Here is a 71,742-nt window from a genome sequence, read left to right as displayed (position 1 = left end):
GACCGTCTAGAGTGCTGACCAAAATTTTGGATTTCTTGTATAGCGCGCTATGGTATCCTCGTCGGATGTAAGAGAACCTTTACTTTTACGAAAGGTTAGACTACGAGCTCTTTTTTGAGAACGTTTTGGGTTTGTCCGTCGGGGCCAATCGACGGGCAATTTTTAGAGTCACGAACGGACCGTGTGTTTGGATAATATCTCTCGAAAATATTTGCGACGTCTCGCTTTTTCCGAAAGGTATATCCTTTGTAGTGAGAAAGTTACGATCTTCGTTTTTAGAGAAGATGTATTTGGTCTTGCTTGACCATTGATACGCAGTGATTGTTGTTTAAGTTAGTTCCCATCCAAGGACTGCTTGAAAGGTATGCGTGTTTGGAGACCCTTGTCTTAGGTGTTTCTCAGGTTAATCTCCGATTGTTGTGGCTTATTGCAAGTGAATCGGGAGACCGAAATAAAATGAGTTTTATTGGAAAAGTTTCAAAAATATCGAGTACATGTGTGGATATTCCGAACTTTGTGGGAGTATACGAGTATACGTATCCACTCCCCCCCCCCCCCCCTTTTTGGAGAGGGGGATAGCTGAACTTGTCAATAGGACAAGCTGCCTACGTACCTCTTTCGAGGATCAAGCCATCTCGTAGTTCTGCTTTGTTGTTGCGGGCGTTCCTACTCGTTGGATAGGGCCATTTCTGTTACTTCGGTCGTTGAGGCTTTAGTTAAATCGGCGGCCGTTTCGTGAGTCGGGTTTTCCGCTGGTAGGGCGATGGACTCTAGGATCGCGTCGCTATCCGGAGCCATTGTCTGGGCGAGTGATTCCGAATCGCTCTTTGTGGAACCTTTGGGAGTACTCAGAGTTTTCTTGACTCGCTTTGAGCTAACCGCAGGGGTGTTTCGAGTTTGTCGTAGCTTATTCTCGGCCAAAAAGCAGAGCCTAGATTGTTTCTGGCAACCCCAGATTACTGCTGTTCCGTTTGGTGTTGGGAACTTGATGCTAAGGTGGTAAGTCGACGGTACCGCCTTCATTGCGTTGATCCATGGGGTTCCCATGATAACATTATAGATGGCCGGGTTATCGACTACGGTGAAGTCAACGATTTTCGTGACTTCCCTTGCCATGACCGGAAGTTTGATCGATCCGAGGGTCATTGATGTTTTGCCCGAAAAACCGGTCAGTGGTTTTGGTTCCGGGACGACTTCCCCGAGTTCGATGTTCATTCTCCGGAGAGTGTCGCAGAAAATGACGTTGACCGTGCTGCCTGTGTTGATGAGTATTCTTCCCACTTCGAGGTCTCGAATCACCAAGTCGATGACCAGCGAGTCGCAGTGAGGTTTATCGAGTCTGACGGTTTCCTCCTCCTCGAAAACAATCGTATCGTTTGGAGCGTTATCGGTCAGGGACCGAGTCGTCCAGTTAGAACTATTGTCTCAGAGGCCTTGATGGGTGATCATGGTTATCCTCCGGCGGGTACTATTGTCTCAGAGGTCATCCTGCCTTCTTCCGCATTTCTCGCCTGACTGGTTTGCGCATGCGTCCCTCTCGGGAGACTCTTTATCAGTCCTGGGAGGGCGGTCGGAATCCAGGATGAGATCTTTTATGCTAGTGACCTTCGAGAAGTCGCCAGCGAGGAGTTTTGCGGCTAGCCTTGCGCCGAGAACTTTGCAGTTCGTAGTGGAATGACCTTTGGTCTGGTGGAACTCGCAGTAGGAGTTATCCTTATACTGGTTCCTGGACCAGGTGTTTCCGGAGGTCTTCCCTTTTTCGGAATTGATAGTGTAGTTGTGCTCGCCCTGGACGTCTTCTCCCTTGTGGTGGACATACTTGTCGTTTCGAGAGCTTTTCTTTTTTGTGGGCATCTTCTGCGGGTTGTACTTCTGAGAGAGGATTTTCATCTCCTCTTCCATTACGATGAAGTCCGTTGCCTTATGAAGAGCATCCTGAATCGTTCTCGGTTTTTCGAGGTATACCCATTGCCGGAATTTTGACCGGTACCAGAGAGTTTTCTTCAGAGCATCGATCGCCACTTTGTCGCTGATCCCGGTGACTCTTGCCATTACTAGCTTGAATCTGTTCATGAACTCGCAAAGTTGCTCGTCTTCTCTTTGAGACAGGCTCCAGAGATCGACGTCCGAGGTTTCTCTGTCCATGAACATGGAATACTGCTTGAGAAACTCTGAAGCAAGTTGGCGGAAACTTCCGATGGAATTTCGTTTTAGGCGAGAAAACCATTCGAGCGCGGCTCCTTTGAGGTTTTCGACGAAGAGGAGGCAGTAGCCGGCGTCTCGTTCGCGTTCCTTGAGTTTGCACCTCCCCATCGCGATCTGGAAAGACTGCAGGTGCGATTTCGGGTCGGTGGTGCCATCGTAGATGGGAATTTTGATCTTCCCTGGGTCCGAGACGTTTGTCTCAGTAATCCAGGCAGTGAATGGGGTTTTGCGTGCTTCCTCGAGAAGTCTATCGATCTCGGGTGCAGCGCTTGTCGCGTGGTGGATTTGTGATTTCACCGCTTTCACCTCCGCTGCGGTTTTTGCGATGTACTCGCGGAGATCGTAGATCTCATCAGGATTTCTGGCAGTCTTGCGAGCTTGTCTGTGTTGGCCGCGGTGGATCCTGGCCTGCTTTTCGGCCAGCTCCTCCTGTTCTACCCCATAGAGGTTTTCTTCTTCCTCGGTCATAGGTCTTTTGAAGGACGCGTCATGCCGAGCGGGCTGACTTCGCGTTCTTCTTGGGTGGATGTCAGCACCGTCGTCCGAGTGATCGGACTGGTCGCTTATACCCAGGTCGATGCGCTCGATTTCTTCTCCTTCGTTGCTCTCGGTAGGACGTGGAAGGTTCTCCGCAGTTGGCTATGCACCTGGCTGGAGCGTTTCATCAGGGTTTTGGCCTGAGGAAGCCTTGTCCGCGTGTGCAGCTCGATTGCCCGGAGTTTTGAAATCAAGTCTTCTACCGCTGCGGGCTATTGTGGTCCCGCACGGGGCTTTGCTCCTGGCCTTTGCCGTTAAGGTTTCCACCTGTTTTGCGAGAGAGGCCACGAGTTTTCCTTGTTCGTTCGACTTTTTCTGAGCGGAGGCGAATATTTCCTTCATCGGGTCTAGTATTGCGGTGTTGGCAGTGACCGTTGATACGTTTCCTGCTGGAGTTTTATCAGCGTTGGCATCGACGGGAGTCCCATCGTGCGTTTGCGGGTCTTTGTCAGCGTTGGTCGTCATATCGGACTGAGCGTGTGTGGTTGCGAGAGAGATAGATCCGTACCGCCCCCCTCCTTCTAGCGCCAAACTGTGCGAATCGAAATTCACATCGTTGAGTTTTGTTAATCGGAGGAAAGCCAAGTTAACCTAGTCTTCCCTGAATGTCCCGGTTATCTGCTGGGCCACGCACGACACAATCAATATGAAAGATTCGAAAGTAATAAATCGTAAAAGAGCGAAAAGAGAACAAAGAGGTCTTATTTCCGAATTCGCGTTTGAGCGTGAACAACATGTAAGATCCTAGGCCACGAGAGCTGTCGGTATGTTCGCTAGTCTAGCCACCTAAGTTCTAACCTAGTCGAGTCGTAGCTCGATAGTAAAAACGGAAAAATGCCTAAATTGTTCTAAGTATTAAGTTTGCTCTGAGAATGCTCCCTCTTTCTCTTCGTCCTAGGTCCTCCTTATATACTCCTCCTTTGGTCGGTTTACCTCTTCTCGGGCCGGATTTGTCGTGAAGCGGGCTTTTCCATATTTCCTTCTTCTTTGTGATTATCTTCGGAAATTTGACATTTATCTCTCCCCGCGGATGAGATAAACCGTCATACCAGTCTTTGGGTTCAAGTCTTTTGGGACCAAAGATGGGCCGTTGTCCGCAATTCGGTCCCTCTTTGGGCCGTATTGAGACTTAAGCGTTTTTACGATTTTACTCGCGAAGTAGCCGTTGGTATAGGCATGGTTCTTCCAACGGAACCCTGTTTCTTCGCATAGCCGAGGCAGTTGGTGTTAAGTTAACCGTAACCTGCTCTACTACAAAGAATAGGAAACTGTTCGAGAGACATAACCTTCCCAACTTCCCGAATACTTTCGACGATGTTTTTTAGACGGAACATTGGTGTCGTATCCACGGACCCGAAGACTGAGTTACGGAAACTTCGGACGAAGATGCATGGTTATGGGATGGGACCGGGTTCGGAATGGTCCATGGAGAATTGGCCGCGCTCGCCGGGCGAGCTGATCCGTGGCACGATCGAGCTCGCCGTCGAGCCGACCGGCAACAAGGCCGTGCTCGCCGGGCGAACTGGCCCGTGTCACGGCCGACCTCGCCGGCGAGTCGACCGGCAACACAGCCGTGCTCGCCGGGCGAGCTGGCTCGTGTCGCGGCCGAGCTCACCGGCGAGTCGACCGGCAACACGGTCGTGCTCGCCGGGCGAGCTGGCCCATGTCACGGCCGAGCTCGCCGGTGACTCGACCGGCAACACGGCCGTGCTCGCCGGGCGAGCTGGCTCGTGTCGCGGCCGAGCTCGCCGGGCGATCCGTTGCGGCTGTTCGTTTTCTCGGCTTTTGAAGTTTTGACCGAGATTCGGTTTTTCTGAGGACTTTCGGACATCGATTCCGTCGTGACCGATTTTGACCCCAACAACACTGCTGCACACGTTGTATCCTCCAGCAACCCCATACCCTTTGGATAACTACATCTCCAACAGTCATTTTTCGAGCAACTATCAGGTTTATCTCTTGTCTATAACCTCTGAAACTGAACCCACGAGTTACAAAGTTGCTTTCCTTGATGAAAATTGGAGACTTACTGTAACAGATGAAATGACAGCTTGCGAAGACCAAGGTACTCAGACAGTAGAAATATTACAAAGCTGCAAATGGGTTTTTCGCTTGAAATTCAATGTTGATGGTACACTCTCTCGCTACAAAGCCAGATTTGTTGTTCTTGAAAACAATCAAACCGAAGGTGTTGATTATAATGAAACCTTTGCCCCGGTGGCGAAGATGGTAACTATTCCAGCATTTTTTCAGCAGGTTGTTTCTCTTGATTGGAAAGTCCATCAAATAGATGTCCATAATGCTTTTCTCCATGCTGATCTTGATGAGGAAGTATATATGCAACTTTCATCGGGTTTCAGAACTGACGACAAATCCAAGGTATGTCGCTTGCATAAGTCTCTTTATGGCCTAAAGAAATCTCCCTGATGCTGGTTCTCTAAGCTTACAACAGCATTGCAAGACTACGGATTCAAACAGAATACCTTTAGTTACAGTCTCTTTGTCTACGACACAACACATACAACACTTCATGTATTCTTGTATGTGGACTATTTAATAATCACGGGAAACTCAGTCGCTGCTATCAACACTTTTAAGCATTACTTGAACTCATGCTTATGCAATATTTTCTGGGTATCGAGGTTGCAAGTAATCATTCAGGGATATATTTCTGTTAGGGCTGGGCATTTATTCCGATACCCGAACCCAAATCCGAATCCGACCCGAAACTGAACCCAAATCCGACCCGAAACTGAACCCAAATCCGAACCGAAGTAGCAAAATACTCGAACGGGTTTTGTATTGAACAAGTTTGGATACCCAAACCCGGTCGGGTATATCCGAAACCTAAAGTAATACCCAAAGTCATCTGAACATATGTATACTTTAACCCAAATCTACATCTTTCATCCAATATGTAATAACTGGTTTCTCTTAACCGATTTTAGTTTAATTAATATTATCTAATCTATTAAAAAGGGAGTACAAATTTAAATTACCCCTTAGTTTTGCAAGTTATTTACAATGGTATGCCACTGAAGTTATTAATTAACCTACCTTTTAGGATTCTTTCTATTTTCCTCTTTAATTAATGCATTTCCAAAATAAAATTCCAACTAAAAACAAACATGGATACAATAATTAATAAATCTAACTTTTAGTATTATTTGTCTTTTCCTATTTTATTATATATATATGTGTTTGGAAATAATTAATTATATATATATCGTAATTAAATACATACATTATATGAGCATTTAGGTACATGTTCGGGTACGGATCGATTTTTTGGGTATCAGATTTTTAGGTTTAAAATTTAACTTTGTTCGAATATGATAAATTTTCGGACGGAGTTCGGACACGGATCATTCCGGGTCCAGATAGATTTATAGAAACCTAAAAATATCCAAATAATTTATGTGTTTAGAAATATCTTTAAATAATTTATAAAAAAATTAAAAATTAATACCCGTACACCCGTGCGGGTCAAGCTCTAGTATAAAATTAATACCAAATCACTATTTTTCCTAACCTAAACGTGTACATATATATATATATAAATGTATGTATCTCATTCTTAAACGTGAGAGATTAAGGCACCATCTGCATCTCCCATATTTCATTTTCTCTCTCTACAAGATCTTTTTTTTCTATAATACTGTTCTTCTCACGATCCGTGTAAGATTTTTCGGAGACATTAGTTGTTTTCGTCATCAACGATAACCACCATAAACGTCACTGTAACAATCGTAGCCACCTCGAACCATCTTGTTGTTCTTCATACGGAGGGGTAGTTTCCATCTATGGAGCTTTCCTTGTTACTCTCGATCGTGTTACGTAACCAAAGCAAGAGAAGGAACCTTTTTTTTTTTGCAAGAATTATGTGGTCTAAAATTTTTTTTATCAATAGTTCAAAAAAATAAATATCAAATGCTTTGTTTTTTTTTTGTTATATCCTAAATACCCGAACCCGGACTAAAAATACCCATACCCGACTCGAAGTGTAGAAATACCTGAATAGGTATTATACTTCTATACGGAAATACAAAACATCCGAAATACCCGATCCGAATCCGAACGGGTATCCGAACGACCACCCCTAATTTCTGTCAGCCCAAATACGCGTTAGATATCATCGCTGAAACCGGTTTACTTGACTTAAACCTGTCTCCTTCCCTCTATAGCAGAATCACAAGTTGACATTTGCAGCGGGTACTCTTCTCTCAGACCCTACATCATATTGTCATCCAGTTGGGAAGTTATATCTCTCCACTACTATACCGGAAATCTTTTACTCCATTCATATACTCTCTCAGTTTATGAGTAATCCACGAATAAATCACTGGGATGCAGCTCTCCATGTTGTCCGGTACTTGAATAACAGCCCTGGCCAAGGTATTTTGCTGGATGCCAACACTGAACTCAGACTTAGTGTGCGGTGTGACGCAGATTGGGGTGCATGTCCGATAACAAGTCGTTCACTTTGTTGTTGGTTTATCCAGTTAGGTGGCTCCCCATTGTCAATGGAAAAGGATGAAACAAGATAGAGTCTCACGATCATCGGCTGAAGCCGAATACTGTGAAATGGCAGACACAGTTAGTGAACTGATTTGGATCTGCGAACTCCTTCCAGCATTCGGTATAGACTGCTCTGCTCCAATAACTCTGCATTCAGACAGTTTGTATGCAATTAATCTTGCTGCTAATCCAGTCTACGATGCTTGTATGAAACATGTCAGTAGGGACGTTCACTTCATATGTGATGATCATTCGAGGTTTAATCGTAACAAAACATGTTCCTACAAAGTTACAGCTTGCAGACATCATGACAAAGGCCTTGGGACGTAAAAAGTTTGAAGATTTTTTATCCAAGTTGGGTGTTTGTAACCTCCACACCCCACCTTGAGAGGGGGTATTGGGCTGACGAGGACCATCTTAAGCTTATCATCTTTGTAATTAGGTTAAGTGGTAAATAACGTTGTACAACTTGTATATAAGGCTTTTCCTTCTATCGATTAATACCAAGCTTCTTTTTCACGACTTCTATAGGATCTTGACACTATTAATTTCTTTCTCACAACAACTTACTCAGTCTAACAACTTGACAAAGCTAAGATTTTTACGAAGTGATGTAAGCTTAACTGTAAAAGTACAATTAGATATCAGTGATGAAATCAGTAAGAAGAAACTAATAATACATAATGTGATTTGGAGTCTGGAAAGATTATTGGCTTTGGCTCAAGATCTTGAAACAAAAGTTGATGTACTACCAAAAATATCGACATACACAGACATGCTTTTACATTATCAGTGTCACCTCCATTATTAGTATCTAACATATCTTTACGATTTTAAAATTTATGAAATATAACTATTAGGAAATTAGTATAATTTCCATTACTTAGAGATGTTACCAAATCAGTTTAGGATATATTCCAATTCTGTTTTAGGAATATTGTCCAATTCTCTTGTATAAATATGATGTACGATACATTGTTTGTGAATAAGAAAGTCTTCTTAGAATTCTAAATACTCAATTTACATGGTATCAGGGCAGAAAATTCTGAGACCTATATTGTTTTAAAAGTTCGAGTTCATCGTGATGTGCCTGGAGTTTAAAGTTTGAGTTTCCAGAGGCTTTGTTCATTGGAGTGTTCGGTCGTGCTCGTTGTGTGACGATTTGCGATCATGGTTGAAGTTGATGAGTCTTTTGTGGTGTCTAAAACCAGAAACTCTGAAGGAAAAGGTGTTGATGTTACAACACCATATTTTCTTTATGCCTCTGATAATCCTGGAGCTATGATTATAGCGGTGGTGTTAACTAGAGAGAATTACAATGAGTGGTCTAGTGAGATGACGAATGCGCTTAGAGCAAAGTGGAAACTGGGCTTCATCGAAGGTACTATACTTAAACCTTCGATGAATGATCCAAACTTGGAATTATGGCACTCAGTCAACTCGATGATTGTGGGATGAATCAGAACGTCGATTGAGCCTAAAGTAAGATCCACAGTCACATTCATAAAAGATTCACACAAGTTGTGGGAGAATCTTCATACACGATTCTCAGTTAGAAACAAAGTGAGAGTATAAATTGCTTCCTTCATGTACGTGTAATGCAATTGCAGAGTTTGAGAAGGATAGAGAAGAGGAGAATATACACCAATCTTTCATGGGTTTGGATCACACTACAAAAAAAGTTCACATGGATAGCACATTGTTATAACACGTTTTGCTGAACTGCTATTGTAGATAAGTTTGAAATTTCTGTACTAGCATTAGATAAACGTAATGATAAAATTTCACTAAGCCGAAACAAAAATTGAGTTTTGGAGCCACGCATATTTCTTTAAGAGGGAACTAATTAAAATTCCTTTTGGAGCCAAAGCTTAGAAAAAATAGACAAATTATTTTCCATAGTTCTCTGTAAGCATACATGGGTGAGTAATCAATAATCTCATTACTCACCATCTCTCCCATCAGCCATGGCTCGTCACCACCTCAACCATGATCCCTTCTCAGATTCGTCTTCGCGGGTCTCCATCTTCACCGGACTCGCGACAACTACCGTGACGTTCGATCTCTCTTTCACCTTCTTCTCAACTTCAAATCGTTTTCTGGGTATTGTATAAGCTCCAATGATTATCGAGACTCATGGGATTGCTCAGTTCGTAGCGAAACTGGCCAGTAGTTAAACGACGAAGATGCTGAGATCAAGCCTCAAGTTCGTGTCTTTTGATTTGAGATGAGTGATGATGAACATTAAAGTTTCTACCTTTCTCTTAGATCGTTTAGGGATTTGAGCTTAAATTGACTCATGATTCTATTTGATCAGGATCCTGATCATGGCGTTTCTCCAAAGTATTCGGGTTTTGTTCCCGGGTCGAATCCTGGACAGTACGATGAACATATGAACCGTGGAGCTGGAATTTATGTAGTTCATGTTCATCAGTTTGGAGGACATTGTTGGGGTCAAAAATGGATACGACGAAGTTAACATTCAGATATCCGTAAAAACTAACATGAACATTTTTACGAAAAATAAATTTTAGAAAATATTTATTTTTACGAAGAATCTTGCGGAGAAAGCACGTTCACGAAACATCGGAGAAAGATCAAGGCCGCTACGTAGCGATTGGCCCGCACACGAGCTGGTCGCTACGTAGCGACCGAACTTCAGCCAAGCTCGGTCGCTACGTAGCGACCGATCGTGCGCACGGCTCGGTCGCTACGTAGCGACCGAGCTCTCACCAAAGCTCGGTCGCTACGTAGCGACCGAGCACGCGCACAGCTCGGTAGCGACCGAGCTCTCACCAAAGCTCGGTCGCTACGTAGCGATCGAGCACGAACACGGCCCGGTCGCTACGTAGCAATCGAACTATCCCAAAACATCGATACGACAAGAATCCATGCATTCTCGTCTACTCTTAAATGCTATCGCCCGTAAGCCATGGCTAAACCATTCTTTGTTTCTTATCACTCGAAGTCATCAGTCAAATTTTACGATAAAAACCGCGGGAAGTTCGTTTTTATCGAAGAAACCGTAAAAAACGTTTTGAGTCAAAGAAGGCCCAAAGAGACCTAAAACACAGCTCGAAGCCCACTTACGAATTCTTAACCAAAAAACCATAAGACTTATGACGGTTTATGCTTGGTTCGTAAGGCAAGATAAATGTCAAGTTTCCGCGGATAATTGGGAAGTTTCCGAAGATAATCACGAAGGTCGGGAAACTCGGAATATCTCCATTTTTGAGCTATGACGGCTTAAGGGCAGAAGGACAAAAGCTAAAACCGACTTTGGATGAGTATATAAGGAGTCTTAGGCGAGAAGGCACGGGGAGACGCAATACACAGCAAAACTTAGCACTTAGAGCAATTTAGGCAATTTTCCGTTTTTGTTATTCGAGCTGCGACACAATTAGGTTTAGCAGCCTTAGGGTTTTAGAACTAGAAATCTCGCCGACAGCTCTCGTAGCCCAGGCTCTTACCTTGTTGTAACGCTCAAACGCGAATGCGGAATAAGATCTACTTTGCTCTCTTTTCGATTTCTTATATTTTACCGTCTTTATTTCGTATTCTGATTGTTTGGCGTGTGTTATTAGCAGATATCTGGGACCATTGGTAAACTAGGGTTCTCCTACTTTCGTTATTTAAACGGAAATCGACAGTGTGAATTTTGGTTCCCACAGTTTGGCGCTAGAAGGAAGGGGGACACAGATCAATCTAACTCGCAAAAGCCACTCAACGATCAGAAACGATATGCAAAACTCGATCTGCGCGAACGTCATCTCATTCAAGGGGGGAGCAACGGTCGATCGGGCCAAACCTCGTAACGATCTCCTTGTTATTGAGTTAACGATTCGTGACATCGATATCGCTTAGGTATTAATCGATACTGGAAGTTCGGTTGATATCATCTTCAAAGATACTGATGTGTTGTGAGGAATCAGAATACTTTTACTTGTGAGGACCAAACCACAGGGGAACCAGACCTCTTCGTCGTCGACTGTTGGAAAATCCAAAGTTTTAGATGAGTTTGATTCTTGGTTAGATACGATTTGATTTTTCTTTATTTTTGTATTGCCTAGGTAAACGAGAATATATTCTACATTGTAATCTATTTTTTTAAAAAAAACATCAGAGCGACATTTCTTGTTTACTCTCTACTTGCTAGGGGTATGCTTTAAGTTCATTGCTTGGAGACTGAGCAATAGATAGTTGGAGCTAAGGTAAACCTTGTTAGCCGACCTAGCTATGGTTTAGCAATCTCTCTTGCAGCCTTAATCTTTCTCAGAGTGATGAAAGCTTCATTGTTCGCAATATCTCTTGGCACCCTTAGCTTTTCCCCGTTGGGGTGGTTATTTAACAAATTTAGATCTATAGTGCTTTTAAGGAAAAAGTAACTAAACCCATACATTGATGACTCACCTAGGCGCACCCCTTTCTCTTGCTCAGCCTTTTTGACAATGAAACCACCAAACAAGTCTCAGAAACAAATGCAGAGATGGACAAGATATTCACTTTTACTTGCAGTTGAATTTGTGAGACAAAGTCATATGAAATGAAAAGCACAACCCAACCAAACCATAACAGGATCAAAGTAACAGGAAAATAGACAGAGATACTGGCATAGGGGTTTTTTAGATAACACAAACAGGGATCGAACATTATTAAAGAATCTAATAGTCAATATACCAAGTCTCATTTGATTTACAGTGTAACACTCATCAACCTCACCTATACCAAATAAGTTATGCATACTACGTAACACATAGTGGTCTGCATATTATCGAGAAGTATTTTGGAAACAAAACATGGCTACTACACACCAACACACATAATTAGTTGGTAAAGTTAAGTATAAGCTTAATTGATGCTGAAATGATTGAATCAGCCGGTGTTCTCTCTGGTAGACTTATATCAGATGATTTCATAGTGATTTCTGTTACAGTCTTGAGATCCTACCCTGTGCTTGGTTAGGGACTGCTTATGTCAATGGTTGTTCCTGGTTATTTTGAATTTTCATGATCAACGTATTTTCTACTTAAGCCCACAGCTCAGGAATTGACAAAGCCATGAAATGATCTACTGATTGTGTATCTTTTGACTCTGCAGCTGCACTTCGAGTGGTATTGTGCTTGCCCTTGCCTTACTCAGCACTAAACACTTTCTCCATAGTTTCAATGCTGGGAGATTAGATTATTAACACAATTTATCTTCAATATGATTTAAAACAAAACTCAAACTGCTTAGTGTTTGGGCCCACCCGTAGGCAGAAACCCACCAAAAATAGGCGTATGCCACTTGGCGTGGAGAGCACACGGTATTCTTTAGTAAAAGGCGAAAGAATAGTTCGCTTTGTGCTCACCACATGGCTGCGTGACTTCTACCGCAGGAGTGTGAAATCTACTTATACAACAGTCTCCAGTACCAGCCATCTTAGCTTTCCGATGTGGGATATGGAAGCTCTTTGTTAAAAGGCCTCGTGGACTGTAGGTGATACTGGGCCACTGGAACGTTTTTGATATTAGTTTCGTAAAATACAAATAAATTAATACAGCACTTTGGTGATTACTACAAGTCTACAAAGGATTGCAATACCACTCTAGAACTAAGCATTTAGAGCTGGATAACCCACTACATCCGAGAGAGAGAGTTGCATTTGGTTCAATTATTTTAGACACAACATGGATAATTCTCATCATTTGACAAAATCAGAAAAGAACTTTGTCGTGGGCAACATGATGTGGAAGCCTAATGTATAGAAATTATGTGATCCGACACTGAGAGAAGATGAAGTAACGTCCAGTCCAAAACTACTCCCATTTTGAACATCTGATTCTGAGCAACGGTCATCACCTAAAAAAAAAGACAAAAACATAGCTAGCAAGAAAGAACGTAGAACATGAGTTTTAACTGAAAGTGCAGTACGGAAAATGAGTTTTTAATCATAACCACAGATAATTATAATGTTTTTACTGAGTATTAGATTGATGACACATGATTTACCCATGTATAATTTTAGACTTCATATATATAAGGTAACCGTGACCAAATTACTCAAGAAAAAGAATAAAATGAATGAAATTTCTAGTCATCATCTTCTTCATACATGATGCAGCAGCATAATACCTTCTCCGCCAAGCAACCCCTCTATGGCTTTCTTTCTAAGTTTCCTTTTATGGTTTTAACTTTTCTTTTAAGTTTTCCTATTTTTAGATGAGTTTGGAGATTTTGCCTACTCTTATGACTTATATAAGTCTTTGTAATATTGCTTTTGATAATCAGATTTGATAGTCTAAATTACAAGAGTTTCTCTTAAGCCTTGCGTTGATTCGATTAAATTCATCAATACGAGAGTCTTGCGTCGATTTGATTCAATTCATCGACACAAGAAGTCAGGTCTCTAGAGATTTAACCTAAATCCCTAAGATTTGAGCTGAGTTACCGTTGATACGCTGCGCCAATACATAAGCAACCTCTTAGAACATATGGAGCTTTACCAATTATGGTGACAAAAAAAGAGTGAGAATCGTAAATTCATCTTCGTTCCAAAACTTTAAACCATTTATAAGAAAATACATTTTTTCTTGTTTCTTTTCATTTTTCTAACTTAAAATATTATAGAACAAAGATATTTTATTAAATTAGGAAATGAACAATCTTCGTTGCTATCATTTTGTTTTCTAACTCTTTCCTTTTTGACCTTATTATTCTTTTATTGGTGACACTTAAAGTTCTAAACATAATAATGTTCAGTAGTCGTTTGTTATGAACTGTGAGATTCTTCACGTTTTGTTTTACTCTGTTTTTAAATTAATTTAATTGGAACGATTTTCTTTCGATTTTAAGATCAAGTTAGATCTCCACCCGCACAACCGCGCGGTTTTTTGTTTTCATTTATTTTTATATAAACATTTTGTTTTTAATTCTAAATTGGTATATATTATAATATATATGTGTGTATCAATTTTTAAAACATAATAAGTTTACGGTATATTTTTTCCATTGAATAGATTGTTTCAAACTTTCACATGTATTTGTATCTTCTTCTATATATATATTTTCGGATTATTATTTCATTATTCAAATCGTAACTATATATATAAAGATTAGAAAAATATTGTTTTACTGTCATATTCAAAGATATTGTAACATTTCACAAATTTAGAAAGTTTTTAAAAAATTAAACTTTTCGCTTCATAGATTTATATTATCGAGTATATAATTAAACATTTAGTTTTTGTTTAATTTTTAAAATAAACTATATAGTTTAAAATTTATTTTCATTGGTTTAAGGTAGTAAAGATTAATCATTGTTAGATAATATGATTTTTGTTATTTAAAAAAAAATCTTTATAATTTTAAAACTTAACATCGAAAAATATTTAAATAATTAACATATGGAGGTATAGTATTACAACATTAAATTATACTCCCTCCGTTTCAGATTACTTGTCGTTTTAGACTTCGGCACACAGATTAAGAAAATATTTAATTTTGTATATTTACTAGATAAAAACATCATTACCAATACACCCAACCATATTTCAACCAATACAAAATAGATTAAAATATAAAATCAATAAATTTGGCATTAAAATTATAAAACGACACTTATTTTGAAACAAAAATTTTACCCTATAACGACAAATAATCTGAAACGGAGGGAGTATATATTTAATTTATACTATCTATAAATTCAATGGATCATCTGTTGTTTAAATCCAATTATTGATAGCCCAATAAAAATTTCTGGTAAGCCCAAAATTTAAATGATAAGATTAGAGATTAAATGTAACATGACTCTGTAGAAATAGGTCAATTAGGTCCATTTTTTAAAAAAAATCACACATGAATCAGGTTGTGAATTCTGTTTTAATATATAAGATTTACATCAAAATTTCTATAATCATATATACACAATTTGAAATTTAACCTCTTATTTCAGTTTTCAATCCATGCATCATATCCAACAAAATTTCTTTTATAACAATCCACAATAAAATAAAATATATAAAAACAAATTAAGAAAAAAAACATATAGAAACCCAAATCAAACGACGAGTTTCAAACATACGAAAACAAGTCCAAGAGCCAACCCTAATCCAGCCTTCATCTCACCGGAGCCAGACTTATCCGCAGGGCCGGCTCAAGGACAGGGGCCAGCAGTGCATCCGCCCAGGGTCCACGTACAAAAGGGCCAAGACCAACGTTCAATAGGGGCCCATATATTCCAATCGTTGAATAATTAAAGGGCCTTGTCTAAACTGTTCCAACCGAGTTCCTCTTTAAATTTTTAATATAATTGTTTGTCGGCAATGTCAAAGGAAAAACATCAAATTTATGTTCAACATATTGGGCTTTATGGACCATTGCGGTAGACGATAGTACATCATTTTTATAATTTTCTTGTGGATTTGGGTTTTATACACATATAAAAATAAATAATGAAAATTGAGTGATTTAATTTGGACCAATGAATAACTAAAGGGCATATTTTAAATCTCGCCCTAGGGTCCACAATACATCTGAGCCGGCCCTGCTTATCCGATGGAGCCCCTGCTTTCTCTTGGTCATCGGAGACATCAGGAGAATTTGATTTTGGACCAGGTGCCGCTGGTGAGACCTTGTTTTCTCCAAACATCTCCTCCGGCAACAATACCATGTCCACCACGTAAACCGCAAGAGGACGTTCTTTTCTTAATGCATTACTGACACGTGTTTCAACGAAACCGGTTGATACGTTGACTTGGTTCCCTTGACTGGTGAAATTAAGTCCATATACCGCGCCGTCTCGTCCTGAAGCTTGAGTCCTTACCGGGTTACTTACGGAGAGAAGATCATCCAATGTGTAGAACTTGGGACTAACATGGTAAAGAATGAGTTTGACTTGGTCGTCGTAGCTTAGTTTGTTTAGGGTTCCTGGTTTAAGGTTTTGGAAAGCGTTGTCTGTTGGTGCAAACACGGTCATGCCTTCTGATGAGCTGTTGACTTGGATGTTGATTTGGTTTCCGACTCGTGTTGTGTTTAGAAGATGGATAAAAGTAGCGAATTGACCGCCTTTTTCAAGGATCGCCGTGATGTTGGTCGGAGCGGCAGGACCAGGAGCTGGAGCAGCGGGCTGGGCAGTTATCTCCGTGGAGAGGAAGACAGCGGCAAGGATGAGGAGAGCAGCTAGAGTTAGATGAATGGTTGCCATTGCGTTTGAAGTTTTGAGTTTAATGGGAAGCAGAGGTCGAGAGTTATATGATTTTATATGGATGAGAAAAAATGTTTACCTATGAGTTGTGGTCTGGTTGTAATGAGATGGTATTGGCATAAGTTATCATTTGCCGACAAAAATCTGATTCTTTACACAATCATATATATGATTATGAATTTACTATTCAATATAGTTGTTTATCTCTTAAGCTATGTATGATTCCTTGTGTGATCACTTCTAGCTTTACCATAAATAACAAACACAACTGACATCAAAATTGTATAGAGTTGTTTTCCCCGATAAATGTAATATATTACTATTAAAAATATTTTTCAAAATACAAAAACATTTGTACATAGTTAGTTAACAACGAAATGATTTTTTTTCTTTTACCATTAATGTATAATATAAATATTTAGATCTTTGATAGCGTCTCATTTTTTCATTTTTTGTTTTATTTTTTAAGAAATTTTGTTCAAGTGGGCTAATGGTATTTTGTTTCTTATTTCAAATTTGAAAAAATACTTTCGCAAAAAATAATTTTAATGATAAACTAGTCTTTAATTTTAATTTTTCTTAAATAAATGACCTGTATTAAAATTTTCCAACTAATTATAAATTTTATACTATTACTTTCATCTAATTAATTTAAAATAATAAATATACAAAAGTATATTTTAAATATATTAAAAGTTTGCCATATAGATACGAAACATGCTTTTTTTGCTAAATTTATGTATGAAACATGCTTTTGAAGCTTTCTAATCACGATTTTTAATTGGGAAATAGTTAGTTTGTTTTTAGAAAAATATATATGTGATACATAGTATAATTGATTTGTATAATTTTACATAATATGACAATTAAGGATATTCGTGATCTTGAATTACCATTTGAAGTTAGTAGAGAAAATTCACTTCCAAAGGTTAACATTGAGCATGAAAATATTGTTTTCAAAAAATTCTGATTCCATTTAGGAAGAATCAAAGAAGGAAAAATTTTACTTTGATCATTTTCTTTCTTATAGATTCTTTTATCGGAAAAAAAATAAAAATGGCTAACTATGAAATTTCTCTTAGAAAAAATATTACTTCCTTTTTCCTTTAGAAAATTTTGAAAATAGTTCAATTTTAAAGGAAACATTGAAACCAATTATTGGATATGGTTTTAGGGTAGCAACCGAGACTAACCAATACCCACGACTAACTAATGGTTGGTGGGTACTTAGTTGTCTTACAGAGAAGTATGACTTGATAATTTATTATACTCGTATATATTACATTTAATATTAGTATAATTGAATTTAATAATGAAACGCTTTTGTTATTAACAAAAATTTAGTATTTTCTAAACTAGAAAAAAATTACTGTTTTTAATTAGGAATATATATGCGGAATTCAGACTTAATTTTGAGAGAATGACAGTTAACTAAACCATGTGTTGTAGTTGTAGATTTCTAAACTAGATAATCTATATAGAGATTACTAGGTTCGTCTATGGTGAACTATAGATACTACTGTGAATTAAATAGTGCATCATGCATTATGCATCATTAAGTGTCTTGAAACAAATTAAAAGTTGGGAGCGAACAATATTTCACATCATAAAAAAAATTATTTGATATCATGAAAATAAAAAAAAACTAAAATCATAAAACAGAAGAAATAATAATAATATAACTGAGACAAAATAATTACCTATAACACTGTATGTTGGGGTTGTGATACACGTTGAAGAAGAAGAAGAAACTGTAGTAAGAATAACATGTTTGTAAAAAGTTAAGATTTTTTTTGTAACAGAAAAAGTTAAGATTTTAAACAAAAAAATATATGGAAAACACGTTGTCAAAACATACTTTTTTGTTTAGTTTAGTTTTATTTGCTTTTTAATTGATTAGGCCAAATTCTTATTTTGTTATCTGGCCCATTCCATGTCAGCTTTGTAAGTTAAGATTTATTTGCATCATGCATATCTATCTATATCCAAAATACTGAACGTATACATACACGCGTAGACCGCACGTATGTGGTGTATGTGTTTGTATTGTTTTTTTTTTTTTTTGAACTGAAAATGTGTTTGAATTGTTGTATGTTGTAAAAGAAGAAAATGAATGGAGGGACAAAAGAACAAGGCTCGCTAAGTGACAGCCTGGGATTAACAAGTCGGCATGTCGTGGGAGTGGAAGACCTCCAACTACAAGGATAAACAGATAATATTTTATTCTATCAGCATAACAATTTGTTTTAAGACGTCATGGATCGGGCGATCTCTGGCAGAGAACGGGCGTTCCCTAATACATGGAACGGGCGCTCTGCGACATGGAACGGGCGTTCTATGCTGCATGGAGCGGGCGCTCCTGCCAAAATCCAAGAAATATGGAAAGTTTCATTTAACGTTTTCTTATATATACCTTTAGGGTTTTATCCTATTCTGTAGCACGAAGTGTATTCTGAAAACTCATCTTTATCAATAATAATACTCTCTTTACCGTGGACGTAGCCGTTAGTGATGAACCACGTTAAATCTCTGTATCTTTCTTTATCGTTTATCAATCTGTTAATCTGTATCTTCTCACATCCGTCACAACAGTTTTCAATTCTAAATTGGTATATATCATAATATATATATGAGGTGTGTCTATCACTTTTAAAACATAATAATTTTATCGTATATTTTTTATTGAATTGGTTGTTTCCTGATTAATTTTTTTGCTTGAAAAGGATTGATTGTTATTTAGTTCCTATAATGTAGCAATATTGTGTTATAGACATATTATTTAGTTCCTATAATTTAGAAAGTGAGTTATTTAAACTTATAATAATGATAAGATTAGAGATTAAAAGTAACATGACTTTTTAATAATAAATATATTAGGTTCATTTTTTTTAAAATCGCACATGAGTTAAAGTTGTGACTTTTGTTTTAATATATAAGATAATAATGTGCTTAGACTCAGTGAAGAGATGAATAAACTTAGGAATACAAATTAAGAGCTTGCTAAAAACGATAGAAACTACGAAAGCACAACTTTCTCGGATTATTTATATAAAGGTCAAACATTAATAAAAAGTTTACACTTCTTCCTTCACGCTTGCTTTCTTCGGATGGTTGTTGGCATTGTAAAACCGTCCAAATCCTTTGAAGGTTTTATTAGTTTCACAAGGTTAGGCCTCGCAATTTCCAAATGCATATTCCCAATTGAGAACTTCAGTGTCTGTAAGCAACACAGTTGCTGCTAATCAATTCCATCATCATCGTCTTCCTCTTCCACTACTACTTCCATCTTCTCTATGCTCTTTGTTTTCATCATAATCGACTTCTTTGTACTTTTCTTCTTCTCCTTGTTCTTCTCTTCTTAGGTTTGCTTCTTCTCTGATTGGTCTCGTAAGATCCCACCATAGGTTTATTGTTATGATATATTTTCTTTGTGCACGAGGTAGTATCTTGCAGAACTTATAAATTACAATCTCGAGGTATATTTTTCTTCAACCATTAAAATAGAGCACTAACCTGAAAAGAACTCCAACTCCATAACTGACTGCACTCTGTTTCGATAAAACAATATTTCTTTAAACACACAGTTTCTCATGAATAATTAAATGATGGAGCAAAGTTAAGCCATTGTATAGACTGGTTAGAGCTTTTGAGTGTTGGGGAGTGCAAAAACACTATCCAACCGTTCATAGCACAGTTAGCTACTCTTTATTATACAAAACAAATTGATTATATTTTCCCATTGAGGAGATGCAGAAGGAAAAAGGTTTTGTTTTGCAAGAAAATAATAAAAATGAGGCAGAAAGTGTTGTCTGACTTACAATGACAACTATAATCAGTATGGTATTATACTATGGATGGGTTAAGCCAAAACTGATCACCTCTGGCCAACTTCGTATCTATATCATCTTATTTGCAAATATATTCTTAATCTTATGATTGACTTTAAGAAGAAAAACAATAATTACATGGGGTGATAAAGCTAGTAAGCAATATCCGCTGCACCCAGTTCCAATAACAATTGATAGGTACATCAGTTCACGCTTCAGCTGCAAAAGAAAAAGACACAAAGCAATCATTCAGAGGTGACCACAAGAAAAATATTCTTTTCTGCCAACAATGTCTAGAAAAATTCAAAGCATAAAGACCTTAACAGAGTTGACTGAACCTAATGGCGATAGTTTTATGCGGAAGAGAAGAGATATACATATGGTAGTTGTCTGTTCGTATTAGCCAATGCTCATAGCTGCTCGTGGCTGCGGAATCGAAAAAGCTCAGTGGGAATATCCTTCTTCGAGTTTGTTGTTTCTGCGAAGGACGTTCTATCGTTGAAACGAATGGAGACTGGGGAGTCAGAGAGTGGGAAATTATTGTTGCTCCGTGTGACCTCAAATCCACTAAGCGAATACACAGAACCTTCACTGAGATGACGCCTGAAAGTATTGAGTGGATCGTCCCTTGGATAAGAGTTGACTGCAAGAGAAGAACATACCAAAAATTAACACAATCCGGGGGTCGCAAAATACGTATATAACAGTCATAAGTCGACGAGATTACATTCTCGTCAAGCAGGATCATGTCCACAATCATTAACTCTCGCGCCTTCTATGCTCTCTCTCTATATCCTGAAGAACAAACACACAAAGAGTGGCTAATATTAAGCTGAACTAGCATTTACCGTTTACATTAATCACACTTCAGAAGCCAAAAAGAATAAATCTCTAACCTCAGATCACACCGTTCGACAGGAGACTTGCCAGAGGGCTGAGCATGTTTCATGGCCATAGCTTTATATTCTTCGACTGAGGTTTTCGATTATGGTTGGACTGAAGGTTTATGAAGGGGAAACAAAGGGATGTAGAACGATACCATATCTCATTAAATAATGAGTTAAGAACCGAATTGAATCATTTAGAGTGGATCAACATCATTACACAGTAACGCCGAGTTGCAGAGACCGATGACTTTCCAGATGGGACGATGAAGGTGATGGAGGAGTCGTTGCTCGACCAAGCTAGGTTTGGAAGTTGTAGTGGGCTGTTGCTAGAACGGGCCATTGAAATTATTTTAGGCCCAATCGAATTGGTTTAATACCAAACGGAATTAAGAAGTGCCACGTGTTTATTTTCCCCCGATGGAGAGAAAAAACCGAATTTATTGTATTAGATTAGGCTGTTTGACGGGAAAAAGACATAGGGCGTGATTGGTGGAAAGTAGCTGAATTGAGAGTAAATGAGAGATAAAAAATAAAGAAGAAGAAAAGGTGAAAATATTTATCCAGCCGAGTTTATCTACATTTATGTAGAGTAAAATTGTGTATCATAAACAGTGTAAAATAGAGTAAATGGGCGTTAGATTCTTTTACTTGTTTTCTATCTGATTGGTGGAAAAGAAGAGTAAATGGGCGTTAAATTCTTTTACTCCAGTTTTGTTGCGCTATATGTGCAATACAGTCAGACACATAATTGGGTAAATAGCCAAATGCTCAATCTTATCTATACATACATTCTTTTTTTTTTTGAACTTTACATACATTCATACATTCATACATTCTATTTTATTAGTTCTGTTTTGCTCCCAAAGCCAACCGGTGTAATCTGTAAAAAAGAAAATAAAAAATTCTTAACTATTAACTGTGTGCAAAGTAACTCGTGACATTTTTAGAATTACATCATTTTTTTTACTATACTATTTTATCATGTCTCACTCTATTTGACGGTTACTAAAAAGTGTTATATTTTGTTTAGATATATAGTTTATAATTTTATTAAGTTCTAACTATTGTTACATGTTTTTGAACCTGTAAAAATCGTACTATGATCTATATTGTGTAGCTTAATATTACATAATATAATTTAATATTACATAATATTATATATTCTTTAAATTTTGATATTTGCGTTTAGGGTTCATATTTGGGTTAAGATTCATATTTGGGTTAGGGTTTAGTGATTATAACTTAGGGTTTAGTATTTAAAATATGAGTGGGTATGGTTGAGATCAGAATTAACTTCTTCCATGTGATCATAGACATTTCATAATTTCACTAATATGTACTATGTTAGTTATTTTGTTCTATTCTATTTGGGTTTAGGGTTTATATTTGGGTAAGGGTTTAGTATTTATAAAGTAAGGGGTCATCATTAACTTATTCCATGCATTCGTAGATATTTCATAGTTTTACTAATATGTATTATGTTATTTATTTTGTTCTATTCTATTTGAATTTTGGATTTATATTTTGTTTTATGGTTTATATTTGGGTTTAGGGTTTACTGATAAAGAGTAGGGTTTAGTATTTAGGGGCTGGAGTGAGATTAGAGATCAAAGTTGGGATATATTTAGTATTTAGGGGTTGTAGGTGAAGTTATAATCCTATACAACTTCAGTGATATAGAATATGTATGTGATTAATAAAAGTATATGTGGATCGCTCCTCCTTCTTTCTCCTTCTTTCATTTGAAATAATATTTATGTGTCACTTTACAAAATGCAACTGACAACCTGCTACTTCCTACCAAAAAAAAACTGACAACCTACTACTTAAAAGGGCATAATCGGATGAATTGTGTATAAAAAAATTGATATTTAATTATGTAAAAACCAGTTCTATTCACTTAATTTCACACTCAGATATATGGCTATCTCGCCGATAAACCTTTGTTTAATTGTATTTGATCAACTGTTTTTTTTGTAAAAGAATAATATTTGATCAACTGTTACAAATCGTGTCGAACAAGGCCGGCTAAAAAAATAGCACACAAACGAATTATTTGTATGATATCTATTCAATATTTGGAATAATTTTGCTTTTTATTATTTTGGATCTTTAAATACATCTTTGTTAGTTAGCAAAAAAAAATTACATCTTTTGTTTATAACCACATATAAAATCGCTAGAAACGTAGTTTTGGGAATGCTAAATATCAAAACTATAACAAATAATTTCTTTTCAAAAATACCACTTATTTTATTAGAACTGAGCCTGGTTTATCTTTATTAAAATTTAAAGAAACCAAAACATAGCCAAGAAAAATTAGCGATCAATCTTTGGTAAATTTTATTAGTTTGGACTATTTTTGATCTATGTTTTAATTTCGAGCTTAACTTTTGATTTCGTTTGTATATATGAGTTTGACAAAATAGCTTTTGTGATTTAGTTATTAAATGTTTATTGTGTGGGTTGGTAGAGAAAATGATGATTTAATGAAAAACATTAAATTTGCATATAAATCAAAAACAGTTTGTTGTTATAAAAGGAAAAAAAAAATGATAACATATTTGTAATAGAAAGACAAAATTTAAGAAAATTGATCAATCCAAGTTCGATGAACGTATCGCAGAGAAAAAAAAACGATTACGCTGTTGCAAACTGCAAAGATCGATAAGGAATATAATGCAAATGCTAGCATCTCCAAAAATCCTCCTTATTTTAAAATAAAATAACTAAATTCTAACCTGCGAGGTTGCGTAGGAGTTTTCATTTATAATTTATTATATGTATTGTTTTTTTGTTGTCAACTATTGATTTGTATTGTTATATAGATACTAAAATTTTAAATTGTGTTTATTTCTTGTTATATATTTTATTTTAAAAATTATGTTTGTGTATCTGGTTAGACATTAAATTTTATAAATTGTGTTCATGCGTCATGTTATATTCTTTAATTTTTTTAACGGGAAAATTGTAAATTTTTTTATTAATGATTGTTTATACAATTTTGAGTTAACCTAGAGAAGTATAGTATTACTTAGGCCTGGGATTTTTATCCATAACCGAATACCCGAACCGGAACCGACCCGAAATGGACCGGTTCGGTTCGGTTTCGGTTCTAGGCAATTTATCCGATGAGTATTAGTGTTAATTATCCATGGGTATCGGTTCGGTTCCGGTTTTTACCCGAAACCGTACGGGTACCCGTTTAACCCGAATTCTATGCTTAAAAAACATAGATTTGTATCTTTCGAGGGTTGAACCCGGGTTGGATAGGCAAAGCAACAACTGCAATACCACTAGACTAGTTCAACTTCGTTGTATTTAATACATATTACTAATATATATACGATTTCTATTAACTTTTTTTTAAAAAATAAAATAAATAAATAAAAAACTGGTATATAATTATTTTATTTTGTAAATATTTATATAATTCACATAAGAAACGGGTACCCGGAACCGACCCGAAACCGGTAGTACCCGATCCGAAACCCGAACCGAAATTTACTAAGTACCCATTGGGTACAGAATTCATTTATCCGAAAAACCCGGACCCGATCGGATCTTATCCGAACCCGAACCGAATATCCGAAGTCCCAGCCCTAGTATTACTTTTCAGAATTTCTAAAGTATTTTATCTAACAGTTAAAATGTTTGTAACCAAATATAAAAACTTGTCTTCATTTGTATTTTGGACATTAGATTTTACTTAATTTTATGGTTACACATTTTGATGATTTGTTAAAAAAATTCATAACTTAACTCAATTTTGAATATTTCACTTTAATCTTTAATATTTATACTCAAGAAATCGGTTAAACTTTCGAGATTATTCGCATTTATTTAGGTAATTATTTAGGTAAGTAATAAATATTCAGTATCAATATATATCCTTGAATTTTGGAGTATGATAATATCAGTTGTATATATTCTTTTATCATATCAAGTTGTTTCGAATTAAAAAATTGTTTCAAATTCCAAAAATCTATAGGTATTGGTTACCAAATCTAAATGATATTAATATATTTTATTTTGAAATCTTGTTAGCAAAAAATTGGTTTCTAATACTTCAAACAATGATTAATTGTTTTTCAAAAAGTACGGATATTTAGGACACTATTTTTTGTAAACAATTTGGGAAAATGTTTTTTTTTTTTTTGAGAAATGGGTTAATTTGGAAAAATGTTAGTGGAATAGATGTAGTTAATTTGCCATATTGTTAGTTAAAATAATTTTATATTAACATACGAAACCTACTATATAAAAACTATAAAAACATTTGTCAAATCATCAGACCGTAATAGAACAACCAATAAAACATAAAGATAATAAACGTGCATTGCGTATGTTTAGTGGTTGACATTTGGAAAGAAAAAATAGATTATGTTCCATTTTACATTAATGTGATATCATGAAGAGCCTTGCGGCTTACAAAACCAGGCCCGTTTTCTTTGGAGCTGCGAGGGAACTCTTACCTTTTCCCGCAGCAACAACTTCTACAATATTAAAACAAATATAACCAAGAACAGGATTTTAGAAGCATAGTTGTTTAGTCAAGATGGGAACGAAGGTATTTAGTTTCAGAACAAACATTGGAGATTTTCTGCCCTCCTTGTAGCATAAATCTAAGTTCCGCAGGATCTTCTCCTCTATATATAAAACAATCAAGATAAACGCACGTTCCATCCATGATTGAGCAGACATTCTCAAGCATTTGACTTTTACGCAGCTAAAGATGCTAACATATACATGATGGACACAGGCCCGGCTCTAGCCTAAAGCTCATAAAGCGTGGGTTTTAGGCGCCCGAGCTTTGGGCGCCCGAATTTATATATATTTTAGGGGCGCCATAATAAAACCAAAGTCTCTTTAGTATAGTGGTTTATAACTTTTCCTTTGGCCTTCAAGTGGGATGTTCGAACACAGCTTTCACCCTCCCCTTCCCTTATAGTTATCCTTTTCATAAAAGGAAATGAGATGTCATCGCTTTCTAAAAAATACTATTGCTTTCTAAAATAATCTTGGTTTACATTTATTGATGTACAAAATAAATAATAAACAAAAAAAACTTTATTATTTATTTTTTTCTCCTGCATTTGATCCATGTAATTGTACAAGTCTTAACTTATCTATTTTTCGTGATTACATAATCTTTAGGAATTTCTGAAATCTTAAACAAAGATAAAACTATTATAATTTAGATTATACACTCTCTGGAATTCTTTAAAATAAAAATCTAAAATTAAGATTAATGTTAACCGGCCGATTTGACTAAATTATCATTGTTTTTCAATTAGAAAAAATATAAAGATAGCTGAAATATTATTTATCGTACGTGATAAAAAGTTGTCTACATTTGACTATAAACAGCAACTGATAAACAATTATCTGAACTTTTTATTTGTTCAGTTGCTGTTTTTCTGAACTGGAACTTATAAAATGTCAAGTCTACATTTAACTGTGTTATCAATAGAACTCGAACTTTATAAAATATTTGAATATTTAAAGTTGATGAACTATTTTGTAAGAAAAAAAAATAAAAAAATGATATCATATAAACTCATTGTTTAAAACAGATTGAAATTCTAATATGTTTTGTATTATTCTGATTAAATATTTTAAAATTCAACAAAAAGATTAAATATATTATATATATAAAAGGCATCATTTTTCTAATTTGCTTTAGGCGCCAGTTAGAACCGGACCGGCACTGACACTAAAACTCAACTTAATTCAACAATGTATTCCAAGCAAATACGAGGAATCTCTTAAGTTCAAAAAAAAAAAAAAATACGAGGAATCTCTTCTTATTTCATATATTTTAAAAGTATTCACAGTCAAAGACTCAGTAACAGATATCACGAGAAAGCACTGACAAAAACTAAAAGCGCAATGTAAGAAACATTACTCTTTCCATGGGCCAATGCATTCTCGTCCTGAAAAATCAACTGCCCACAAACTGTTTGTGGTCGCCATATTCTTCTCACTACATATACACATCCCAATTGGGTAGTAGATTCACCATGAATACAATGGAAATTAGACCCAATGTATATTGATAATAGCCTTAATCAACCCAAAAGTTTAAGACCTCACCAGATTTCGATGAATGAATAAAGGAAGCATCCCCCAAAGAAGTGATTGAGAAAGAAAGCAAGTGTTGCTCTAAAAGCAAGTTTTATAGATTTGTAATCGCGGGGAAGATAATACACAAACGGGCAGCAAAAGATAGGTAAAATCTGGCGTGATTTGAGTTCTAGGGTTTTTAGAGGAAACGAAGATAGAGAGTGGAACTCTTATTTTAACGCTTTATATTAACATATATAAACAGCATAACTATTTGACCAAAAAAAAAAAATAATAAACAGCATAACTATAGGTTGGTTTAAGTATATAAATTGGTTACCATATAAAATCGTATATGAAACATGTTTTTATATCAATAAGTCAAAATAAAAAATATGCCATGGTAAATTTTAGGGATGACTGCATATTTTTCACCTGTAAACATTACAACCCTATCTATTCTCACCCATACTATTAACTTCTCGAAAAAACCACCTATAGATATGAATTCTCTTCACATTACAACCCTCTCTAATATAATTACGAAATTGAAATAAAAGATAGATTAATTGCGTTTAGGAAATAGCGATTGCCCATTAAATGAATCCCCACCCGACCCATTAATATCCAACCGAATCAATTAAAATTGAAATCAATTTGTGTAAAAAAAGTTAGGTTTTTCTCTTTCTCTTTCGTCATGGTACATAGACAACGACGAAGAACAAAGAGAGAGAGAACAGAAGAGAGAGTGACCACGAACAGAGAGAGAGAGAGAAAAACGAATAACAGAGAGAGAGAGAAGAAGAACAAAGACAGTGACGAAGAACTTTTCCATCAAATCATGACTAGCTCAGCCTTTTCTCCGTTGCCACAGAGGAGAACAATGGAAGGCATACCAACACAACGCTGGTGTGGTAAGAATGTGGTCGTCTTGGTCTCACAGACCAAAAAAAATCCGTATAGAAGGTTTTAGTTACATGGTTTGGTTATATGTAATGACATTCTTGTATGTGTTTGGAACATGTCTTTACACGTTGTAATGAATTATGTCCCTTTCTCCTATGTGTTTGGAAAATGTATTTCTCGTTGAACCTGAATATGAGTTTGGACAAAATCACAAGTTTTACATTAAAAATCGAACAAGTCTTACATAAAAAAAACATAACAAGTCTCACAAGTCGTCATCATCTTTCCTCTTTATTTCAAGTTGTGTCTCAGCAGTTTCAATTTCGTTTGCCTCATCTCTGTCATTATAAATAACCCACCAAACACAAAGAAAACAAAGAGTTTGAAGTAAAGATGATCTTACAAGCTTACCTAGCAACAAGATATAGTGTTTGTTGGATAATTTCAATTAACTTGACGAGCAAGTTAACTCATTAAAGTGAAGTTTGATGGGTTAAGGAAAAAAAAACATATCGAGCTTAGAAATGTTTCCATATTATTATTAGGAAAATATGTAACTTCGTCCTATATAAAGAGTTCTTATGGAGAGATGTTCCATCAAGAGAAACACATTGAAAGGTTTAGTTTTGAGAGAGTTTCTAAATCTAATAAGAAAAAAAATTCTTATAATCTTTGTGTTTGTGCAACTTTAATTGGTTACAGAGCTCCAGGTTTCGAAGATCGTTTACAAGAGGAGTTGTAACTCGATCACAACATGGGAGACGATAACAATTCTCAAGGACGTGATAAAGGTCTTGAGATGAAGAAAGACATACGATGTCTGATACTATCATCGACCAACTACACCGTATGGTCGATGCGAATGAAAGTGATGCTTCATTTATACGATGTTTGGGATACGATTGATCCAGGGAGCGATGAAGCAAAGAAGAACAATATGGTGATTGCTCTAATCTTTCAATCAGTCCCGGAAGCGCTAATACTTCAGATAGGAGAACATGATACATCAAAGAATATTTGGGAAGCTATCAAATCCCGTAACCTAGGTGCTGATCGCGTGAGAGAAGCGAGGTTACAAACTTTGATGTCTGAGTTCGACAAACTGAAGATGGCAGACACAGACACGGTGGATGACTACGCAGGAAAACTTTCAGGCTTAGCATCGAGACCAGCCGCATTAGGAGATATAATGGAAAGCATCAAAGATGGTAAAGAAGTTTCTGAAGGGACTTCCAAGAACGAACTTCATTCACATCATAGCTTCGTTAGAACAAGTGCTGGATCTAAATTCAACGGGGTTCGAAGACATTGTTGGGCGATTGAAGGCTTTAGAAGAACGCGTAAAAGAAGAAACCCAAGATGAAGATCAATCGAAGCTAATGTTTGTGAAGAATGATACGCAAGGTAGTGGAAGCCATAACAACTCGCGAGGAAGAGGTAGAGGTAGAGGTTATGGTGGAAGAGGAAGAGGACGAGGAAGGTCTAATGGTTCTGATGGTCATAACAAAGGAGGAGAAGCTTCGACTAAGAAGGACTACTCTAAAGTTAAATGTTGGAGATGCGACAAGATGGGGCACTTCGTGTCACATTGTCCTACACGAGCAAGAGAAGAAGCTAACCTAACGGAAACACAAGAAGCAGATGCATTATATATACATGAAGCTGTATTCCTCAATGAGGAGAGAGTGTTTCCTAAGAGATTTGACGAGTGCGATGGAAATACGAGTATATGGTACCTTGCCAATGGTGCAAGTAACCATATGACAGGCAAGAGAGAGTTCTTCTCAAACCTAGACGAGAGCATCAAAGGCAAAGTCAAATTCGGTGATGGATCAAACGTTGAGATTGTTGGGAAAGGTTTGATCACGTTCATTGGAAAAACAGGAGAGAGAAGAGCACTCAAAGATATCTACTACATCCCAAGTCTTAAACACAATATCATAAGTCTTGGACAAGCAACCAAGATGGGTTGTGAGGTTAATATGAAAGAAGACTTATTGATGCTGAAAGATCCAAGTGGAAGGCTATTAGTACAAGTCGCAAGGCAACCAAACCGATTGTACAAGACGTCAATGGAAGTTGAATATCCGAAGTGTATTCAAATACAAGAAACTGATGTTACATGGACGTGGCATGCGCGGCTAGGACATGTGAACTTTGGAGTCATGAAGAATATGGTAGACAATGAGATGGTAGTAGGGATGCCTCAGGTGATACACGAGAAATATATGTGCAGCGCCTGCTTAGTTGGGAAGCAAACTCGAAAGTCTTTCCCGCCTAAAGCAAAGTATCGAGCATCGCACGCATTGGAGTTGGTACATGGTGACTTGTGCGGTCCGATATCACCATCAACACCAGCAGACAATAAATATGTATTTGTCTTAATTGATGATTACTCATGGACGATACTGCTAAGAGAGAAGAGTGAAGCGTTCGATCAGTTCAAAAAGTTCAAGGAGTACGTGGAGAATCAAACGAAGCTAAAACTCAATACTTTTTCGCACCGATAGAGGCGGAGTGTTCACATCTTCTGATTTCATTCGTTTTTGGGAAGAAAACGTTGTAACTAGACATCTCACCGCACCGTATACACCACAACAAAACGGTGTGGTCGAGAAACGAAATAGAACACTAATGAAGATGACAAGGAGCTTGATGAAAGCAATGAAGATTCCTAATCAGCTATGGGGAGAAGCAATACGTCATTCAACGTATCTCATCAACCGCATTGCTACAAAGGCTTTACCGCATTGCTACAAAGGCTTTGGAAAACAAAACTCCATATGAAGGCTTATATGTTAAGAAACCGAACATTGAGCATCTAAAGGTCTTTGGGTGTGTAGCTTTCGCAAAAATCAATGCTCCACATCTCCGAAAGCTCGATGATCGATCAAGGATGGTGATCAATCTCGGGACAGAGCTGGTTCAAAAGCTTATAGGCTCTATGATCCTGTCACGAAGAAGATTATTGTTAGTAGAGACGTAATCTTCGATGAGAAGAAGAGTTGGGATTGGTCTACAACAACAATGACTACAAATGATGAACCGAGAGCTTTCAAACTTCCTCATATCGATGTTACAGAAGAAGGAGATGGTGATGAGCATCAAGATCACCAACACCACGAAGAGCAAAACAATAATGAAGAAGAAAAAGTTGTAGATGCAGGTGAACAAGATCAAGTAGCAGAGAACAACGATGCAAACCAAGACCAGCATGTAACATAAAGATATGGCCGTTACATCAGAAAACCAAAGCGGTTTGATGATTACATCCTACTCGTTGAAGTTGGAGGTGGCAGACTCTTGCTCACCATCGATGGTGAACCAGAAAGTTACATCGAAGCTGCAGTGATACAAGTTTGGATCGATGCAATGAAGGCAGAGATCGAATTTATCATCAAAAACAAGACCTGGAAGCTCGTCAAGAAGCCGGCAGGTGTGAAACCGATAGGTTTGAAGTGGATCTATAAGATCAAGAGGAATGCAGATGGAACGGTGATCAAATACAAAGCAAGGCTAGTTGCAAAAGGTTACATGCAACAACAAGGCATAGACTTCGACGAAGTGTTTTCACCAGTTGCTCCGAGAGCTTGGAACATCAAACTCGACCGTGTTCTCAAGGAGATGGAGTTCACGAAGTGCACCAAGGAACCTGTGGTATATCAAAAGAAAGAGAAGGGGGAGCTTCTGATCATAGCTATATACGTTGATGACTTGTTTGTAACAGGGACTTCGCTCAACGTTATCAAGCAATTCAAAGATGATATGTCAAGAAGATTTGAGATGTCAGACCTCGGGAAGCTTACATACTATCTTGGTATAGAAGTAACGCGAGGAGCTGATGGCATTCGAATCAAGCAAGAAGGATACGCACAATGTATACTTGTCAAGACGAAGATGGAGTCATGTAACTATACTCACGTTTCGATGCACACGTGTTTGAAAAATATCAAAGGCAGAGGAGGATCCTGAGATTGATGCAACATCGTATCGAAGCACCATAGAATGCTTAAGACATCTTCTTCATACACGACCGGACTTGCCGTTTTCGGTTGGTGTATTAAGCAGATATATGAAGAGTCCAAGAGAGAGTCATGGAGAAGCAGTTAAGCATCTATACTCACGTTCCGATGCAACATCGTATCGAATAAATGCGATGCACCTATTAACGGTCTATGCAAGTTCATCGGAGTTCAGAAGATCAACATACCTAAGATTCAAGTTAGAATTAAGGGGGAGAATGTTGGATAATTCCAATTAACTTGAGGAGCAAGTTAACTCATTAAAGTGAAGTTTGATGGGTTAAGGAAAAATGAAAACATATCGAGCTTAGGAATGCTTCCATATTATTATTAGGAAAAGATGTAGCTTCGTCCTATATAAAGAGTTCTTATGGAGAGATGTTTCATCAAGAGAAACACATTGAAAAGTTTAGTGTTGAGAGAGTTTCTAAAACTAATAAGAAGAGAAGACCAATTGTTGGGCTTGTTAAAGCCATGTCCAACTCTATATTATCTGATTAGTACAATATTGTCCACTTTGGGCCTAATTGGCAAGCCCGCATGGATTTACTTTTGGGTTCCTTCCCAAAAGGCCTCATACTATTAGAGTTAGACATCTCTTTATATATTAGACACTCTTTGTCTAATTCTCCAATGTGAGACTTAGTTTGTTATCTCACATTCTCCCCCTCAAACTAAGGATCACATTCATCTCGTGTTCCACAACTGACTTCCAGAATCTTTTGACTTGATCTCTGCTACACACCTCTCATTCCTAACTCATAGGATATCATTCATCTCTCGAATGGTATATTGTTATTGGTCTTCTGCAGATTTCTCGTCAACCGCTCTGATACCAATTGTTGGGCTTGTTAAAGCCCATGTCCAACTCTATATTATCCGATTAGTACGATATTGTCCACTTTGGGCCTAATTGGCAGATATTGTCAACTTTGGGCCTAATCGGCAAATCCGCATAGATTTACTTTTGGTTTCCTTCCCAAAAGGCCTCGTACTATTAGAGTTGGACATCTCTTTATATATTAGACACTCTTTGTTTAATTCTCTAATGTGAGACTTAGTTTGTTATCTCACAGTGTTGAACAAAAAGAAAAAAAAAAGAAAGCAACAAGATATATTCGACGCTCCTCTGTAGTCTGGTTCAAGCTTCTCCAAACCAGACACTAAGCTCTCTCTGTGCGTGGTTGAAGCTCCTTCGTTTCTTCTCTCTATCACTCTCACGCCTCCATCTCTGTTTCTCTCTCTCTCTCAGACTTTCTCGTCTTCATCTCTGTCTCTTCTGTCTTTCTCATACTCTCTCGTCTCCATCTCTGTCTCTTCTCTCTGTCTCTTCTCTCTTTCTCAGACTCTCTCTGTCAGACTCTGTTTCTTCTCTCTCTCTCTCTCTCTCCAAGACTCCGTCCTCTCCATCTTCGTTTCTGGTATCTGTGTCGAACACAAAGAGGAAAGCAAAATCCCCAAATCAATTTTGTTTTAAGAAGTCGGGTCTCCGGTCCGGTTGCAAAACGCAGCTAACGTAACTCGAGTTACAATCTCCTTTTAGAGCTTAAACATTGATTTCAAATTTTTGATTTCAGAGGTTTAATTGAGCAGAGTTAAAATAATTGGGGGTTAATATGAAGAAATTTATATGTATAGGGGGTTTAGTAAAGAGCTTAGTAGTTTGGGTGGGAATGCATAGGGTTAAACTTCTACAGAAGGGAATAGGCAGACAACCCTAAATTTTAAATAGAACTCTAAATTAATAGATTAGATTCTAAAATAAGAGGATAAGAAAGTGGTTCACTAATGGTAATTCTTAAATAATTAACTATAATCAATAAACTTTCATAAATATACAATACATCTAAACTATTAAACATGAGTACAAATTTGAAATAGCCTATGCCTCTGACATAAACTGTGTTTAACACTTAAACCAAGCCACCTAATTTAATTTAGATTGTTAACCAAACATTACGTCTATACCACCGGCTTTGACAAATTTAACAAACTACATCAACTGCCAATTTAAATAAATTTACCAAACAAATATAGGATGTTAAACCTATACCATAAAATAATCATTTAAGCAACACAACTCACATTCATCACAAATCGATTTGACTCACTCCACTCGTGTTAAACAATCCTCGAATGTGCCAAAATCTTGCATGTGGGTTTGATGAATTACATTTATGTGGAATATGAATCCTGTTTACTGAAGAAAAAAATATCAGAATAAAATTAACCAAAGTGATCTCACAAATATAATTTTTAGAATCTTAATAAAATGTTGCTAAAATAATAAATTTTGAATGTTTATACTAAACAAATTTTCTTATACCTACAATCAAAGACATTCGAGATTCAATTCCTATTAACCAAAGATATTATCATACTTACTACAATCTTCATATTCCTTTAGTATATTTCATATTCTTTAACTAATATTCGATTACATAACCATATATGATTATCGCATGCTATTCTTAGTAACAAATCTAAGTATATTATCTTAACTAACCATATATGATTATTCAAAATACAAATAATGATAAATTTACTTTTCAAAAGCGTGTATAATCTGTATAGAAAGTGTAACAAAAGTTTTATATTCTTAATTAATCTTTGATATTATAACTCTTGATCACGAATATTTTCCCATTAATCACGAATATATTTACCAAGATATTAACTAACCAAATATATTTATCTAAATAACTAATAGGAATACTTATTAAATTCGTATATTACAATATATAGATTTATTTTTATAGTTTTATCTTCAAACCTATTAATAGTATAATCTATTAAAAATAAGAAAACCAGTTAAGTTAAAAGTATATATTTGAAATATAAAAAACTTAAATAATGAAGAATTTAATTTTTTCCTTCAAAATCTAAACCCGAACTTAAATACCCTAATCTGACCCGAAATATAAAAATATCTGAACGGATTCTATACCTCTATACCGAACTTCCCGAAAATCCAAAATAACCGATCCGAACCCGAACGGGTATCCGAACGCCCACCCTATTCTAAAGAGGAGTTATATTATATCAAAGCATCTCCATTTGGGGCTTTTTATCGGCTAGCCAAAGAAAATGGATTCATCTGGTCGGGTACACTAGTCCGTTTTTTTTCTTTCAAAACAGCTGGTTAATTACTGAAAGAAAATATGAGATTTGATTTCTTTTTTGTGGGCAACCGAAACGAATTTCCTTGGAGGAGTTCGGATATTTAACTGGACTGTCATGTGCATTATTCCACTGATGTTGTAGAAGATAGTGAAGAGGTTACAAGTAAATGGACTAGGATGTTGAAGTCAAAATGTTGTCCGTGTTTACAAAATTTAGAAGGAATGGCTTTGACATGTAGTGAATGGAGTAAAGACGATCGGATAACACTAGCATATTTGTTGATATTGGCTAGAATATTGATGGCTAAGAAATATAAAGCTTGTTAGAAATATTGATAAATTTGAGAGTTATCCATGGGGTAGGGCTGCTTTTGAGGTTCTTCTTGCTTCAGTTCGTGAGATAATAAGTGATTTGGGTAATCCATCATATTGACTGAAACCGAGAAGTTAGTAAGGATCCGGCCTCCATATTGGAAGAGGAAAGCAAACTCCACGAAAAGGAACTCTGTCGCTGGACCTGCCTTGAAAGATCAAGATCAGACGGCTGCAAATGGTTCGAAGAGGAAGCAGAGTGTGTCAGCTTCGGCCGTGGACAACAAAACTCCAAAGTACACAGAATCTTCGGTGGCTTCCGTATTGAAGCCGCTGCAGCCGCAATGAGTATTTTTTGTTGGAACTGTCAAGGAGCAGGTAGCTCTGAGACAGAACAACAACTCCGGGTGTTTAGGAGAAAATTTTACCCGGATTTTTTATTTCTTATGGAGACGAAACAGAAACGTGTGTTCATGGAAGGTTTGCAGCAAAAATTGGTTTACAATCAGTTAGTTACGGTGGAGCCGGTTGGTTTGAGTGGTGGGCTTGCTGTAATGTGGAAAGATAGCTATTCGGTGTCGATTCTCTCAGCGGATAAGAGGATCATTGATATGGAGGTTACATTTGGGTCAATCAAGTTTTTTCTTACATGTGTGTATGGGGATCCTGTCAAAGCAAACAGGCAGGAGGTTTGGGAACGCTTGACTCGCATTGGGTTAGTCAGAAATGAGGCGTGGTTGCTAGCTGGTGACTTTAATGAGCTAATGACTAAGGAGGAGAAAGTTGGTGGGGCTGAAAGGCATGAATCTTCTTTTTGGGATTTTCGCAACATGGCTGAAAATTGTAAAATACGTGAGCTAAGATACACAGGTAACTGCTTATCTTGGGGTGGTTGGAGAGAAAGAGTCTGGGTCCAGTGTAGACTTGATCGCAGTTTTGGGAATAATGAGTGGTTCTCCTTGTTTCCAAGATCAAGTATGGAATAACTCGAGTTATGGGCTTCAGATCACCGTCCAATCAGGATATGTTTTGCCTTAGAAAGAGATGATCCGAAGCGCAGTCGTTTTTTCTTTGACAAAAGATACTTGAATAAAGCTGGTATTGAAGAGCTTATTAAAGAGAGCTGGGGGACAGAAGGTTTAGATCAGAGCAATACTATGGAACGCATAGGACGATGCAGGAAGAGTATTATGAAGTGGAAGCGTTATTCTGACACCAACTCCAGAAATAAGATTTCGAGACTAAAGGAGGCTTTGGAGAAAGAAGTGGCTAAAAGGTTTCCTTCATATAATCTGATGAGGAAGCTGAAAATGGACTTGGCTGAAGCTTTAAGAGAGGAAGAGGTGTTTTGGAGGCAGAAGTGTAGAGAAGAATGGTTGCGGTATGGTGATAGAAATACTAAGTTTTTTCACAATTGCGTGGCTGGGAAGCGACTTCAAAACCGTATACTGATGCTCCTGGATGAGCTGTGACAAGAGAATTTCTCGGAGGGTTCAAAAGGTAACATAGCTGTTGATTATTTTTGGGACTTGTTTAGGAGTTCTAACCCTTTCGACTTGGAAGCTTTGTTCACTGGGTTTCAAGGGCGGGTTACTCCGGCAATGAATGTGATGCTGTCTGCTCCGGTTTCAGCAGAAGAGATCAGAAAGGAAGCCTTCAACATTAAAGGCAGTAGTGCTCCAGGAGAAGATGGACTTACTGAATTTTCTATCAAAAATTCTGGCATATAGTGGGGCCGAAGCTGACAGAGGAGATCAGTGGTTTCTTCAAGAATTCTGTTATGCCAGATGGATGGAATCATACCCAGCTCTGTCTCTTGCCAAAAATTACCAAGCCGACAAGAATGCAGGATCTTCGACCTATCAGTCTTTGCTCAGTTCAATATAAGATCATCTCGAAAATATTGAGCAAACGGCTGAAGGCAATTTTGTCGAGCATCATCTCTGAAACTCAGGGAGCCTTTGTGTCTGGGAGGCTCATTTCAGACAATATTATCATCGCACACGAGATGGTGCATGGGTTGAGAACTAATCAGAAGGTGTCTGAAGAATGCATGGCGATAAAAACCGATATGTCCAAGGCATATGATCGTGTGGAGTGGAACTTTTTGGAGGTGCTTCTTGAGAAGATGGGCTTTGAGAGAACGTGGGTTAAATGGATAATGGCTTGTGTCACGACAGTCTCTTTCTCTGTTTTGCTGAATGGGAATTCACATGGATTTATCAAACCTGAGAGAGGTCTGCGCCAGGGTGACCCGCTCTCTCCATTTCTATTTATCTTATGCGCTGAAGCTCTGGTGTCTTGTCTCAATGCGTCTGAGGAAGCGGGTAGACTTCATGGCATTAAGCTCTCAGCTTCAGCCCCGGCAGTTCACCATCTGTTGTTTGCAGATGACAGCCTTCTCTTATGCAAAGCCAACATCTTGGAAGCAACAGAAGTGCTGACATGTCTTAAGGAGTATGGAGATGCATCAGGTCAGATGATTAACTTGCAAAAGTCGTCGATAATCTTTGGCTCTAAGGTTCCTCCTGATGCGAAGGAAGAGATCAAAGGTATCTTAGGTATAGACCAGGAAGGTGGTGAAGGGTCTTACTTAGGTTTACATGAGTGCTTTAGTGGTTCTAAAGTCAAGATGCTGAACTTCCTTAAGGAAAAGCTACAGGGGAGACTGAGGGGTTGGTTCTCGAAATCTCTATCACAAGGTGGGAAGGAAATTCTCTTGAAATCTGTGGCGTTGGCGCTACCTATTTACGCAATGTCGTGCTTTAGGTTGCCAAAGGATGTGTGTGCTAAGCTGACTAGTGCTATGGTGGAATTTTGGTGGAGTTCTGGAAATAATAAAAAGAAAATTCCTTGGGTGGCATGGCAAAAGCTATGTAAGGACAAAGAGCTTGGTGGTCTTGGATTCAAGGATATTGAGAAGTTTAATCAAGCCTTACTTGCAAAGCAAGCTTGGAGAATTTGGTCTAATCCTGAGTCACTGGTGGCTCGGATTCTGAAGCACAGGTACTTCGCAAGAACTGATTTTCTGGAGTGCAGCATAGGAACTAGACCATCTTTTGCTTGGCGTAGTATCATTCATGGTAGGGAGCTTCTCTCACAAGGGCTATATCACAAGATTGGCTCTGGGGAGACTACTAGGCTATGGTCAGATAATTGGCTGGTCGATGGAAGAGCTCGCCCCCCTATGTATAGACAGGATGCGATTGTTGATCTCACACTGACGGTGAGTGATTTGATTGATTCGAGAGTAGGAAGTTGGAGTGTGCCAAGAATTCGAGAACTAATAGTGGAGGAGGATGTTGAGCGTGTATTGCAGACTCCTATTGATTTAGCTCGTCAAGACCAGAAGATGTGGGGTTTCTCAAGGAATGGAATCTACAATTCAAAAAGTGGCTACAAGTTAGCTGAGACTTTGCAGGAAATGCAGCTTCCTCTCTCTCCAGGTCTTCCTCCAGTAGAAAAAAGACTTTGGAAAGATCTGTGGCAGACCAATACATCACCTAAGATCAAATATTTTATGTGGAGAGCACTGTCGGGAGCGTTAGCTGTCAAAAGTAGATTGCAGTCGCGGGGGATCTTGTTAGATACAACTTGTTCCAGATGCGGATTGTCAGAGGAGACAATATGCCATGTCCTCTTCCACTGTGAGGTTGCGAAGAAAGTATTGACAAGATCTGGTTTTCCTATGCCATCTGGTGGTTTTTCTGTCAACTCGGTGTGGCTCAATTTCTATCATCTGATGTCGGTGAGCAGGAAATTACCAAAAGAGAATGAAGCTCGCCTAGCCTTTCCTTGGATCCTGTGGCAAATATGGAAAGCCCGTAACTCGTTTTGCTTTGAAAAATGGACGAAGGATGCTGAACTGATCTTCTCAAAAGCGTCAAACGAAGCTACTATGTGGCTAAATATGTCACTTATCAGTGGAGACGGTCCTTCATCGCAAATGACTAATCTTGAGGCAAGAAGTAAATGGCAAAAACCTCCTCCTGGAATTACTAAGTGTAATGTAGCATCGTCTTGGGTAGATCCCCTGTTGAAGGGTGGAGCAGCTTGGATTGCTCGAAGCCATACCGGCATACCACTGTGATGTTAGGAGTTTTCAAGGCTCCTAAGACAAATGTTGTAGTATAGTGATTGTCGAACCAGTTCTGAGGGATATCAAAGCACTGAGAATGCAAGTACTCACTTAATCTAAGTACAACCAATGATTTAGATGTGTTTTAAGCTATGACTAAAACTAGAAAGCAATAACAGAATGATACTTCTTGACTAAGGGAAAAGAGAACTCATGGGCATAGGGATTAGACCTTGGGTGATCAAGTATCAAACTAAGGATGGCAAATGATCAATCAAACTATCAACCTTAAGCCTAGACACAATTCTAAGCAAGCTCTATGTCTAGATGAATGCTCATTTGCTAACATATCTCAAACATCAAATGTCTTTGGTTGAATAATATGAAAGCAATCATTACGAACAAGTCTATTAGCTATCTTAGCATCTTTAACAACAAATGTCTTTGGCAAAGTATACTAAAAGCCTAGGAGAGTTGTCTCAGGCATTTCATCAAACACCTTTTGGGTGGGAAATGCCTATTGATCAACTTTTGAGTGGCCAACTCAGAAGATGCATTATGAATACTCTACTAGCAAGGAACAAGAATGATCTACACTAAAACATTCTAGAACTAACCTAATCACCCTTGATCTCCCTAACCCATGAATTCAAAAAGTGATTACTCACTAATCTCCATGATTCCTCTTAAACCCATATTGGATTTCAGATTAATCATTCAGAGAAAATACAGATAATAGAATAGAAATCAACAGTAGAACATGTGATCAATGAATCAAAGAGATCCCCTTTTTCAAGGTTTTTGGTGGTTTTCTTCAGAATAAAAATAGATCTGCCTCCTGGTGGCTTACAGAGTATTAAAACATAGGTTTAGAAAATAAAAACGTGCATCATGAAATGACCAAAAGGCCCTTGAGAAATCATAAGTTCGAGCAGACATGCAAGCGACCTCCGCTCGTCGCTCCGAGTAGTCGCTCCATGCTTCGGGAGCGACCTCGCTGTGTCGCTGCGAGAGGTCGCTCTGGCTCCATTGTGTTGTCGTCATGCGATAGAAATGCGAGCGACCTCGGGGTGTCACTCTGGCCAAGTCGCTCTGGGCTTCGGGAGCGACCTGGAGTGGTCGCTCTGATAGGTCGCTCCGGGTCAGTTTTCGGCTTCCACCGGGATGAAATGGCGAGCGACTTCTCCGCATCGCTCTGGTAAGGTCGCTCTGAAAAGGCAGGTCAGAGCGACTTGCTGGTGTCGCTCCGGGAAGTCGCTCCCAACGCTCTGCTCGTCCAATGATCATCTTTACACCTCTTTCGAGCTCCAAACACACCCAAATGTCTCCGAGAACTCCATGTGGTACTCCAATACCTGATAAAGACTTATGTATGCAAAATGCAACCTAAACATGGCTAAATCCTAGTCTATATGATCAAAATGCACATGGATGAATGGATAAGATAATGGAAATATACAAGATATCAACTCCCCCAAACTTGTTCTTTTACTTGTCCACAAGTGAACTTTCTAGAACTCATAGGGAGAGAGGTTTGAAGGTGGGAGCTCATAGCCAAAAGAAACACAACTAGTACTCGATTCAACATCTAATCCAGCACGAGCACACTCTCTTATTACACTCTAGCTTCTCTAGGTCTATCTGAACTCTTTTCATCCCTACACTCATCATCATGCATCCACACATTCAAATCAACCAACTCTCACATTCATTAAGCACAAAACATCAGGTGAATTCTTGCAAATGGTAAGTTGGTCCAAGTCATTTGGTTGGGTGAGGGAAGACTTTTATTCAAGTGATTCAAGAGGTTCGAAACATAAAATCTTTAAGGTGGTTTACTCTCGAAACAAGTAGCCTTGACATTGCACATAATATATCTAAGAAAGGGATCAACTCATGCATACAATGCTCAATCTCCATTGTTCTACCCTTTTCCCAAACATACAATTACACAATCATTCTCAAATGCCAAACCCAACTCACATCTCTCACCAAAAGATCCTAAGAACATTAACTCCTTCTCTTTGAAATCTACAAGGGATTTTTCACAACCTCAAAACATTACTTAGCTCCTAACAACTTTGCTAGCCCCCTTTTTCTTTCTTTTTCGTTTCTTTTCATATTTTATTTCTTTTTTTTTTTTTTTTTTAGATGGGGGCCAAGACTTTTCATAACTTGAGCTAGAGGTTTTTCTACTTATCCCAATAAGACAATTCACTTAAACACAAAGAGTCATTTCTTTTCCTTTTTCATTGCTCCCAAATCATAATCACAACTCTCACCTCCCACCTATAGCTAGACAATAGAGTGCCCAATCTAGCAAGAATGAAGATCAAGCATTGTCGTTCCCGATACTCTCAACATTATGCACATGTAAGACTTTCCGAAGAAGGCCTCACTCATCAAACAATGAAAGCTTAAAAGGAGGGAAAGGTTTTGGGAGTGGTCTACCACTAGAGTTTGTCAGAATAAGATTGGCATAAAGGATGTGACAACTCAGGTGTGTATAGCCATGACTCAGTACACAAGGGACCATGAGCAAGAAGCATTAAGTTCGTTTAGTTCAAATAAGGTTGTAGTTGGCTTCAAAGACTGAGTTTCAGCAATCAACAAGTTTCAGGAAGAGTCTTCAAGGCTCGAAGCATACAAGTGTTTTTGAGAGGTGCATAAGCTATTCAGGTGCAAAGTAATGTTCTTTACAAGGCATTTCAAATCATTGCTCCCAATGCAAGTAAATGCAACCTATATGCTCTAGACTCTCCTAGAAATGCCAATGATGCAAACTAAATGAATTTTTTTTTATGCAAATATATATGTATAATGCAATGCATGAGACTCAAAATCATCAAAGCAAACGTGATCAAATACTTGGTACCTCCCCCAAACTTAAATGACACAGTCTCTGTGTTGTCAAGGAGAGAGAGATACCCAAAAAGAGAAAACTAATATGCAAAAACGAAATGGTATATACAAGGGAAAGTAGTGGGTTACCTTCTATGGAGAATGAGTAGAGGGAGATGCTCCCTCCTCGTCGTCCTCAGGTGGTAACTCTTCAAGGTGCTCATCAGTAAGAGTGCCCATCTCTTCAATGTAGAAGGCTTGCCCGAACACAGTTGGTTTCTTCATTTTCTCCTTGATGTCAAAGTGGAGAACATGCCCTTTACCCAAATGGAGATCAATCGTGCCCTCTTTCACCTTAACAATTGCTCCTGCTGTAGCTAAGAATGGCCTTCCAAGAATCAATGGGTCCTGAGCCTCCTCACCCATCTCAAGCACCACAAAATCTGTAGGTATCTCATACCTTCCAATCTTCACAGGTAGGTCCTCTAAGATGCCCACAGGGTACTTCACTGAACGATCAGCTAACACCAGAGAGAGTTTACACTTCTTGTACTGAGTGAATCCAAGCTTCTTTGCAACAGACAAAGGCATCACGCTGACACTAGCTCCCAAATCGCAGAGACATTTCTCAAATACCATAGGTCCAAGAGCACAAGGTAGTGTGAAGCATCCTGGATCCTCTAACTTCTCTGGAACATCAAGCCTTTGGATGATGGCACTGCACTCATGGGTAAGAATCATCATGCTTTCCATTTCCTTCTTCTTTGCAGCTACAACATCTTTCAGGAACTTGTTGTATTGAGGAATCAACATGAAAGCATCGATGATGGGCATTGCAACCTGAGCTTCACTCATTTGCTTGTCAAACAAAGCCTTGTACTTCTCTAGCAGCTGCCTCTTGAATCTACCAGGGAATGGTAGTTTGGGTTCATAGGGAGGAGGAACAAAAGAATTCTCACTTGCTGGAGCAAGAACTTCACCATCCTTCACTGTTTTCTTCTCTTCCCCAACCTTTCCTTTACCCTTGGCTTCCACAATCTTCTCCAAGATTTCATCATTGAATTTCTCATCAACAATCACCACTTCATCATCTAAGTTGATGGCCACCTCCTCACCTAGTTTCTCAGCATCCCTGGTGAGGGTTGTAGGAGGTAACTGCTTACCACTCCTAAGGGTGATAGCTTTGGCCTCCTTGGGGTTTTGGTCAGATTTTCCAGGTAGAGATCCTTGCTGGCGAGTCTGGTGAGTGTTCATGGAAGCAAACTGATTCTCTAAATTCTTGACTGTAGAAGCAAGATGTGAGAACTTGTTGTTGAGCTCATTGTAGCTCCCATCAATCTTGGAATGAAGGTTTTTCAACTCATATCCAACATGCTTCTCACTTCTAGTCTGAGACTCCAAGATTTGTTTCAGCAGGGTGTCAGTGCTGCTCTCTTGAGGAGCAGAGGAACCAGATGAGGGGTTTTGCTGAGGTTGATAGCTGCCTTGCTGGTTGTTTCGAGGCGGATAACCACTCTGTTGGTTGTTGGGATAGGATTTCTGTTGGTAGTTGTTGTACTGAAAGTTGGGCTCTTTTTTGTACCAGCTACCATTGTTGTTGATGAAACACAGCTCTTCCTGACCTTCCAAACCCTCAACCTCATGGACAACAGGTGGTGTATCTTGGCTTGGGTTACCAACAAAGTGCAGCTGCTCTTGTGTGGCTTTATCAGCAAGGAGGATGTCTATCTTATCCTGTAGAGCTTTCAACTCCTTCCTCGTCTGCTTATCATCTGTTCGACTGCTTCTGTCGTGGTCTCCACTGTAGACTGCATCACTCTTTACCATGTTGTCAACCAGCTCCTCTGCATCTTCCTCAGTTCTCCCCAAGAAGAACCCATTGCTAGCTGTATCCAGTCTGGCCCTGTACTTAGGAAGAGCACCACGGTAGAATGTGCTCAGCAAGCTCTCCTTAGAGAAACCATGGTGTGGGCATTGAGCTTGGTAGCCCTTGAATCTCTCCCAGGCTTCACTGAATCCTTCCAAGTTCTTCTGTTGGAAACTGGAGATCTCATTTCTCAGCTTAGCAGTTCTTGAGGATGAGAAGAATTTCTCCAAGAATGCTCTCTTGCACTCATCCCAAGTGGTGATAGAGTCGCTGGGTAGAGACTTCTCCCACTGACGTGCCTTATCCCCCAAAGAGAAAGGGAATAGCTTGAGCTTTAAGGCATCTTCGGACACACCATTGGTTTTTGACAACCCACAGTAGCTGTCGAACTTGTCCAAGTGATCAAATGGGTCCTCTAGAGCCAAGCCATGATACTTGTTGTTCTCGATCACGTTGAGGAGTCCTGACTTGACCTCAAAGTTGTTGGCTGCCACAGCCGGTGCTCGGATTCCTAGTCTATGACCATGAATGTTGGGCCGGTCATAAGTACCAATGGGTCGAGTTGCCCGCGGTTGGTGTTCTGCCCCTTGCGGTGGATCTGCCATATCAATATCCAATCTCTGCAAGTGGGCTTGTTGTTCTTCTTCTCTTCTAGCTCTAGTACACTCCCTCTCGAAAGCTCTGATGTCTGCTACTATTGGAACTAGGTTTGATGGACCCCTGCTCCTCAAGTTCATACACCTGAAAGTGAAAGGTAGGTGAAGAAGAAGAATCAGTAACAAAACAAAATTAAAATAACTTAGTCTCAAGCAAGTGACTAAATCTCAATGTTTAAATCTACTCAGAATTTGGCAACGGCGCCAATTTGATGTTAGGAGTTTTCAAGGCTCCTAAGACAAATGTTGTAGTATAGTGATTGTCGAACCAGTTCTGAGGGATATCAAAGCACTGAGAATGCAAGTACTCACTTAATCTAAGTGCAACCAATGATTTAGATGTGTTTTAAGCTATGACTAAAACTAGAAAGCAATAACAGAATGATACTTCTTGACTAAGGGAAAAGAGAACTCATGGGCATAGGGATTAGACCTTGGGTGATCAAGTATCGAACTAAGGATGGCAAATGATCAATCAAACTATCAACCTTAAGCCTAGACACAATTCTAAGCAAGCTCTATGTCTAGATGAATGCTCATTTGCTAACATATCTCAAACATCAAATGTCTTTGGTTGAATAATATGAAAGCAATCATTACGAACAAGTCTATTAGCTATCTTAGCATCTTTAACAACAAATGTCTTTGGCAAAGTATACTAAAAGCCTAGGAGAGTTGTCTCAGGCATTTCATCAAACACCTTTTGGGTGGGAAATGCCTATTGATCAACTTTTGAGTGGCCAACTCAGAAGATGCATTATGAATACTCTACTAGCAAGGAACAAGAATGATCTACACTAAAACATCCTAGAACTAACCTAATCACCCTTGATCTCCCTAACCCATGAATTCAAAAAGTGATTACTCACTAATCTCCATGATTCCTCTTAAACCCATATTGGATTTCAGATTAATCATTCAGAGAAAATACAGATAATAGAATAGAAATCAACAGTAGAACATGTGATCAATGAATCAAAGAGATCCCCTTTTTCAAGGTTTTTGGTGGTTTTCTTCAGAACAAAAATAGATCTGCCTCCTGGTGGCTTACAGAGTATTAAAACATAGGTTTAGAAAATAAAAACGTGCATCATGAAATGACCAAAAGGCCCTTGAGAAATCATAAGTTCGAGCAGAAATAAGACGCGGAGCGACCTCCGCTCGTCGCTCCGAGTAGTCGCTCCACACTTCGGGAGCGACCTCGCTGTGTCGCTGCGAGAGGTCGCTCCGGACTCGTTCTCGCGTTCCCGAGTGATGAAAATGCGAGCGACCTCCGCTCGTCGCTCCGAGTAGTCGCTCCATGCTTCGGGAGCGACCTCGCTGTGTCGCTGCGAGAGGTCGCTCTGGCTCCATTGGGTTGTCGTCATGCGATAGAAATGCGAGCGACCTCGGGGTGTCACTCTGGCCAAGTCGCTCTGGGCTTCGGGAGCGACCTGGAGTGGTCGCTCTGATAGGTCGCTCCGGGTCAGTTTTCGGCTTCCACCGGGATGAAATGGCGAGCGACTTCTCCGCATCGCTCTGGTAAGGTCGCTCTGAAAAGGCAGGTCAGAGCGACTTGCTGGTGTCGCTCCGGGAAGTCGCTCCCAACGCTCTGCTCGTCCAATGATCATCTTTACACCTCTTTCGAGCTCCAAACACACCCAAATGTCTCCGAGAACTCCATGTGGTACTCCAATACCTGATAAAGACTTATGTATGCAAAATGCAACCTAAACATGGCTAAATCCTAGTCTATATGATCAAAATGCACATGGATGAATGGATAAGATAATGGAAATATACAAGATATCACACTGGTGCATAGTAGGAGTGCTTTATTGCCTATGAGTTCTTCCTTTGAAGCAGGGTTGTGCACTCTTCTACGGGCATGCACGGACATGCACAACTTACATTTCAAAAAGGTAATCTTTGAAATCTCATCTCCGCTTGTTTTGGATGCCATTAACAACCCTCGATTGTTCCCGAATGTACCAATACTGCTATCGAGTACGCTTCGCTCCTTGCACCAATTTGATTATTGTCAAGTGGTGTTAGTACCAGAGGGAGTTAACTCATTAGCGTTTGAGATTGCCGCTAGTGTCACTACAGGTCTACGTTACCAATCTTACATTGCTAATGGAGGCCCTTCTTGGTTATCTCCTGCTATCAGAAACCAAGCACTGCCATAATGCTGATCGTCATGAATCCGCCTGATGGCCGCGAAACTAGTGGTCTTTGGAGTTGTTTACATTGTGTTAAACGCTTTATTTGGGTTCTTTTGTTTAAGGCTTTGGCCTTGTGGCATCTACTGAAGTCTTATTTGCAATTTTCTGTTTCAAAACTTGTGTGATTTCAAGTCATTTGACTTGTTTTTGAATGAAATTCTTGACAAAAAAAAAATATGGGGATATGAGGATGTTGCGTTAATAGCTAAGAAGGTTAAAGCTCACGCGGTAGGTTGAAGTGGAAGGGATCTAAAGCAAGAATTGACTTATTGGTCTTGAAGAAATTATCGATAAGGTTTAAATTTGGTCTATGCATATATTCTGTCACTAAATGTTATTATTTTGAGATGTTTCTACTATACTTTTAATAAAATGTCTCTATTTTATAGGTTGCTGTCCATAATTTTATTGGTAACGAGAACCTGTCAAGTCTTATAGAACTTAAATGGAAGGATGAGATAGAAGATACGTAGGTGGTAAACCTGATTTGTCCTCCACAAAATTTAACAAAAAAAAAACATTTAGGTTGGGTTGAAAAAAGGAGATTCATGTTGGGTGAAGAGAAGGAAGATTTAAAAGTTCAAGAGAAAGAGGAATTGACTGAAACCGAGAAGTTAGTAAGTCAACGTATTTTACTCCTGCATTGAGAAGCTTCATAAAGCAATCTTTGATGTTTTTCATGGATTAAGCACAAGTGTTAAGGGAATGAACATCAAGAAAAGTGGACTTGAGAATCAAATGAAGATAATGCAACTAAGTGAAGCTAATGACAAGAAAAACCAGTCACGATCAGCTGCAACTATAATTCGCAAATCTAGCTAGGTTGGTAAAAAGAAGAATTAATTGTGGTACTCTGAGTCTGTCATTATGTTCTGTTAATTTTTGTCTATGATTGTGTGTTTATTGTTTTATATACCTGTTAGATTGAAATAGACTTTATTTGTTCAAAAATAAACGTACTAGACTTTATATTTTGTTAAAAATTAGATTGACCCTGAGATGTTTATCAATAGTAACTAGTTGGATGTGTAATCTAAGGTATTGTGATGTATTTGTATTAGTTATGGTAACTATGTATAACGTTTTCTCTCGTTATTATTTTGCAGATATCAAGTATGATTTGCAGGATGAATTAGCAGAGTTGTTTCCTCGAGTTTCATTGAATGTGAATACTGTACATTGCTCACCACTCCATAAGGAAACTAAAATTTGATCAGATCATGTGGATATATCCACTGTTCAAGAAGAAGGATGAATATGTTCAATATGTATCGATCGACGACTCTGTCAGTGGAAAGTAAGGCTGATTATATTCAGTGTGTCACCCACTCCATCAATAGAGTATATAATTAGTATGCATTTCAGATTAAGTTATTCCACTTAATCTTTTGAAAGGAACTATAATTTTATACAGTTTAAAATATTAAAACGGTATAATATATGAAGTTTTGAATTTTCGACTATGCCATTTTACAAAATTTTAAATTTTTGTAAATCTTTTTTCTATAAAATTTACAATATCTTATAAAGTATTTGATTAATATGAATAAACAAACATGCAGCATTCTACCTCTTGTTTTGAAAGCACGTAAGTTCTAACTCAAATGTTTCATTTTATTATATTAAAAGAAGATCCAATAGTAATCAACGAAAAAAGGTGAGAGAATAATCTTTCCAAGAGAGAGGTGAGAGAATAATTCTCTCCAGTGTCTCTCCCTTTCATCTCTTTTTAACCTAATTCCCGCTGTCAACTTTATCTCTCCTATGGCGGTCGGCGAGCCTTCGCCGTCGACCTCCCACCTCTTCCAATATGCGTAAGCTTCAGTCTCTCACCCTTTATCCCTCTGTTCTCGCCGCCTCCTTTCTTCCTATACTCTCTGGATCTCTGCCTCAACGGACCTAAACGGAAGCTTTGTGCATACCAAGCCTCTCTAGAGAGTAGACGAGGAGGTCACCAGCAGATTGGACAATGTGTCCTTACTTTTTTGGTAGAACAAAGAGCCGTTGTCGGATCTGGGTCATATTCGTTTTCTCAAGGTTTGGCGGAGCAGATCTGGAACGTCTCTGCCTCCAATGTGCTCCTCTCCCTTCCTATTGTTCGGTTCCTCTGTTTTCCAGTCACTCAAGGTGTTGTAGAGCCTCTCCTCAAAGATCATTCTTTAGAGAGCGGTGGAGTTCGAGACACTCTGCTGAGGGCCTCTGTTTTTAGATCTACATGCCAGCAAATCTCGGTGACACTTCTATGTCATCCTGGCTCGTTTGCTGTCTACCGGAGACTTTGAGCTTCGAGGACATGCTCAGTTCGTTCTCCTTTGTACGGTGTTGTTTCAGCAGTCAGTCGTGTCGCCTTGTTCGTTTGGAGCTCCAGCTCCGGTTCTTCAGGCTCTCGCAGGAAGGTGGGGGTGGAAGTGTACTGCCTCTTTGTCGATAGGAAAGTCTCTTTGTCGATAGGAAAGCATCAATCTCTGTGTAGAGTGTCAAAAACCACCGCCTGCAGTTCACGAGTTCTCGTTCTTCATCGCTTGCTCTTCCTCTTGTCGGATCGGACCAACAGCCTCATCCTTCTCAATCTTCTGGTTTGTTAGGGAGCGGACTCTTGATGGAGTTATGGTCGGGGCGCCTAACCGCCTTCGCCTGTCAAAACATCTGATTCCTCTGGGATCTCATTCGCTCCTGAACTTTCCCTTGATCTCAAATTTTTTTTGCAGGTTTCAGCATTAAAGTGTCCTCTGGGTCATACGGGAGTCAATTGCTGTCATGTTGTTCTCCATGTTTCATGATTAAGCCTAACATTGTATTTAAGGATCTTTTTTTTTCTTTTTTTGAGGATTTTTAGATAGCCTTTGCTAGTTCTAGCAAAATTAGATCCAAGCTATTATATCTAAATGTCATTTCTATGAAATGAATTCACATTTTGTCAAAAAAAAAAGTAATCAACGGAGATAATAGAGTCCAGCGGTTCAACCGACACGAGGAGGGAAAGAAGACTACCAATACACAAACTTTGTAATCACATTGCCTTAAACTCTAGTGTAATTGAGATATACACCTAATCTACAAACTAAACCAAAGAACAAAATCTTGATAAAAGAGAAAAGAAACCATGAAGATTCTGCTGACTTCTCCAGATACTCAAATCGAAAATATAAAGTTTGGATAATGATATTTGTCATAGATTTATGTAAAAGTTTCAAAAAGTCCATAAAATTTTAAATAACTAAAAATCATGTCAGATTACTTACAGGTTAATTTTTTTTTTGGTCAACGGATTAATTCATACTAAAGCATTCATACAATGTTTTGAAGACAAAGAGCTGCAAGAACAGCTTTCGCAAGCCCATCGGCTATAGCATTTACTGAACGAGAGATTACAACAAAAGATAAGGTTGAGAAGAGAGAAATGAGGTGACTAATTTCATGGAGAAGTCCCGCTATCTCATTCAGAACCGTCCCTGATCGCAGGGCAGAGAGGAGGACCCTTGAGTCCGACATGATCTTGAGGCGTGTTAGCCCCGCATTAGAGGCCACTTGGAGTGCTTCCCGGAGAGCGAGAGCTTCAGCTGTTAGCGCAGATGCTACGTGACAGCGTGATGCCGCCCCTTTAATCTCCAACTTAGTTTGCTTATCCTGTATAAACCAACCAAAACCAGCACATTTAAAATCCGTCTTCCATGCACCATCAACACAACAAGTTGGGATTATAGAGTCAAATTGGTTCATAGGGTTCTGCCTAGGCTTTTCTATCACAGCAGGATTCTTCTTTGCCCCTTCCCACTCTTTAGCATCTCTAATAGCTTTAGAAAGAGTCTCTTCAGCCGAGTAGATTTTGTTCTCAAAAATCCTTTTGTTCCTTGCTGTCCAAAGGTTCCAAAAGATCCAGGGGGACAGCGGAGAACAGGTTAAACCCGAAAGGGGAAGATTGAGAACTTTCGGTACAAGAGAGAGCAGCTGTTTGAGCGAGTTTGTAGGTAGCGCATGACCTGATACGAGTTGAGTTGGGGCCATTTCCCAAGTTCTTTGGTCAAAGGAGCAATGTAGGAGAACATGATCAATGGTTTCTAGTTCTCCACGGACTTTACAAGATGGGTCTACTTCCATTCCTCTATGGATCAGAAGCTCAGCCACAGGGAAAGCATTATTCAGAGCTCGCCAGAGGAAGTGTTGGATCTTGCATGGGGAGTCCAACTTCCAGACATGTTTTATCCAGTCAAACCCATGAGGGTTTTGAATTGAAACTTGGATATTTTCCATCTTGTAGCCTGACTTGGTTGAGTAAATGCCATTGCTTTCTCCAAACCAGACCTGTCTATCTGGTGGTTTCAAAGCACTAGGAATCAGCTGTCTTATAACATCCTCATAGTGAGGTAAATGGAGTCGGATTTGGGGCAGGTTCCAAACGTTAGAGTCTGGGAGCAGGAGGTCTTTTACTTTAAGCTTTTGGTTTTCAAAGGTTGGTGGTCCTATCGACGTCAGAGACTGAGAGGGAGAGAGCCAAGCATCTGACCATACATTGATATTTTCACCATCCCCCACCAAGAATCCCAGACCCTTCTCAAGCAGCGCTTTCCCTGCCATTATCCCGATCCATCCATGGGAAGATGCTTGCTTTGGTGAACTCTCTAGGAATGAGCAGTCCCAAAAGTATTTCCCTTTCAGCACCTGAGAGAGTAAAGCATCTGGATGATTCATGATTCTCCAACCCAGCTTTGCAAGGAGGGCATCATTAAAGGATTCCAAATTTTTAAACCCCAAGCCTCCCATACATTTCGGCGTAGCCATTCCGTCCCACGAAACCCATGCCATCTTCTTCTTATCGGGAGCGCTATCCCACCAAAATCTGGTGAGAACTGATTGTATGCGCTTGCATAGGGATTTTTGGATTTTGAAACTCTGACATGGAGTAGTTTGGAAAGGAAGAGAGGACAGTTTGGAGGAGCACATGCTTCCCTGCACCAGAAAGGAATTTTGTTGGCCAAGAGTGAGATCGCTGTCGGATTTTATCCACCAAGCCCGTGAACACATCTCTCTTGCAGCGGCCAAACGTTTCAGGTAATCCCAGGTACTTTCCCATTCCTCCCGCCTTATCAATCCCAACTGCAACTTTTACTCGAGTCATGATTGCTTCCGGGGTTCTTGAGGAAAAGGAGATGGTAGATTTTTCGAGATTTATGCATTGTCCTGAGCAAGCTTCATATCTCTGAAGGATCCTCATTAAAGAGGTATAGTTTTTTACACTGGTGTTGCTGAAGAAAACAGTATCATCAGCAAAAAACAAGTGGTTGACCAGGGGGCTTTTGCGAGCTACTCTCAGACCTTTAAAGCTGCCAGATTGTTGCTCCCTGAGACACAGGCCCGTAAGTACCTCTATACAAAGAATGAAGAGGTAAGGGGATAGCGGGTCTCCTTGTCGCAGTCCTCGCTTCGGAGAGACGCTCCCATAAGGCGCCCCATTAATCAGGTAAGAATAGGAGACTGTGGTGACACACTCCATTACCCAATTGATCCATACTGCTTCAAAACCGAATTGTTGTAGCACTTTTTCGAGAAACTCCCACTCAATCCGGTCATAGGCTTTGCTCATGTCAGTTTTGACCACCATTGAGCATCGCTTGGTTGCCTCTTGACACTTTTAAAAAGTGTAAGGTCTCATGGGTAATCAAGATGTTGTCCGTGATCGCACGTCCCGGGATAAAGGCAGATTGATGCACCGAGACAATGGTATCTAGAAACTTCTGAAGCCGGAGAGTTAGGATCCTTGTTATTATCTTGTATCGTACATTGCAGAGAGCAATGGGACGGAACTCCGAGGGGCATTTCGGTCCCAAGATCTTTGGGAGCAGGCATATATGGGTCTCATTGATCCTTTTGTCCATCTTTCATGTCTCAAAAAAATGTCGCACTTCTCTGCAAATATCAACTCCAATCAAATCCCAAAATGAATGGTAGAATCCCGACGAGAACTCATCTGGCCCTGGTGCCTTATCCGAATGGATGCTCTTGACTGCCAGTAGGATCTCTGCATCCATAGGAATTGTTGAGATGGTTTGGTTGATCTCCAAGTTCACTCTTGCTGTGACTGCTTCCTCCACCGCTTCTAAGTTATGAGCTCCATTTGAGGTGAAAAGCTTTGAGTAGTAGTCTGCAAACACCTCACCAATTTATGCTTCCTCATGAAAAGAAACTCCCATTTCATTTTCTATGGTGGTGAGGCAATTGAAAGATCTTCTTCCTTTAGTGACTGCATGAAAATAGGCACTGTTACGATCACCCCCTTGCAGCCACATAATTCGATTTCTCTGCCTTCAAAACAGTTCCTCAGCCTTATATGCTTTAGACAAAGCTAGCGAGAGCTCTTGGATGAACTCTATGGAGGGAGAATCCGAGGACAGGTTCTCCTCCAACTTCTCCTGGAGCTCTAGAATTGTTTTTGCGCTGTTTTCCTTCTTAGCTTTTGACCATTTGATCAGCTCATTCCGGCATCTCTTTATCTTTGACTCTACTTGTTCCAGGGTATCTTTCTTCCACGCCTCTTCAATTACTTTCCTCGCTTCAGGATCTTCTTTGATACCTCTATCATACCTAAACAGGCGCTTTCGCTTCACTTTAGAGGTATCCAAATAAGTGACAATCGGTCGATGATCAGAACCCTCAAAACGGAGGTAATCGCAGCGCCCTGCAGGGAACATATCAAACCATGCGCAGTTTGCAAGAGAACGGTCCAAGCGAGATCTGATGTAGTGGGAACCGCGTTGACCTCTCCATGATAGGGAGTTTCCGATATGCTTGACATCCCATAATCCATTTTGGGAGACAAAACTACAAAACGGGATGAAAGAACCTTCGCATCTTTCGGGACCTCCAACTTTCTCATTGTTTTCTAGAATATCGTTAAAGTCTCTTGATAACAACCAGGCAGTTTCCCTATTCTCTCCTACCTGGGAAATCTTCTCCCAAAAAGTGGCTCTATGTTCTTGTTGCGGCATTCCATAAATAAAGGTGATATGGAAAACAAAGGCTTTTACCTTCAGTTTGGCATCTATGAAGTGCGCCGATGCTTCAAGGATGTCCAGTGAGAAATCCGCTTTCCAGAATAGAGCTAATCCCCCGCTGAGGCCTACTGGTGGGACGGTGAAGTGGTGATCGTAACCCATAAACTGGAGCTCAGCTAGAACAAATGCATCCTGGTTCTTTGTCTCCGTTAGAAATAGGATATCTGGGGCCAAAATTCTTTTCATTTCCCGGATCCTTGAAACTATCAAATCACCCCCCAAACCTTGACAGTTCCAGCACACAAGAGCTAAGGAATCGGGTTTTGCGGATCCCGAAAATCCGTTCTACCCTTCCTTACCGCTGGTACGATCACCACGCCTGGTGCAGCTTGAACTTGAGAGCCAGGTATATCTTCAGTTCCGTCTTTTTCCACACACAACTTTTTGCGCAGTGGGTTCGCGGTTCTTGCCGTCAGTTGTTTTGAGAGACGAGTGCTTTGTCTCGGGCTCCTAGCAATCTTTGGCCTTGTAGCTCTCTTTGCTGGGATAGTAGTTTTTGCGGGTGCTTTCCTCTTGGTCGGAGCTTTCTTTGCTGCTGCTGCTGTTTTACTTGACGAGGCCGGCTGCTTTTTCTTTGGATCAACCTGAACAGGGGACCCTAGCCGAAGAGAAGTATGAACTCTCTGACCTGAACCTGGCGGTTCACTTGGAGTTATAGGGGCAGTTTTATTTCCCGAACCTCCTTCTGACAGCTTCACTCGAAGATCTTCTTGGTCATAGGTGACCTCCACGTCTTGAAGTCTGGCTAGCAAAGAGTTGTAGAGGCCTCCTGAACGCTGGGGTTTCTGAGAAGGGTGTTCCAATCTCTCCAAAGTAGATCGACGTTCATGGGAACGACTGTTAACCTCTCCACGTTCAGGGATCTCCGGCAAGTCCGTAGGTTCGCGAGCAGGCAACGGGGGTGGAGTCCTTGAATACTAAGATTGGTAAGAGCGAGCCCTGGATTTGTGATGGTCTTTATAGGTTCGGGGAGGAGATCGAACTTGATACTCCCTCCGCGGGGACCTTTGGTGATGATAACTGTGATATTTGTCTGCTTCCCTATCAGGGTAACGTTGATGACTAGCATGAGCAGGTTGGGGGCGACGCTCTGAGAGAAGTGGCCTGGAGTTAGTTGACCATTGGGAAACAGCTTGGTTTCCTTTTGACCGCTCAACCGAGGATCTAGACTGGTTTGAGGAAGTTCGACGTTGGTCATGGCGTCTTCTGTGCTCTTCTAAGCTTCTCAGAGTGTTTTGTTGACTGATTCCCGTTGCCTGAGCCGAACCTCTTACTGCCGCCGGTTTAGTGGGACAAGAGGCTTCCTCATGGAAGAGGGAATAGCAGTAGAAGCAATGCTTTTCCAGTTTTTCATACTCCAAATCCACTGTTAGGACATCTCCTGATGGCAGCTCTAGCGGAAGCTGCATTTCCAAGTTGCTGAGACAGTCAACATCAATCCGAAGTTTACCTTGGGGAACATCATCATCAAGCCTCGGACCTAGTCCTTTGGCTATTGCGTATAACGTTTCCACTGTCCAGTAATGGAGGGGAAGACCGTGGATTTTGATCCAAAAGGGGGTACGTTTGGGGAATGCCGTTGAAACAACCGGTTCCCATCTCTGTAGAATTATCATCCATCGGTTGTAATGAAAGGGAGCTCGTCTCATCACCGACTGAAGAGCCTCCTCTGTTTCGGACTTGACTTGAAAAAGGTCGTGACCTAGGGTTCTTCCTGTTACTGCCGTTTCCAGATTCCAGTACTGGATAAGCCAATCCAGAACCCATTTAGGTTTTTGGACAAAGGGATTAGTCACACGACCTAAGAGAGTGAGCTTGTTGTCTTCGATAAGTTCCGCATTATTGCTCGGGGGGATCCGTATCGGAGCTCTGCGGACTGGAGTAGCGGATCTTTTGGGGAAGTCTAGAAGACCCTGCTACCCACTTACCCTTTTCGGATCTAGTGTAACGGTTAGCCATTCTTGAATCCTCAGAGGCGAGGTAAATGATAGTGAAAGTTTAACACTGATGAAAAAACGTTACTGAGAGACCAAGGAGGGCGTCGCATCCAGTATCCTCAAGCTAGAGGTAATATCTAAAAGCTTCAACTTATTTCAGAGGAAAAATCAGATCTGCTCCAACTACGCTTCTAACTTGCACTTTTAACACCGTCAAACAAGACATCTTCACGAGGAGGATCTGTGGGAAGAAAAATTTGTCATGCCGGAGAAACAGGTGCGGTGGTTGACTGGATGGAGGGTAGTGGAGTTGCGGTGGAGCACGGAGGAGGTGGCTCAGTTTTTGAAAAACAAGCTTGCCTCGATCAAAGTGCCTGAGAGAGAAATCTGTAGGGCGTGCATCTCAGACCCTTACAGGTTAATATATTTGATAATTATCAATAAGTTCATATAAATTCGTACATATGTAAGACCATCTCCAATGGTGCTCTGTAATCTCCTCTATAATTCCCATTAAAATAGAGTAACTCTGTTATAGAGTTGGTTTTGCTCCAATGGTTAACTTTTTTTTTTTTTTTTTTAAACACGCTCCAGTGGTTAACTATATAATAGAGTTACTCTATAATAGAGTTAAATATAAAGTAATGTTGTTTTGTTCACTCTATATTTGGAGTAGAAAAACAGCATTCTTCTATATTCCACTCTATTATAGAGTTAACCATTGGAACAAAACCAATTCTATAGTAGAGTTGTTCTATTTTAGTGGAAATAATAGAAGAAATTATAGAGCCACATTGGAGATACCCTAACGGTAGTGTTTCCTTTTTCCGATCAATTTATTGTTAGACCAAAAGATTAAATATAATGTAATTGAAGTGTTAGAATAAGAAAAAGTAATTGAAGTGTTGTTGTCAAAAAGAAAAAAAAAATAATGTTTAGGAAAAGAAGTAATCGAAGTGTTAGCAAAAAAAAGAAAAAAAAGTTACAAATTCGTATTTATGAAAAATGGAAAAATGGAATGAAATTCCAAAGGGACTGTGAGCAGCATGCAGCCGTACACTCGTCATGGCGGTGGAATATGATGAAAGCACGGCTCGTCGCGTCCGACACATCTCTCATGTCACGTGTGTCTCAGAGTCGTTTTGTGTCGCTACGTCTTTTCTCTCGATTGTCTTCTTATAGTTACCATTTTTGTTAACATTAATCATTTGCATGTCCATGATTAATCAGTCTTTCGAAACTTTAACATTTCTCCGAGTAGGCCTAGGCGTTCGGGTACCCGCTGGCATTCAGATCAGGTTTTTTGGGGTTTTTGGGTTTTCGAATTTTCGGGTTTACGCTTCTAGGTCCCATACTAAAATTTTATTAGTACGGATCGGGTTCGGTTCAAAATTGTATTGCATCATAAAACCCATAAAGTAATCATATATCGTACGGATTCGGGTTATATCGGTTCGGTTCGGATATAACCAAAGTAAAAAACAAATTTTTTGAAGTAAAAGATAAAGAAAAACATCTAAATTAAAGAAAAATTAATCTATCACATATAAAATTGATAAAATAACAATAAAATGTTAAATCAAGCATGAAAACAAACATCATTTATAAAAAATATGTATTGCCTTATAGAGAGTAGACTTTTTATTTCAATGAGCAAATTATAAAATACTTATTTATAACTAATTGTGTACTTAAATCATTTATTAGAATTTTAATATTTATTATTATATATAATATTACCACAAATATTGAATTTAATAATTGGAATACTTATATATATTTCAAAATATTTATATTGACTATTAATTTCGGATTTTTCGGGTTATCCGTTCGGGTTCGGTTAATAACACTTCGGGTTCGGATATTTTTTGTACCACCCTACAAGACCCGTTCGGGTATTTTTACGTTTCGGGTCGGATAACGGACGGGTTTTTTCAGTTCGGGTTCGGTTCGGATTTCGGGTTCCGGATTTTATATGCCCATGCCTAAATTCGAGTGTGACCGTTAATCCGTTATACTACGATCTAATCAAAACATGTCTAGATCAAATTTGCAATCTTATTGCATATTTTTTTGTCTAACAATATTACTAGAAATCTTTGTTTATTACCAACATTAGTAAAACTATCATCTTAACCAAGTTGCAGGAGCAGTTCGTTTCAAACGTAATTGCTATAGTGATGTTATTGTAAATTTGTTATACTGATCAAATGTAAAGAATAATACAATTTTTATATATATCTTGACAAACAAATCAGTATATATATACAAGAAATATATATTTTGTCCTATTACATATGCCTATCTCAAAGTTGATGTGTAAAGACATGCAGTTCAATAAGCCATGCAAATTGAGATGTGTCAAACTCCCTTCGTTAATATGTGTTTTCTTACAATGTGAAGCCAAATTAAATTTTCAGAAGAAGACATAAAGATAGCAACTCAAATGAAGTGTAGATTGTACATAGTCGACTCTATATACCTGGTTCTTATCTCATTCAATTTATCCTCAAAAAAATTTATCAACATCTATACAAATAAGTTCACTATAAATAGCTTCATCTAACGCAGCTGTAAGACCAGAAAAACCACAACAACTAAGTAAAGAGAAAATGGCTCGGCTCTCATCTCTTCTCTCTTTTTCCTTAGCACTTTTGATCTTTCTCCATGGCTCTACAGCTCAACAGTTTCCAAACGAGTGTCAGCTAGACCAGCTCAATGCACTGGAGCCGTCACACGTACTTAAGGCTGAGGCTGGTCGCATCGAGGTGTGGGACCACCACGCTCCTCAGCTACGTTGCTCTGGTGTCTCCTTTGTACGTTACATCATCGAGTCTAAGGGTCTCTACTTGCCCTCTTTCTTTAGCACCGCGAAGCTCTCCTTCGTGGCTAAAGGTACGTGAATCTGATTTTGATACTATATGAGTATCGAGATTCAAATTCGTGATCTTTAAGGTTCAGTCTTTTGAGAAAAGTGTTGTAGTAAGTATATCACTATACACGTGCTAAGGTTTTGATCAAATACATTATAATATTTTTTTGTTTAATTTATAACCTAAATATATGGTCGATGTTCACAGAACTGCGCACTAAATTTTTTTTTTTTGGTTTGTTACATTATAGGAGAAGGTCTTATGGGGAGAGTGGTCCCTGGATGCGCCGAGACATTCCAGGACTCATCAGTGTTTCAACCAGGCGGTGGTAGCCCCTTCGGAGAAGGTCAGGGCCAGGGACAACAAGGTCAGGGCCAAGGCCACCAGGGTCAAGGCCAGGGACAACAGGGCCAACAAGGTCAGCAAGGACAACAGAGTCAAGGCCAGGGCTTCCGTGATATGCACCAGAAAGTGGAGCACATAAGGACTGGGGACACCATCGCTACACATCCCGGTGTAGCCCAATGGTTCTACAACGACGGAAACCAACCACTTGTCATCGTTTCCGTCCTCGATTTAGCCAGCCACCAGAATCAGCTCGACCGCAACCCAAGGGTATATAAATAAACAAAAACCTCAAAAGCAATCAAGGGCAAATCTCCAAAATAGCATATTTCTAAATTTATATCACAAAAATAGCAATCAAAAACTAAAATGACTAAAATGACCAAAATGATACTTTTCTAAGTTTATCCTTTGAAAATTTTAATTTTTTTATTTTTCAAAATTTGAAATCTTATCCCCAAAACCTCATTTCTCAACTCTAAACCCTAAACCATAAACCCTAAAATCTAAACCTTAAACCCTAAACCCCAAACCCTAAACCCTAAACCCTAAATCCTAAACCCCAGCCTTTAACTCTAAACCCTAAGTTTGTGACTTTTGATAAAACATTAAGTGCTATTTTTGTGACTTTTGACCTTGGGTGCTAGTTTGAGAACATAAACTTGATTTAGTGCTATTTTTGTCTTTTTCTCATCATATAACTTCTTTTATAATTACAGAATATCAAAAATATGGTTTTCTGTTTTATCTGTAGCCATTTTACTTAGCCGGAAACAACCCACAAGGCCAAGTATGGATAGAAGGACGCGAGCAACAGCCACAAAAGAACATCCTTAATGGCTTCACACCAGAGGTTCTTGCTAAAGCTTTCAAGATCGATGTTAGGACAGCGCAACAACTTCAGAACCAGCAAGACAACCGTGGAAACATTATCCGAGTCCAAGGCCCATTCAGTGTCATTAGGCCGCCTTTGAGGAGTCAGAGACCGCAGGAGGAAGTTAACGGTTTAGAAGAGACCATATGCAGCGCGAGGTGCACCGATAACCTCGATGACCCATCTAATGCTGACGTATACAAGCCACAGCTCGGTTACATCAGCACTCTGAACAGCTATGATCTCCCCATCCTTCGCTTCCTTCGTCTCTCAGCCCTCCGTGGATCTATCCGTCAAGTAAGTACATATGCATTTTAATAGGAATTAACATTTGAAAGTTTGGTTAGCATTATTATGCTTATCGGTTTGGCACGTGCCGTATTAATTCTATAACCATCTCGGTTTGGTTTCTGTTTCCGGTTCGCTATAAACATGACTATTGAAACATTTATTGGATGTAGAACGCGATGGTGCTTCCACAGTGGAACGCAAACGCAAACGCGGTTCTCTACGTGACAGACGGGGAAGCCCATGTGCAGGCAGTGGCGAAGCCAGGGCAATGACAATGGGGGCACGTGCACCCATAGTTTTATGACAATAAAAAAATTTGTATGTGAAAACACAAAGATTCAGCTAGAAAAGATGGTTAATGTCCTCTTGTGCACCCCCTTGATGACTCAAGTTCGATCTTCTATATCATATATTTCATTTTACATTAATTATGCACCCACTAAAAAAACTTTCTACATTCGCCCCTGTGTGCAGGTGGTTAACGACAACGGTGACAGAGTGTTCGACGGACAAGTCTCTCAAGGACAGCTACTTTCCATACCACAAGGTTTCTCCGTGGTGAAACGCGCAACAAGCGAACAGTTCCGGTGGATCGAGTTCAAGACAAACGCAAACGCACAGATCAACACACTTGCTGGACGAACCTCGGTCTTGAGAGGTTTACCATTAGAGGTCATATCCAATGGGTACCAAATCTCACTCGAAGAAGCAAGAAGGGTTAAGTTCAACACGATCGAGACCACTTTGACGCACAGCAGTGGCCCAGCTAGCTACGGAGGGCCAAGGAAGGCTGATGCTTAAGAGCTTACCCAGTGAACCTCTACTGTAAAAGGAAGTTAAATAGTAATAAAAAGAGTAATAATAATGTACGCAAATGTGACTGGTTTTGTAGAGGTTTTAGAATGTTACTCCTTTTCTGAATAAAATAACTCTTTTCTATCTAAATTTTCTAGCTAACTTGGCTAATCTATCAACTTCATTTTTCACTACTCTACAAACATACGTATACGAGAATGCAGACTTCTCCGAGGATATAGTGACAATATCTTTCACATATTATGCGGTACAAGATCTGGTCCATATGCCTGCCAGTGCCGGTCCGGAGTATTGTGGCGCCTAAAGCGGATTAAAAATTCATGCCCCTTAACAACAATAATTTTTTTTAGAACTTAGCTTTTAAACCAAACAAAAATTCATCAAGAACCCTAATATATTGATTTATCGTATTGATAAAATAATTATTCTAAAACGTTCATATGCATTTAACATGTTGTTTGAAAATACTATTGGTTGCCGGTTACGGCAATTCGTTTTATATGCATTTAGCTCATTTCTTATATTGTTGCCAGCAGCATGCATAATTAATAACTAGAATAACTTTATTGTACTTAGAGTTGGAAAACAGAACAATGCTTTAAAGAAGAAAAAATAAGAGGAAAGATGAATAGTCTCATAAATGGCATCGCTTTTGTTTTTGCCAAAAGAAATTAGTTGGTTTGATTATATTATTTAATACAATATAAACAAAGAAACTAAGGTTATAAATTAAGGAATCAAAATCATTAGATTCTTTCAATTATTATAAAAAATGGGAAAAAATGAACAAGGAAACTAAGGTTATAAACAAAGGAATCAAAATCATTAGATTCTCAGCTATTATAAAAATGGGTGGGGAGAATGAAAAAAACAGGTTTCGAACATGCATACGTGAGGTAAGAGGAAAATAATTTAAGCCACTGGACCTAAGAGGATTGCTTTCAATTATTGCCCCTAAAATGTATATATCGTTTAGCGCCTAAAGTCCAAGCTTTACGGACTTTACCTCAGGGCCGGGCCTGATGCCTGCCTTTCCATTTTTTGTTTATAAAGTTATTGATGTCACCAAATGGGTTTTGCAATCACCCACAAAGATAACCTTCTAACCAACTTTCTGATGTCCTTTACCATGGTGAATGGCTCCAGTCAGATAAGATCTGTTCTGTTCGTCTCTTGCAAGGACCGCTGCAACGTACGTAATATTCATAATTACTTTAGATTTGATCCACTTCAAGATTAATAGGAGTCTCAGTATTAGAGGAGGAGGATCTTTTGATATTGTGTAATGAATAAGTAACTACAAAATATCTCTGTCCTGGAATCTGATAAAATGTTAATAACATAGTTCGAATTAATTAACTTTAAAAAAAAAAGGATTATTCTTTTCTGTTGTTGTTTCGGTTCCAGGAAGGTGTACGTAACCATGAAAATCAATGTGATACGGAAACCACCGACCAGTTGAAGTATAGACAATGCTCTCAAGTCTCAACCCGTCTTTCAGGTAATGGAAAACCTAAACCACTGGCACTTGCACCACCATGGTTGAAAGGAGTCAATTGAGAACGCAAGACCACAGAACAATCTACTTTCTGATTTTTCTCAGCTCAAGGTTTCTTGATTTGCATATCTTTTTCAAGCAGCCCATTTTTGTTGAATGCTGTTCTGTAGTTCCTACAACTTTGTTCATTGTTCTTCTGGGAAAGCTTCCTTCAAGTTGAAGGAGCTGCGTTGGGATGAGCAGCTTTTTGATCACTGGAGGATAAATGTTTTAAGGTCTTTAGAGATTGTTTGGCTTCATCTACACACAATCTATTTACGACGGAGACATTGAGACTAAATGCCAGATACATTAAGACAAAATTGACTCCTTTTCATGTACAACCCACAATGCGTAGCGTTTGGTTTTACCAAAAACCGCCACAAGAACAAGAACCATCCACGAAATGATGGAACCTATTCCGATCTCTCATGACAATCTTCCTCCCTGTGATCTTCGATATCAGTTTTGTCACCGTATGACAATCCGAACACACTCGCAGGTTCTTGAATATCCTCAAGGGACTTCCTGGTTTAGTACTGATCAGACCATACGCAATGGCTAGCCTCTCGCTGTGAACCTCTAGAGACTCCTCTTTCTCTGTCTCTTCGAGATCTTGCAAGACCGCGTTTGTGTCTGGCACGTAACCACAAGACTTGATCCTTTCGCTCATCTTTCTCACCATTGTGTAAATCTGCTTGCTTTGCAGATGGTTTCTATCTCCAGCTCGGAATTCATGAACTCTATCATCGACTTCTATGGCGCTTACTCCTGGCTCTTTCACTATTGTTTTCTCCTTCATCAAGCTCCTCACTTTCGCCACGCCTTCATAATTACCCACAGATGCATATATATTCGAAAGAAGAACATAAGTTCCTGAGTTTGTGATGTTCCGTCCAATGAGATATTCTGCAATTTCCTTCCCTAACACGAAATCTCCATCAAGTTTACAGCTTCCTAGAAGAGAACTCCATACAACGGAATCAGCCTCTATTTCCATGTTTCTTATGATCTCATAAGCCTGTTTTAGCCGACCAGCGCGACCAAGGAGACTGACCAAACATCCGTAATGTTCGATCTTTGGTTTAATACCAAACTCTTGTCCCATTGACTCAAACATTCTTACACCTTCCTTTACCAAACCAGCATGAGCACAAGCCTGTAGTGTTGCGATAAAAGTGATATCCGTTGGCTGCAACCCTGCGGTTCCCTGCATCTCATCAAACAATCTCAACGCTTCTTGGCTATAACCATGCATTGCGTATCCAGCAATCATCGCATTCCACGCAACGACATCCTTCCTCGGAGCATCGTTAAACACTGAAACAGCCTCTTCCAAGCTCCCACATTTGCTATACATATCAATCAAAGCCGTGCATACTTTAACATTGACCCTGATGCGACTTCTCTTGATGAAAACATGGATCCAACGCCCGGATTCAAGCGCGCCGATCTGCGAACAGGCCGAAAGAGTAGCCACCACGGTTATTTCATCAGGTTTAGGCTTTCCTTTGGCCAACAGTTTCTGGAAAAGCATCAGAGCTTCGCTGGGAAAGCCATGTTGAGCGTATCCATCGATCATCACGTTCCAAGAAACAATGTCTCTCTCAGTCTCAGGCACGCTTTCGAACAGAGCCCTCGCAGACTCAACGTTCCCTTGCTTCGCGTAGCAGGTGATCATAGCCGTGGAGGAAACGATGCTTCTCTCAGGCATTCTATCGAACACCTTCTGCGCAGAAACTACATCTCCTCCTCTCGAGTAAACGTCGACGAGACCGGTCGCCACGTAAGGATCTAGCCCCAATCCGAACTTGAGGACATGTGTATGGATCGCTTTTACAGACTGACTCGAGCATGATTTCAAAATTGACGAGAAAGTAAACTCGTTGGGGACGGTTTCAGAAGATAGCAATTGAAAGTAAAGAAGGAAAGCTTGGTCACGGAGGCCGTTAGTGGAGGCGGTGTTGATCGCGGCGGCGATTAGGAACAAGTCGGGATCGATCGTCTGGTGAATTAGAGACAACGAGTGGCGAATTTTGGCGTGGGAAGCGTATGCACGGTGGAGCTTGAGGTTTAGGACAGGGTGGTAAGGATGGAGGAAGAGGTTACGGCGGAGGATAGCCGCGTGGATTTGCTTGACTAAATCCACTGATTCAGATTTGTCGAGTAGAATTGCGAGTTTCTCAGGCGGCGGAAGGCGGAATCCACCTGCGGACGAGGAAGTGGTCAACTGTTTTTGCGGAAGTGACGTGGTGAGAATTGGTGACGAGGCCATTTTCTTCGGGCTTTGCTATACCAAACATCATTGGTCGTTTAATTCTTTGTCGGAGAAATATTCACTAACGTGTAGAGATGTCAAACTGGGTACCGGCCCGTAGGGGTTTGGTGCGGGGCGGGTTTGGGCTTAAGAATTCATGACCCGCAAAAAAACAGGTTTTGTGGGATGGGGCTTGCACGGTACCGGATTTAAAGCGGGACGGCCCGTAACAACCGCGGGAAGGCCAGATGAACCGCTAGACGCTTCAGTTGCTTTCTTCACCTGAAAACAAAACGAAAGAGAGAGTGGGACGAGATGGAGCTCCGACGAGGCCGTGGGAAGAGATGACGATGATGGCCGTGGGAAGAGATGGAGCTCCAACGATGGCCGTGGGAAGAGATGGAGCTCCGACAATGGCCGTTCGATGTCCGACAGGCGACAATGCTTCTGGTTACCACATCGTGTTCAATCTGCAGCAGAGCTTCTCTCCTTTTCGTTCACCAAAAGGTATAAAATTTCTTTCTCTCATGAATTCTAGACTTTATCTTTTGATTACAATCTCTGCATGTGTACTTCGTAAATAATAAAATGGTCCACTGAAACATGATGATTCTTATTAAGTCATTGTTCTTGATGTGAGTGTGATTGTGCTTAGCTTAACTTCGGTTTTAATCGATTTTAATTGATGTTTAGTTCATGTTCTGTTTTTTATTGTGGCTTTATGTTTAAAACTGTATGAGCTGTTCTATTAGAAACTTTTATGGTTTTATTGTTAACTGTTACTTGTCTGTTTGAAAAGGCGATTAGTATGTGAGTGTGATTGTGTTTTAAAAGACTACTGATGCGTTTACAAACTTAGTAACACTAGGAGCCAAATCCAAGCTTATGTCTTTGATGGTAAGTGTAAACAACATTGATTTAGAAAGTGATGAATATGTTATTATTGAAAGTGAGTTTTGTTTTTTTTTCAGTGATCAGAGCAAGTGTCCCTAAGCTGCTTCTTGATTATGTCTTCTCTGCTTCATCAAGCCACCACCGGTGCTTCTCTGCTTCATCAAGCCTCCACCGGAGCTTCTCTGATGCAACGGATCCAAGTCCAGAACCTCCTGAAGCAAAAATAAACTGAGAGGAAATCTGTTGAGAGGCTTGTCCCATCTTCATCAGCTTTTTCTTCGCTGTAAGATTAGTTTGATCTCACTTGACTCTCATCATTGTTTTTCTGTGCGTTCAATGATTGATGCTTTTGTCTACATACAGATCAGGAACATGGCTGAGAAAGTACCGTCATTTAAAACCAGTGGAACTCTTTGGTTTACGATCTCACCACCGCATATACTACATATATCTTGCCATTAAGACCCGCGCCTTGATAATTAAATTTTTCTTGATAATCAAATTGTCCTAGACACGTATACATACACGCATTTTCCTTGATAATTAAAATAGCCCTTCATGGTATTGTGCTTCATGGTATACGTATACGTACACACAATAAAAAAAATTGTCTTAAGTGAATGAAATAGACTTTGCTATGATCAAGTCATTCTTGTTTGGTGTTTGTTCCTGCAGAAACTCATTCTTGTTTATGTTTGTTCGTGCAGGAAGAAGTAAACAGTGTAATATCCGATATCCCGCGGGACGGTCCGCAAAGGCCTACAAAAAATGCGTTACAGGATTGGGCAGCTATTTTCAGAACCGCATCCTGCGCAGGACAGGCCCGCCGTGTCCCGCCCGAAGACAAACCCGCAGCGGTCCGGGACGGGACGGGAGAACCGAATTGACATCTCTACTAACGTGGCAGCTTCTGCTGGTTAACGTATGATTATTACCGTACATGACGTGGCAGAAATCTAATGGCTTATCAGTTATTAGGTCTGAACTAAGCCGAGCGTCTTTAAAAGACTACAAATTTAAGCGTTTTTCCCAAATCATACGTATATTGATACAACAAATATGTTACCAATGATTTTTTTTTTTTTTTGTGAAAATAACATGTTAGCAATGTTAGTGGCTTAGAGATGATTGTTTTGTTCATGTATGTGACTGAAATCAATAAATATATTTGGCTCCAATTCTAAAAAAAAATCTAATCCTATATATTCATATAAACATAGTTTAATAAATAAATTTATAATTTAGAAAATATAATTTTCTAAATATAATTATAATTTATAAAATAAAAATGTTCTAAATTTTAAATAATAAAAGTGGTTGATATATATCTATATATTTTTTTGTAAAAATAACATATTATAAGTTAAGTAACATTGATATTATTTTATAATATAGTAGGACATGTTACAATCGATATTTTCACGATTATAGTTTTTTTACAGATTATTTCATCAATCATGCAATATATCGATCAAATACAAATACAAAACGGTTTTAGTTACCAAATAACTTTACTCAAAATACTTTAAACAAATATATACCAGTTTAATTAGATTAACATAATTATCACGGATCTAAATGAAGTTAAATAGGTTTAAACGGGTTTATGATTTAAATGGGTCGGTCAAATATGAGACGAGTTTAAATAAAATGGATTTACTATTTTAACATCTTTAACAAAGCATATGATGCATTTCTATCGATGTAAAATATCCCGCATTTTGAAAGTATGGATCAAAATCTAGTAGGTACATGATAGTAGTTTTAATTTTGGAAGAAAGATGAAAAGAAATTGATTTGAATAACCAAAAAAAAATAGCAAAATAGAAGTAATAGAAAATATAAGTAATGGAAAAGAAATGGAAAATATGAGCAAAATATAAGTGAAAATAAGTGAGCAAAAAGTGATTACAAAAGTTTAAGACACGATACATGAACTGTATAACATATATAAAATGTAACTAGTTAGTAAACATATGTGAAATGATTAAAGGTTCATGAAATGTCATGAGTGTCATTTTCATCCCCTTAGCCTTTACATCAAGACTTCTAGCAGTCGAGAATTTTGACTGAACCAGCTTCTGTTGAGCAAAACCCATGGCTTCAATAGCATGTTCGTTGTTTCTGTTCATTGCCACTGTTTAACAGTAAAATCAACAAGAAATAAATGAAGGAAAAGAGAACATTGTTACATATGACACTGCATAATGCCCTAAAAGTAACTTACGTTATAAAAACTTAATTTATATTGTATTCACTACTATTATCTATAGATGTTAAATTCTTTACTATATTTTATTATGAATTATATGTTTCAATGTTAACTGTATTGTATCATGTATTAATAGCTATAGATGATATCTATTTAGTTAGACGGTAACGCGCATATTCGTAGCTGTTATTAGTTATTATCTACATTATATCATGTATTAATAGATATAAATGATATTTATTTAGTTAGACATTAGTGTAGCAGTTATTAGTATAGCTATACATTTTAAACTCATTTTGTGTTGCGATTTGATGTTATAGGTGAATGTAATGTCTCTCGTAGAAGAAGTTGGTGACTCCACCATAGTTGAAGCCGATTTTGGGCGGCATGATGACGTAGTGGACGAGTCTCTGCAAAATAGCAAAAAAAATCGCAACTAGAATTTTTTTGATCATCTTACTTTAAACAGTTATATTGAATATATTATTGTTTACATATTAGTGTTATAATTAACTAGTAAAATATGCACAGTGTGATATTATTTATTGATTATTGGAAACTAATTCATTTATTTTTAAAATAATAAATTTATGTAAAATTACAATACATACACTACAAGAAAACACATGGTTAACTACGAAAATTAACGAGGAAAAACAATCCTCGTAAATTTGCGTCGAGTTTACGACGAATTTACGTGAAAAACTAAAGTCATCGTTATTTCCTCGTAACGTAACGACAAAACTGTTTCGTCGTAAAGTGGATGTAATTTTACGAGTATTTTACGAGGAAAAACTATTTCCTCGTAAATACGACGTAAACTTTGCGTGGTATTTACGAGATAATAGTTTACGTGTATTTAGCGAGGAAATTTTTGAATCCACCAACTTTATAGGTGTTACACGTTTTTTTTGCCCACCTAATTAATTTTCGTCGTAAATTCATAGCAAAATTACAACTACCAGATTCGAATTTTTCTATAAATATGGATGTTTGAACATCATTTTAAACACACCAACAACAAAAAACGTGAAAGAAAAAAATGGCTGGATCGGGACTATTTACGAGTTGCGGAAGTGGATGTATATGCATAGAGATGCTAACGGGAGAGTGACGAAAGAATACCTTGCGGGTCTGGAGACATTTATGCATCAAGCAGATTCAACACCGCTCGCCCAAGAAAGTGGTAAGATGTTCTGTCCTTGTCGGAAATGCAACAATTCGAAACTGGCAAATCGTGAAAATGTTTGGAAGCATTTAATAAATAGAGGTTTCACGGCAAATTACTATATCTGGTTTCAACATGGAGAGGGTTTTAATTATGATCAGAATGAAGCAAGTAGTAGTAATAGCAATTTTCAGGAAAAAGAACCGGTTGATCATCATTTGCATAATGAACATAGTTACCATCAGGAGGAGATGGTAGATTATGATAGGGTTCATGATATGGTAGCTGATGCATTCGTAGCTCATGATGAAGATGAAGAACCTAATATAGATGCAAAAAAGTTTTACGAAATGTTAAACGCGGCGAATCAACCACTTTACAGTGGTTGTAGAGAAGGTCTCTCTAAATTGTCGTTAGCTGCTAGAATGATGAATATTAAAACTGATCACAATCTACCTGAAAGTTGCATGAACGAATGGGCGGACTTGTTTAAAGAGTACTTGCCGGAAGACAATGTGTCTGCTGATTCTTATTATGAGATTCAGAAACTGGTTTATAGTCTTGGGTTGCCTTCGGAGATGATAGATGTTTGCATCGACAACTGCATGATCTATTGGGGAGATGATGAGAAGCTAGAAGAATGTCGATTCTGCAAGAAGCCACGATTCAAGCCGCAAGGACGGGGACGTAATAGGGTACCGTACCAAAGGATGTGGTACCTACCAATTACAGATAGATTGAAAAGATTGTATCAATCAGAGCAGACTGCTGGAAAGATGAGATGGCATGCCGAGCATACTCAGACGGATGGTGAGATGACTCATCCATCAGATGCAAGAGCCTGGAAACATTTCAACAAAGTACATCCAGATTTCGCTAGCAATATCCGGAATGTGTATCTCGGATTATGCACAGATGGATTTAGTCCGTTCGGAATGTCAGGGAGACAATATTCATTGTGGCCAGTCTTTCTTACTCCATACAACCTGCCACCGGAGATGTGCATGCAACGGGAGTTACTATTCTTGACCATATTAATACCTGGTCCGAACCATCCAAAAAGGTCCCTGGATGTTTTCCTACAACCACTGATAAAAGAGTTGAAGGATTTGTGGTCAACAGGGGTGAGGACGTATGACTGTTCAACGAAGACGAATTTTACGATGCGAGCGATGCTTTTGTGGACCATAAGTGATTTTCCTGCCTATGGGATGTTGTCTGGATGGACTACACATGGGAGATTAGCTTGTCCATATTGTAATGGAACGACAGATGCGTTTCAACTGAAGAATGGTAGGAAGACAAGTTGGTTTGATTGTCACCGTCGATTTCTTCCCATTGGCCATCCTTACCGAAGAAACAAGAATTTGTTTAGGCACAAAAGGGTTGTGAGAGACACTCCTCCTCCATATCTAACTGGAGAACAAATTGAAGCGCAAATCGACTACTACGGAGCTAACGAAACAGTTCGTTGGGGTGGTAATTGGCATGTCCCTCGTAATATGCCAGATTCTTACGGTGTTCATCACAACTGGCACAAGAAGAGTATATTTTGGGAGTTGCCATATTGGAAGGATCTTCTTCTGCGCCACAACCTCGATGTGATGCATATAGAGAAGAATTTCTTTGAGAACATCATGAATACAATATTGAATGTCCCAGGGAAGACAAAAGACAACATAAAATCGAGGTTGGACTTGCCGGATATTTGCTCAAGAAGCGAGTTACATATTAAAAGCAATGGACAAGTTCCCGTTCCGATATTCAGATTATCTTCAGAAAAAAAGTCGGTGTTGTTCAACTGGGTGGCATCAGAAGTGAAGTTCCCCGATGGGTATGTTTCGAATCTCTCTAGATGTGTTGAAAAGGGTCAAAAGTTCTCCGGGATGAAGAGTCATGATTGTCATGTATTTATGCAACGACTACTGCCCTTTGCATTTGCGGAGCTACTTCCAACAAACGTACATGAAGCACTTGCAGGTACGTAGTGTATTATATCACAATAATTTACAAAATAATATATGACTAACAATGTGTTTAATTTTTTTTTGAATATAAAAGGCATTGGAGCATTTTTCAGGGATCTGAGCACACGCACTCTTAAAGAAGAAGTTGTGGAACAGCTTCAGGAGAACATTCCCATCTTATTGTGCAACTTGGAGAAGATATTTCCTCCCGGATTTTTTGACGTCATGGAGCATCTAGCTGTCCACCTCCCATATGAGGCATTGCTTCGTGGACCTGTACATTACGGATG

The 71,742-nt window shown here is 38.9% G+C and overlaps 5 protein-coding genes and 2 non-coding genes across 7 annotated transcripts; 4 read left to right on the top strand and 3 right to left on the bottom strand.

The window, feature by feature from the left end:
• Positions 1-12,504: 12,504 nt before the first annotated feature.
• Positions 12,505-12,619, bottom strand: LOC125591037. The gene has a single exon (XR_007327024.1). It is a non-coding gene; the product is annotated as a U5 spliceosomal RNA (small nuclear RNA).
• A 2,592-nt stretch (positions 12,620-15,211) lies between these two features.
• LOC106444218 (fasciclin-like arabinogalactan protein 13) lies at positions 15,212-16,748 on the bottom strand. The gene is made up of 2 exons (XM_048763744.1): positions 15,767-16,748; positions 15,212-15,376 (listed from the first exon to the last, which is right to left on the bottom strand). Exons 1-2 carry the CDS (start codon positions 16,442-16,444, stop codon positions 15,299-15,301), a joined length of 756 nt encoding a protein of 251 aa, XP_048619701.1. The 5' UTR covers positions 16,445-16,748; the 3' UTR covers positions 15,212-15,298.
• A 19,284-nt stretch (positions 16,749-36,032) lies between these two features.
• LOC106442391 lies at positions 36,033-39,676 on the top strand. Its single transcript, XM_048764153.1, has 4 exons — positions 36,033-36,456; positions 36,592-36,967; positions 37,124-37,257; positions 37,317-39,676. The coding sequence occupies exons 1-4, from the start codon at positions 36,033-36,035 to the stop codon at positions 39,674-39,676; spliced, it is 3,294 nt and encodes a 1,097-aa protein (XP_048620110.1).
• Positions 39,677-44,462: 4,786 nt separating this feature from the next.
• LOC125590802 lies at positions 44,463-44,569 on the top strand. Its single transcript, XR_007326804.1, has one exon. It is a non-coding gene; the product is annotated as a small nucleolar RNA R71 (small nucleolar RNA).
• Positions 44,570-58,713: 14,144 nt separating this feature from the next.
• On the top strand, positions 58,714-61,542 carry LOC111198554 (cruciferin BnC1). Its single transcript, NM_001405345.1, has 5 exons — positions 58,714-59,113; positions 59,342-59,706; positions 60,191-60,607; positions 60,772-60,849; positions 61,076-61,542. The coding sequence occupies exons 1-5, from the start codon at positions 58,831-58,833 to the stop codon at positions 61,400-61,402; spliced, it is 1,470 nt and encodes a 489-aa protein (NP_001392274.1). The 5' UTR covers positions 58,714-58,830; the 3' UTR covers positions 61,403-61,542.
• Positions 61,543-62,671: 1,129 nt separating this feature from the next.
• LOC111197893 (pentatricopeptide repeat-containing protein ELI1, chloroplastic) lies at positions 62,672-65,361 on the bottom strand. Its single transcript, XM_022701321.2, has one exon. It carries the CDS (start codon positions 65,227-65,229, stop codon positions 63,322-63,324), a length of 1,908 nt encoding a protein of 635 aa, XP_022557042.1. The 5' UTR covers positions 65,230-65,361; the 3' UTR covers positions 62,672-63,321.
• A 147-nt stretch (positions 65,362-65,508) lies between these two features.
• Positions 65,509-67,224, top strand: LOC125590291. Its single transcript, XM_048763743.1, has 2 exons — positions 65,509-65,718; positions 66,183-67,224. The coding sequence occupies exons 1-2, from the start codon at positions 65,556-65,558 to the stop codon at positions 66,335-66,337; spliced, it is 318 nt and encodes a 105-aa protein (XP_048619700.1). The 5' UTR covers positions 65,509-65,555; the 3' UTR covers positions 66,338-67,224.
• The last annotated feature ends 4,518 nt before the right edge of the window (positions 67,225-71,742 follow it).

The sequence above is a fragment of the Brassica napus genome, chromosome C7 (assembly GCF_020379485.1).
Source record: "Brassica napus cultivar Da-Ae chromosome C7, Da-Ae, whole genome shotgun sequence".
Classification (NCBI taxonomy): Eukaryota; Viridiplantae; Streptophyta; class Magnoliopsida; order Brassicales; family Brassicaceae; genus Brassica; species Brassica napus.
Note: the sequence above shows the minus strand (reverse complement) of the source record. Positions and strands in the feature narration are given on the sequence as shown.

What these genes read in the sequence shown, in the direction of transcription:
- LOC106444218 (XM_048763744.1), bottom strand. Translation starts at nt 16,444, where the DNA reads ATGGCAACCATTCATCTAACTCTAGCTGCTCTCCTCATCCTTGCCGCT. An exon ending in AGGGCCGGCTCAGATGTATT is followed by an intron (nt 15,377 to 15,766) that starts GTGGACCCTAGG and finishes CCTGCGGATAAG; the next exon opens with TCTGGCTCCGGTGAGATGAA.
- LOC106442391 (XM_048764153.1), top strand. Translation starts at nt 36,033, where the DNA reads ATGGAGACGAAACAGAAACGTGTGTTCATGGAAGGTTTGCAGCAAAAA. An exon ending in ACGTGAGCTAAGATACACAG is followed by an intron (nt 36,457 to 36,591) that starts GTAACTGCTTAT and finishes TATGGGCTTCAG; the next exon opens with ATCACCGTCCAATCAGGATA. An exon ending in AGCCTTCAACATTAAAGGCA is followed by an intron (nt 37,258 to 37,316) that starts GTAGTGCTCCAG and finishes TCTGGCATATAG; the next exon opens with TGGGGCCGAAGCTGACAGAG.
- LOC111198554 (NM_001405345.1), top strand. Translation starts at nt 58,831, where the DNA reads ATGGCTCGGCTCTCATCTCTTCTCTCTTTTTCCTTAGCACTTTTGATC. An exon ending in GCTCTCCTTCGTGGCTAAAG is followed by an intron (nt 59,114 to 59,341) that starts GTACGTGAATCT and finishes GTTACATTATAG; the next exon opens with GAGAAGGTCTTATGGGGAGA. An exon ending in ACGGGGAAGCCCATGTGCAG is followed by an intron (nt 60,850 to 61,075) that starts GCAGTGGCGAAG and finishes CCCTGTGTGCAG; the next exon opens with GTGGTTAACGACAACGGTGA.
- LOC111197893 (XM_022701321.2), bottom strand. Translation starts at nt 65,229, where the DNA reads ATGGCCTCGTCACCAATTCTCACCACGTCACTTCCGCAAAAACAGTTG.
- LOC125590291 (XM_048763743.1), top strand. Translation starts at nt 65,556, where the DNA reads ATGACGATGATGGCCGTGGGAAGAGATGGAGCTCCAACGATGGCCGTG. An exon ending in TCCTTTTCGTTCACCAAAAG is followed by an intron (nt 65,719 to 66,182) that starts GTATAAAATTTC and finishes TTTTTTTTTCAG; the next exon opens with TGATCAGAGCAAGTGTCCCT.